Raw genomic sequence first — 56,545 nt, 5'->3', positions numbered from 1 at the left:
AAGCAGTGTTGACTGCTTCAGCCCAAAACCTACTGGGAAGAGAGGACTCACTGAGCATTGTACGTGCTGCCTCAATAAGAGTTTTATTTCTCCTTTCAGCAACACCATTTTGCTCAGGAGTTCTAGTAGAAGAGAAGTTTTGTGAGATCCCTTGATCAGCACAAAAAGATTCAAGAGTGTGATTTCTAAACTCAGTGCCATGATCACTTCTGAGTTCTTTAACCCTTATGCTGTTGAGATTTTCCATTTTCTTAATGAATTTGATAATTTCATCAGCAGCATCACTCTTAGAATTAAGAAAAATTGTCCAAGTGTATCATGAATACTCATCCACAATTACAAAAGTGTATCTACTACCCTTTAGACTTTGGACATTCACTGGACCAAAAAGGTCCATGTGAAGAAGATGAAAGCAACCTTTAACAGAATTTGCTTGTTTTGTTTTGAAGGTAGCTCTATGGCATTTGCCTTTTTCACAAGCGCCACAGAGTCTATCTTTTTCAAAGGAAAGGGGAGGAAGGCCACGAACAAGATTCTTTTTGGCCAGTGAGTTTATGGTTTTAAAATTCACATGCGACATACGCTTGTGCCATAACCAATTTAACTCGGATGCTGACTTAGCAAAGAAACAAGTCTCACTATCAGTTTTGATAGGAGTAAAGTCTACAAGATATACATCTCGTTTTCTTGGTGCTACCAATACGACTTCCTTGTTGATGTTTACTACAGTGCCTTGATGTTTATCAAGGATTACTTTGTAGTCAGCATCACATAGTTGACTTATGCTGATGAGATTATGCTTTAATCCATTTACATAAGCAACTTTAGAGAATTTTATGAGGCCATTAGAAAGAAGACCATACCCTTCAGTCTGTCCAGTGGAGTTATCACCAAACACCATTGTAGGACCAGGTGCCTCTGTATAGTTATCCAGCAGGGACTTAGAGCCAGTCATGTGTTTTGAACAACCGCTGTCCAAATACCACACTCCTTTTCCCAGCGAGCCCTGCATGGATGTAAAGAAAGGATTTAGGCTTCACTTTGTTCATCCATAGCCATGTCAGCAGGATTAACTAAAGGTACTTCAGAGGAGGATGTTAACTCTTCAGAGAGAGCCTCCTCAAGAGTAGTGTGATTTCCCACATAGACAAGACCAAAGGTGTTATCATCTTCATTGAAGGGCATTACACTGGTTTCATTACTATGAAGATATGCATAGCTGCTCACTACACCAGGAGCACTATACTCGACCAACATTGAAGGTTGCCCCCAAGCATTTGAAATAACCCTCTGAGAATGGGGAAATTCAATGCGCTGAGCTGCAATGTATTCAGCAATACTTGCATTTGTGACAGAAGAAGTGTCACTGATTACAGGTTCAGTAGAGAGGTTCTCACTGATCCTTGTAGAGGAAGAAGATGTTTCAGCAGATGCAGAGATGATTGGTTGAACTACAACCGCTGGAGCATCTCTTGAGCTGACTGAAACGCATTCAAAGGCAACGTGTCCTCTGCTGCTACAAAGATAGCATTTTTTGTCAGAGGGGTTGCCTTGTTGATTCTGAATGAGAAAGTCCCTCAGCTGAGAAGAAAGATCATTCACTCGCTGAGTAAGCTCATTTATTTGAGGAGAAGAGGAAGATGAAGCCTTGCTCTTTTGCTTAGACTTGTATTTATTCCTTTGTCTAAGTTTAGGAGGGGGTAATTGAGGAACAGGACCAAGGATGGACTCACCATGATGATTTTGAGGATTTTGAGGTCCTCTAATCATGGTCCATGCTTGTTTTCCAGCAGGATAGGAAGAAGAGGAACCCTGCTGAGACTGATTCACTCGGTTAGGAGTAATGGATCTGATTTGACGATTTGGAGTCACTGACCTCATTTGCCTATGAGGTAAGTACTCCATGTTCGACAATGAGGATTGACTATGCTGAGAAGGAACTTGTCCTCTTTGTGGAGTAGTAGGTCTCATTTGCTGATCTGGCAAATGTCCCCGCTGAGGAGTTAATTATAGGCCTTACTTGCTGATGTGGCAAGTGTCCTCACTGAGGAGTGGTAGACCTATTTTGTGAAGGCAGTCTTCCCCTTTTCGGAGTGTTATGCCTTAGATTTGATTTTAGAGGCATAGATTGAGATGCCATATGAGTTTGAGAATCAGCAGGTACAACCTTCGTGGGAAGTACTTGCTGATGTCTTGCATCAGCGAACCTAACCCATCTGTTCATTAGACGATCATGTTCAGACATGGGATTAGCATGGGTAGGTTCCAGCTGAGAGGAAGATTGAGCATTAGAGTGTTGCTGAACGGCTTAATTAACTCGCTGAGGAGTACCATAGTCATAGGGAGCAGCAATAGTGCTTCTTTTAAAGGGCTCAGCACCTTTTACAAATAGTCGCTGAGGAGCAATGGGTACATATCCATTACTTGAAATATCCCCTTTAAAGGTTCTGGGTGGAGAATGTTGAATTCTCCCTTCATGTGGCATCATGCCAACAATGGGAAGATGAGAGAACATGTCAAAAGTACTGGTTGAGGAACTGGTACTTTTAACATTAGAGGAAGAGGGCACACTGGTGGAAGATGTAGCTTTAGAATCCATCTCAGCATGGTAGTCATTTTGTCCCTTGACAAAATACCACTTTTTCATCTCTTCAGGAGAGATGGAAGATGAACACGGTGGAGGAATAGAGATTTCAGGCTTTACATCATCATTAAATGAGTCAGCAATTGAGGCAGCAGCATTAAAATTGCCACCAATCACTGCTTGTACTTGAGCAGGGACTTGCTCACTCAAGCATTGATGATGAAATTTGGAAGCCTTTGACTAGGAGGTCACAATCTTCTTCAGATTAGAAACTTCAGCCTTGAGAGTTTCATTCTCAAGTTGGAGTTTCTGAGTCATTAACTCATGAGATTGAAGTTCAATATGAACATTTTTCAATTTCATAAGTTTTTCAGATTTTTCACTTAACTCTACTCCAGCAGAGTTAAGTTTTGATTGAAGTTCAACACGTAAACTTTCTACGAACTGAAGATCACAAGACATAGACTCAATAATTTTGGTCTTGTCATGATCAGAAGAAGAAGAAAGAAGAGAGTGTACCTTTTTAACAGTGACGTTTACCCACTGACTCGAGGAGACTTGATCCTTTGTCAGAGCATCACTGTCAGCAAGTGCCATGAGGCACATGGCATCAACATAATCGTCATCATCGGAATCATCTGAGTCAGCCCAATCATGTTCTTCAACAACTAGTCCTTTTGCTGGAACTTTGGCATCCTCTGTTTCAGCCACCTTTGCCTTCAGCTGATAGTATTTGTTCCTGTATTCATCAGCAGATTTAGAAGGGTTAGGTTTAGGAGCAGCAGGAGTGGGAATAGAGACTCTGCACTCCTTCTGGTAGTGGTCTTTTCTGCCACACCTCCAGCATTCTTCCTGTGATTTATCAACAGGAGGTTTGAGAAGAGCAACCATTTTGCGATTGTTCCACCTTCTGGAGTATTTTCTACCAGCAACAAGTGCAAAGCCCATAAAATCATTAAACAACTCTTGTTTTTCTTCATCATCCAGCTCATCAATGAGAGTTTGAATAGGTGCTGGAAGATTTGAAATACTGGAACCATCATAGAGATCGATGGGCTCAGTAGAAACAAGAGCTATAGGGACAGAAATAGGATGAGAGGATATGCTGACAGAGGAAGAAGAAGAAGGGTCAGCATGTCTTTTGGCATCAGCAGAAGCTTGAATGTTTTGAGCCAATGCTCTCTCTTCAAATTGAAGAGTGCCAAAAAGTTCTTCAAGATCAAAATCTTGGATTTTCTTCGTTGTACGAAGAGTTTGTCTTAAGTTTTGCCACTTAAGAGGAAGAGAGTCGATGAATTTATGACATACTTCAAAATTATCATGAGTAATGCCAACATTTGTCATATCATTGAGCAACCCTTTAAAGCGAGTATAGGTGCTCTCAAGACTTTCATCAGGAATAGAGAAGAAGTTTTCATAAGCTCGTTTCAAATCAATTTTCTTGATTTTGATGAGGTCAGCAGATCCTTCATATGTGCTGACCAGTCTATCCCATACTTCCTTTGAAGAAGAGTGACGATAATCATGTTTTTCAACCTAACATCAAGATTTACCAGCTTTCTTTCTTCATCTGTCCATTGAACCTCTGGTTTAACCAGGTCAGTGACTATCTCAGGAGCTTCAGGTGTAGCTCCTTGAGTCCTTTGGACATACATCGGTACGTATGGACCCTCAGTTAATATGGTCATTAAATAGGGTTCCACACCAGAGATGTGAAGAAGCATCCTCTCCTTCCAAGACCCAAAATCCTTGGGCTCGAACTTAGGAGGTGTCGACACGTAGCCAAAGTCACGTGTGTTCACTAGGCTGGGAACAGAAGACATGTTCTTGTTTTAGAAAAAGGGTTTCAAGAAAGATTAAAGAACATAAATTTTAGATGTAAACATAGAGAGACAAACAGATCTTGTTCCAATGATTTAGGAACGGTGGCTCTGATACCACTTGATGGTCCACGAATGCACAACTTGTGTTATATTTAAATTAGACAAGAAAGTAAATAAGAAGATAAATAACAAGAACAATAACAAGTTCAATTGTAATAAATCAATGCAAGGATAATCATATGTATCATTGATTAAACGATGAATACATGGTTGATCCTACACACTTGACTTAGAAGAATACAAAAGAACAAAGGTAATTGCTAAGTCTAGACACACTAAAAACTTGAACAATTACAAGTGACACACACTTTCAAGGTGACAAAACACACTTGATACAATGCGGCTGTGTTGCTTTATATAGAGGAAGAATTAGGGCAACACAACCTTCCTTTGATTGTGATAGATGGTGGTTGTCGACATTCCATTGGCTCCTTGTACTTCCAAGCAAGAGCCTTTGTCTTCTTTACCAAAATGGGTATGAGAGAGAAGACCCAAGTTTTGGTCCCAAACTGTACCTTTACCAAGTAAGGCATGTTACAGTTGGAAGAACCACCATGTGACTCTTGTCTTCATATGGTTTGAATACTTCCCGCCATGACGAACATTTGGTCAGCATACATCCCGCTGAAGAGAGTCACTGGACTCGCTGAAGACTTGCTGACTATACATGTCAGCGAGTAAGTCTAATCAGCGAATCCAAGACTCAACACACACCACTAGGTGTCACTCGTCCTTGGTTCGTTTTCAACCCATTCGTTCCCACAGGGACGAAGCTATTTATCCAATTTTATTATTTTTTTAGGTATTTATATATGTATATATTGTATATATATGTGTTATGTATGTATATATCGGTGCGTGGTGGCGGCTATGAAAACGAAGGAGTAGCCATTTTTTCCGGCTAGATGTACGTATGTGGTGGTGGCGGCTTGAACAAAAAACAAAATGAAGAAGATCCTGTGCAATCACTATAGCCATTTACTATATTTTACTATTATTATTATTTTTCAATTTTAACCCCTATAGTCATATGTAATTTTTTAAACCACCCTAGAATAAATAAATTTTCTATATTATTCTTATTATTATTAATTATTTTTATTTATTTTCTATATTATTATTATTAGTATTATTATTATTGGGTTAAAAGTGTAAAATTAAATAAATGGTGGGTCCTAGACTAGTCCTTGCATTGTGGGTGTTTTGGGGGATTAGTCTTTGGTTAGTCCTTAGGCTGATGCGAAGCTGATGTGGTGTTGATAGGGACTAGTTCTTGGAGGATGAGTGTCTACGACTGTGCATACTCTTAGAAAGTTACAAGTAATAATTAATAACCAAAAAGGTGAGAGTATTTGGACCGATGTGGTTCAATGGATTAGAAAATTTACAACTAATAATTAATAACCAACAAAGTGACATTATATGGATAGATGTTGTTCAATGAGTGTGATCGGCTCTTGTTATTTGATTTTGGATTTGAATTGTTGTTGATTGTTTGAAGTGAGATCCATCTGAGTTGAAATTGAATTTGGATTGGAAAAAATTTTATAAAAAAAAAAACCTTCTAGGTTTTTGTTTGTAGGTTTTTGTAAAAAGATGAATGAAAATGTGAAATGATCAAATTTACTCATGTGCTTTGCATAAGAGCGGAGTTAATAGAAATGTTATATAAATATATATATATATATATATATATATATATATTTATATAAGGTTGTTCAAAAAAAAAATATATATATATATATATATAACATAATGGCAGGAACAATTATTCTATCACATATATATATATGAACGACTTTTGTACTTAATCCAAGAAACTAGCTCCATTGCGATGACATTTCAATAATATAAGGTTGTTGAATTGCTAAACTTGTAAGTGTTGAAGGCAATGGCTAGCTAGGTTGAGTTTTAACTCAATGGTTGAAAAATTATTTTCTTGTATGAGGTCTTGCGTTCAAGTCTTGGTGAGAACATAAAATTTAAGAAATTAAATCCCTTTATGAGGACTTGACATGGGTATGTCATGTTCAAGTCTGAGGGGGCAGGGTTTACTACTATTGATCGTCGTGTCTTCGGGCGGATTAGTAGAGGTTTTCCCCCATCGGGTATTTAAATAGGCATTTCTACTTCGAATGAGCTCTCTAGCACGGACCCGGTTAAGACAACGTATGCTAAATCTCCCGCTTTCGAATCACGACACGAAGTTTTCAACGAAATTCACCTTTGTACGTTGAAATAATTATCAACCTGCTTTTGTATCGGCAAACATGCATGGTCTTAATTTACTTTGCAATGTAAGGAAGGCAACTATGCTACTTTCTGGTATTACTTTTTCATATCCTTGATAGATTTTGTTTAATAACAAAACCTTTTTCTGGACACATTTATCATCATTTTCACTTTCTAGTTTTCGATTACACCACTAAGTCAATAATGGAGATGCATGTATGTTTTTTTTCTTTTCTTTTCCTTAGTGTTTTTTTTTTTTTTTTACAAATTAACTAGTATTTCATAATTTGATCTCTAGCTAGTATACATGAAAATTTGTCATATTTATGTACACACAACCAAAGAAAAAGAGAAGTTAACTAATCAATAGCGGAGAACATACACTACAAGAAAAATGTTGATTAGTGACGAAAAACATTTGGTCACTAAATTATCATAATGAAAAAATTTTCGTCACTAACAATCAAAATTTGGTCATTATTAATGTGGTTAGTTATCAAATTTTGAGTGGTCACTTTTTGTCACTATAGGTCCGTCATTAATTTTGTTTAGAGACCAAAAAATGTTATTTTTTGGCCATTAATTTTGTTTAATGACCAAATTCAGTGACTACTTTTTTTAATGGTAACTAAGTATGTAAGGTTATTAGTTATTAAATTTTAATTGTTCCTAAAAAAATGGTCACTAATCAACATTTTAATTGCAGTGATATGAGATGTATGACGTTATACCGTGAAAATGATGTTCTTATAACGGTCGTCGGTCATTCCATTCTATATATGCATATATACGGCTAACATCATCTTGTGCAAACTTATATGTTTTTCTTTTCTAAGCGAACATACGTAGCAATTCTCTGAACAAATTAAACCGAAGATATATATTGTTATTAGTGCGAAACTTTAACAACCAACTAGCCAGTGTTAAAGTTATAGGAAAATTTCTCCTATTTTTGTCATGAAATAATTAAGGATTAAAAGATAAAGTTTCAAATTAATGGAAATCGTTGAAAGGAAAACTGGTAAAGCAGTGTTCGTTACCTGGATAGGTATGTGATTTTTTAGTAAACCATCAATATGCAATAATATATAGTTTGTAAAACATGATCGACTTGCAGCGAGTCATGAATTAGTACAAGTCATCACTTACATATATATGTTTATAGTATAACATTTCGAAAAAGGTTGTCTCAGGGTAACACAAAGGTGTTTAACTAGCTAGCTAGTACTAATAAAAAAATCTGAAACTTTTTTTGCATCAAACAAACAAAAAGCAAAATTGACGAGAAAAGAACTCAAAGATCTATCTCCCTGACTCTCACCGGCCCCTTTTCTTCTATATATCTTTTTGTTTGTTTGTTTGTTCTCCCTTTTCATTTATTTATTATCAATATATTCAAACCTCAAAATAGTACACATTATCATGCACATTCGATCTTCCCCTCAAATACATATATGAGACAGCCTTGTAAATCTTTCACAGCCATGGAAATTGTGAATGATAATTGAGCTGCAAATAATTAACCAACTAAATACATATCATATATTGAAGATTAAACACGTACGTACGAGATTATATGATACTCGCCTGTCACAGCCTTGATCATTTTCAAATTTTTAATACGGATCGAAGGCTAATAATTAAACTTAATAACTAAATACTTAACTAGTAAGCGATCGAATTATATATAAGATACGAAATTAACTTCAAAATTGACCTAATTAATTAAGCACAACCTAGCCGGAGTTCCAAATCCAAATCATCACAGTAGTTATCTGATTCTTCGCCAAGTAAGCCGATTTCCAAATTCAGTCGAACAATATTATTCTCTGACCGGTTGCCAATTTTATCTTCCTCGCTTGAAAAACCATCAAATTTACAAACCCTAAAGGAGGGTATTTGTGATTTCAAACTAGCACCGTTTGATCTAGGACAGAAACGATACGACGGGTGGGTGGTATACGATGGTGGGACGTACGGCGAGTTATGTGGTGTGGAAGAGGGAGCAGTGGATGAGGACATCATCGGAGACAAAGACATCTTTGGGATGGATGATGGCAAATTTGATGAAAAATATGGTGAGAAATTACTACTAGGGTTAGGGTTAGGGTTTGGATGGAGGCTATTAAGGTTAAGCAAAGTGGTGTAATTAGAAGATGGCATTATTTGTCTAAGCCTAGCTCTATCTCTCCTATGAACATTCATGTGACCACCAAGAGCTTGAGCTGATTTAAACTCTCTTTTACAAAAGGTGCAAGTGTAAGACCTTGGTGGCCAAGAGAACCCCCCTAGCAACTCTCCTCCATCTCCAATTGAACTACTATCTTGATCACAACTACTATTGTTGTAGATGTTGTTTTTCCATGACCAATTATAAGGATTATCTACTATTGATGATGAATCCTTGATCATACCATTATTATTTGATCCAGCACAAATAGCGTGATCTTTCAAGCTCTTATTATTATTATCATCATTCACACTTGTGCTTTTTTCCATAATTACCTTATTGATCAACTTTACCTTATGAAAAAACTCGGGAAAAAAAAAATGCAAACACAAAGTGTTATGAATTTCAGTTTTTGGAGTTTTTAAAGAGAGAGAGAAAAAAAAAAGATGGATCAAGATTGGAAAAGCTATTAAGAATATGTGGGGTATTTATCACAAGAAATGTTCCGAGTGTTTGGTCATAACTTACTAAAAGTAGAATCCTCGTCCTTGACAGGGCTATACTTTTTTTGCTTATTTAGAGAGAGAGAGAGAGCTCATTCATCATCATCCATCATCTAGTACGTGGTTGTTTCTTTCTTCTCATTAATTTATACTGTATATTAATTTAATAGCATATTGTGTCCCATTCCCTACACATCAAAAGTCATTAGGTACGTAGTACTCTATTAAAATATACATTTCAAACTATTTGATTCGGCATTAATTCATACTTTTTCAATTATAATAATAATGGATTCGATCAGATGTTCTCTAGCTTATTCACCAGCTACTCTTATATAGCACTTATTTGATAAAGTTAATTATTTGATCACCGGCCCTATATACATATAGGTGTCGATATTTATAGTTGAGTTTCGTCTTATAGATATGAAACCAAATTTCGTAAAATTTGTATGATAATATATCAGGATGGATTGTTCAAGGAAAAAGTTTTTGTACTTTTTGTATATCATTTTAGTAACAACATATCGACATCATCGGTGTCACATCTGGATTATTATGTTTGTCTGAGTTGAAATCTTATCAACAAAGATTTAATAGTTGTTTCCACTCTGAAATTGTTTAGTCTCTAGTACACTTATTGACTTGTGTTTTTGTATAATTAGCAATCACAAGAAATCATCAAAAGAGATGCATGTGACACATCTTCATAATTTAATTTTACATTTTTACTCTGCGCATCAACACCTTAATTTCCATCATATCTTAATTAATAGCGGTGAATATGTCGTCGATCTCTCTGTTCACTAATGTCAATATAAATCATTTTTTATATGAACGGCTCTATTGATTGTAAGACGGCAAGGAATGGTGGAGGTCTCTATTTTAATGGCACGGCGTTCTATCAAGAACTCTAGAAAAACCAGGAAAAATATATCCGATTAACAGAGGCAAACAAGTTGCCGGTATGTTATGTGGATTGTGGACTATCTGGCAATATCAAAGCTATATCACCTCTCAACCGGCCTGAAGAAAAAAAAAAGATACACTATATATGCGTGATGATTATTTTTTTAACAGTAAATTTAAACTTAGCGGCATGTCTCTAGATATACTCAACTCCAAATTGAGAGAAAACTCATGCTAGGAAAACCTTTGTCTCCATTCATGAGAGCATTTTGCTCACATCAGAATTTGAACTCAAAACCTCCCAGTCTCAGACTTTACCATATACCAATTCATCTATTGATGGTTGGTTATGCGCGATGATGACTAGCTACTGTCTTATGGATTTCGACTAGCTAGCTAGCTAGCTAGGAAAACGAAAAAGAACATTGATTAGATTGGTATTGAATACAAACTCATCAATAATTACTCAATATATGTCATGGAGCATAATATATTTGTTATCTTGTCCTTAATTACTGCATATCTTCTTTGCTAGACTAATAATAGTTTAACGACATTGAAGAAGCAAATTACTATACATTGTGATTATAACAAAAGGAAAGAATATATATATATAAAAAAATGACCCAATGCCATCATTGAGATTCTGTTGGTTTATTGTTAGATCGATCTCGGAGAGAGTGGTTATATTTCTGGGATTGTGTATCTAATTTTGGGAATATATATTCAAATTAATTATATATCTTCTGTTATATATATATTGGTTTCCACAATTTGCATTTATATAATTAACTCTATGCGTAGTATGTGTATGCATGTATGTATATGTGTACTTATATGTATGTGATCATGATATCATATGTTCATCTTGTGTGTGTATGTTAATTTGTATGTTTGTATGTATGTGTATATAATTATTGTACATGTACGGCAATATATATAATTAAGTTGAATCAAGTACAAACGGATCGATGTTAGAAAAAAAAATTAAAGAAAGTGATATATAATAATTATATATATTTTGCATTCAAAACAGATTGATGAATGTATTGAATAATATATACGGAGTACGTACGTACGTTTGGAAATTACATTGAGTAATTAGGATGCATGATGGAGTGAGTGACCCAGCTGATAGACAAAAAGACCGTCAAAGCAAGCAGAGAATCTTTTTCAATATGAATCTTGTTTTTCGCAACAACAGAAATCCATCTTTTGTTCTATGTTGTTCATCTTTGGTGTTACATTTGTGAATGTACGTAATCATTACAACTACCAGTTGGGAATATTCATTCTAACCAATATATAACTTCATATATATATATATATATATTATATATTGTATAGTAGTAGATATTTTTATTTGTTCAAATATATATTTTGCGTTAGCACTTGAGTTCTAATTTGTTAAAAAAAAAAAATAATGACGCGAAAAAATAATATATATTAGGTAATTAACTTAATTACTAGCTAATAACCAAAATCATATGTGATTGAATAGCATGTGTGATATAATTTTATGATAATTAATGACACTATGTGTTAGTAATACAACCAATATGCACGTATGCAATATCTACGTACGTACTCAATTAGATGGATGCCTAGCTAACTACATTTGTCGTGGTTAATATAAAATAAAAAACATAAACTTACAATTCTACAAATATATTACTATTATGTGATATATTTTAATAAAAAAAAGTTATTAAATGAAATTTTTAAGGATTCACTTAACGTGCATATAAAGATGGTACATTTTCATATCAAAAGTGTATATGCTTTATAGTAAGTGTACAAAAACTTAATTCACCTTAATGAAAACTCTTGAAACTTTGTTTATCAAAACCCTTTAATAAAATATATATTAATTAGTTAAAATATGCATGTATTTGCTACTAATAATATATATATATATATATATAGACTATACAAAAGAGAAAGAAAGGGTAAGTGATGTTTAAAAGAAAAGAAACAAACAAAAGATCCAATCCAAAAATAGACAAGATTTAGTAAATGACTTGCAACCAATCACATGAAACCATTCCTTACCTTCAAAGGGGGTAATGTGTCTTTAAGGTTATCGATTCCAAATTCAGGAATTACCCGCAGTGTATAACTATGTCGTCGCCACTTGAGAGTAGTAAACCTTATAGCACCTAAAGCCCGGCCCATATATATAAAGCTGATCCCTATTAATTCAAGTATCGAGAGCACTACCTAGCTAGCTTTTGACGATAATATAATATATATTAATATATAATATGTATAAATCTTGACATTCATTAATTAAGTATCAGTTCAAAATGATTCATAATTAAGTATCATGTTTGAGCGTGATTGGTGTTATTATATATGTTTGTTGTATGTATTTGAAAAGGGTCGATATATATAGCTTAGTACAGAATGTTGTGTTTGGTCTTTTTTGGTGTCACATATAGCTACTTTATAAAGTGACGTTAATTTCATGTTAAGAAAAATGATGTGGCATACGACAGTGATAAATTTGTAGATTAAATGCAATCAATCAAGTAAGATATGAAAGCTTTTAATGACCTTTTTACAAAGAGGGTATATTTATATATATATATATATATAACAGAGTTGCACTTGAGGCATTTTCGATTTTGTTTAAAGTTTGAGTTCGATCCTCATGAATCATGATGACAAGTTTTGGATTTTCCATGTGAATACTTGTAACGATGAATTATAATCAACATTTCGTTGTCTAAGATACGTACAAAACTTCACAATTAATTATATGATAAAATTTCCTTAATGTCGTATCCTAACTAAATGTTTGAAATTTTTTTTACAAAAGTGCGCTTATTTTTAATTACAAGCTTCTGCCTATAGATTATTGCTATGTGCCACTAAAAAAATCAAATAATGCAACCAAAATCACATGTTATATGTAAAATTTCAATATTGAAATAAGAAACTTATTAAAAATACATTGATAAACACAAAAGAGAATGTATACATATATACTAATACGATATCCGCACAATGTTGCGGCGACGATAAAAACGACGACGATGTGATGGTGGCGGTGCCAAGTGATAAATTAATATAAATGTAATTGATGTAAATATGACAGTTAAGGTATTTTAGATCTTGTAAATTAATAAAATAATGGTCAAAGTGTAATTAGTTTATTAAAAACAAATTAGATAATTCTTATAAATCTTTTTAAAGGGAAGTGTTTATCGAGGGTACTTTTCTAAATCCCAACAACTAAATCTTTTATAACACTTTTGAAAAATATGGAGAATTTTTATATACGAGTAGTAAAGATAAGATGTATTTTTGAAAAACGTTGAATAAAAGTTGGATAACAATCAAACCCCATTTAACCAAAACTAGTCTTTCTCTTCTCCCAGGCCCCAGCCCAAATAGGAACAATCTACACGCTACGCTTTTGTTTTTCTTTTTTATACCCAACACACTTGAAAGCTTATTGGCTTATAGCCTATAGGCTTATAGCTTTGACTACTAACCTTTTTGATGAAATAATTAAATATTATGATTAGAATTTATAAATTTATTTAAATATATCCAAAGAAAACAGGACATATGGTAAAATTGAAAGATGAATATAAGAAAGAAAGAAAAAAAAAAGAGGAATATCCATTTATATCAATTGTCATACTGATTACTCATAGTTAAGCTTATGAATGTTAAACCTATGATACATTACTCGACAATGCCTAATTCTTATACGTTTATAATTTATCCTTTCAAACAAAATTGTAATGGGAATCATACTTCTCTAAAAGCTCTTCATTTCATTTTTTTATATTATTTTTGCAAGTTGTTATAATTACATTTGATATACTTTCTCCGTCTCAATTTATCGTACTGTAACAAAAGAGTTATGATTTATGATAGGTTTATTTACATGATAGTTGCTAAAGCTTAATTGACTTTAAGATGGAAATTCAAAAAAATTGATTAAGGGTAAAATTATAAAAAAAAAGCAATTATATATAAGTAAATATAAAATATGTTCAGGAAATGAAAATATATTTTAGATAGACAAATATAGAAAGATAATATATATGAAATGGATGGAGTGATGGACTAATAATTTGGGATTTTGTTAAACAAAACTTTTAGTGTTACAGCTAAGGTGCATTAATAGTTTATATATTTGTTATAAATCTTAGAAGGTAAGTTTTTTAATTAAAAACTAAAATATTTTTACACATGTTAAATGAAACTCTTTAGCATTTTCCATAATTTGGAATCAAATATTAAGGAAACTTAAAAATCAAAATTCCAAAATAGTACATCTCATTCTCGGCCCAATAAAAAGCCACGGGCCATTCTTCTTATTTCATTTCAACTATGAGTCTATATGAATATGACCCAACAGGCCAACACACTTAAAATATTAGCCTTTGATATGTTTTCGTTTCGCCGTAAACAAGTTTGTAAGCTAGTATAATTTTTACTAACTTTTAAATTACCTTCTGAGAAGTATTTTTCACCACCACTGCACTTTCTAATACTCATATAACAAACTAGGTAAGATTAGTGCCCTCTTTAAATTATATAGTGATTTACTTATAACAAATTTGAAATTTGGTATGAAGTGTGATGATAAATTAAGAGATTATAAATCATGTATTGAGAAAAACTGAAAGCCTTCTTTGTGTTACGATGAAGAAAATACTAAAGCTAATAAAGTAATAAGTATTGTACTGTACTTTATATATGATTGTGCTAAGGACTTAGCCTTTTAAAGAAAGTAGTAAGTTCAATCCTTGATATCGGTTTTAAAAATGAGCAATACTATATCAACAAACAAATTACAAACAAAATTATACAAACTTGGGTGTCACCAATACATATGGAGAGAAAAGCATGAAAGAAGAAAAAAGAATAATTTAATTGGTTCATCTCATATAACAAGTGAGTTTATATATATATATATATATATATATATATTTGTAATTTGTACGTCAATATAGAATTTCTCCTATATAGTGATAGTAAGTACTGTACTAGTTAACATTAACATTCCAAATACTCAAAAATAGTGATAAACCAAACCCTCTTTGAATCTTAGAACTTGCATATATGATGTACATAATTAAGTGCATAAAATCACGGGCATACTCGTAAATATATCAATAATTTGAGAAAAATGGTGAGTTCAACTTGAAGCATTCGTCATGTCCCCCACACACTCGACGAGTCGACGTTGCATCCAACATTTTCATTAAAAACTTAAATGTATATTTAGTCCTGCTGGAATATAATCACGTTACATAAACGCATGTCCAGAAGTTATTTAAGCCTACATGGTTACACAAAATGACACGTAAACTTTATGTAATTAATTAATATACTAATTGTAATATATTGATTAATATGATCATGAAATAATTAATAAACATAAGTTAATAGTTATATAAATGTTTATTAATTAAAAGAGGAGGTGTAAAATTGAAATTTAGAATTTGTGTTGTTTTTTAATTCCACCTAAGGGGGCCGAAATTCTCAAGGCTTCTAGGCTTTGAAATTACTTGTCCATCAAGTTTAAAACCCTCCTAATTAAGTCTATGAATAAAGGGCTAGGCTTAAGGGATTTACACACAATTACACAAGACAATTAGATTTGTTTCTCTCCCCTCTCTCTTTCTCTCTCTCTTGGTTCGGCCGTAGGGTAGCAACAAAAAGGGTTTTGGGTTTTGCTTGGTTCGACTAAAGGGGTATTAGACAAAGGGTTGTTGTTCGTGATTGGGTACTAGCATATATCATAGGGGTGTTAAGTGTGCGATCGTAGAGAGATTTTACTTTAAACCCTAATTAATACAATAATAATCTTATTATTATTACTTTTTTGGAAGCTTACGCTAAAGGTACATATATTCGATTCTCTCTTTGTAAATTAATATGATTACATATACGTTTCTATCCACTGCGTACTCATGTTTGTTATATGTTTATGTTCATAAATCCTAACAATTCCTTCAGAAAAAAGGGATCTAATATTGTAGGTGGTCCATTACTCCATTAATTCATTCAATCGAATCATCAATACCCATTCATGCAACAAAACCTATAACATAATCATATATGTTCTAATTTTTATATTCCTTTTATAAAAATAAAAAAGAAAAGAAAAGAACAAAAAAAAAAACTAAGTTGGCTAGAAAGAGATGAAATTGGATACAAAGATATTTATAATGGGTAAAAAGTCGGATAGAAAGAGAAGGAGCGAACGGGACATCAAAAGAGAGAAATCCAAATGATGTGATATCAAAAGACACATTTTTAACAAATAAAATAGTCTTTTATACAATTATATACCTTAATATGATATGATATGATATTTAAATTATTTTCATCATTTTTCACAAAAGCACTCATGATAAATCAACGATCCTCCAAAATTGAGACTAACTTTACTACTAAAGTTGATAATTTTAACCCTTAATTTTATACTAACGGTCATAATTTATCCAACTTTATTAATGAAAATATTTTAAACTTTAAAGGATCCTCATCCATGATTTATATGTTTAAAAAATCAACTTAACCTTATGAAGATGACATATAGAGGAATTAAGAGATAAGATTAAAAAACAGGCTAACATTTGTCAAATTCTCAAAATTTTAGATTTGATTTTATACATATTAGTTAGATTGATTTGATTATTTTCCTTAAAAAAGTACTACCAAGTGCAATTCATTTCTTTTTTATTGGATAACCCTAAGACCGTCAACTAGGTGTAATGTCGGAGTTTCCATCCACACACTGGAAATTCAGCACAACAAGTTAAACGCATCTACTATACATATTCGTCGGGGTATCCCTCCAACGCAGTGGTTACCGCGACTAGGTATTGCTTGTTAATGTTGTCAATGGAAAGAGTAATTAATGACCCCGACTTTTAAATTTTAATAATATTATCCCCTATTCCCTGTCCAAAATATGTGTTGCAATGGATCATAAACTTTTAACTAATTATCAAAATTTTAAATAGTTTTAATATCTTATTTTGTTAAATAAAAAATTTAGGATGAGTTTTGCTAAACACAGCCCTTAAAGTTTATTAAATAGTTTTACATTAATCATAAAATTCAGGGGTTAATTTTTGATATAAAAAGTATAATTTTTTTATACGTGTTAAATGCAACTCTAATTTTTGATATAAAAAGTATAATTTTTTTATACGTGTTAAATGCAACTCTAAAAACTGCATTTAACATTTTTTAAAATTTAATAATAGTATTGTATGAACATAAAATTGATTTATATAAAGCCGGCCAATAAATATATATAGCAAGTATGTATGTATACGTGTGTGTACACACATCAACACATTTCATGATACTTTCATAAGCAATTTCTATCTTTAAGCAATAATCTTACCTCCCATAGCTCATATATGCATGAAAATTGCGTAATGGTATCGGTGTTGACAACTTGACATGTTGTCAACAAAACTAGTACTTATGAATGTTATTATTACTCTTATTATATTAAATATTATGCAATACCACTTTTCAAAAAAATAGATAAATAAATATATAAAATGATGTTATGCAATTCCATACGCTACAATTAAATTCTTGTAAGTCCTTCGTCGCCGAATAGTTTAAACAGATTCATCAAAGATGAAAACGCCTTTGACTCATTCTACTTAATTAATAATTACTTCTTTTTGTTTTATCACACCTCACACACATGACTAGTCATAAAGTTTTGCTAAGTAGAAAAGCATATTAAGCGTCTTCTAGTTAACGCACCATTTTCCTCGAATGGGAGTGTTTTTTGGTCTTCAATATATAATAAAATAAAAAGAAAATTACATTTTTGGTAATTCAAGTTGTCGATCTTTGCACTTAAAGTTTAGAAGTAAAAAATTTACACTTTCATATATCAGTTTGGCTATTTTTTTCAATTTTGGTACCACGCACATACAATGTTAATTTTTTAGTTGTTGGCCGTTAGTTTCTGTTCGTTCCCTCCCCACATGCTCGTCACGTGACAGCGTAAACAGAAAAAATAAACGGAGTCTGCGTGGTACCAAAATTGTAAAAAATAGCCAACTTGAGGTATGAAAACTGTAATTTCTTCACTTAAAAAAGGAAGCCTTGGATTAAACTATATTTATACCAGAATACCACATGAAACACCACCATCACCGTGTAGCATAGGTAGAAAGCTAGTAAGAACAAAAATTGAAAATTAGGTGGAAGAGCTTTTCCTGAAAACAACTGAAGTTCATTTATCAGTTGGAAGAGTTTTTTTTTTTTTTTTTTCTTGAAAACCCAAACCCAATAATGATAAGAGTGAAATAGAAAAGGTTTTCTTAAATATGGAGTTCTACTTGCCAACAAAACAATACTAAGATCATTAACATCATTTAACACTTCAATGTTGAACCTAACCTACTTTATAATACGAGATACGATGCAAATCAACATAAAGAGAAATATTCATTCTTAGCCAACTACCTAATAAACACATTTAACTACCCATAAGCGATTCTTAACCACCCATTAAGGCATTTTCCTGCTTATAACTTTCTCAGTTCGTTAACTTTAAATTTGCAAGTATGGATATCCGATCCATTATTCATTTTACGTGGTGATGGTGGTGTTTCATGTGGTATTCTGGTATAAATATAGTTTAATCCAAGGCTTCTCTCTTTAAGTAAAGAAATTGTAGTTTTCATACATCAAGTTGACTATTTTTTTTAGTTTTAGTACTACGCACCGACTCCTTTTTTCGTTAACACTATCACGTGACGAGCACGTGGGGAGGGAACGGACAGAAAGTAATGGCCAACGGCTAAAGAGAACACTGTAAGTGTGTGATACCAAAATTGAAAAAAATAGCTAACCTGAGGTATGAAGATTGTAATTTCTTCACTTAAAGACTATAAGTGCAAAGATTGACAACTTAAGGCACCAAAAATGTAATTTTCTTTAAAATAAATAAGGAATAAGTGAAAAAGATGTCTGGTTAATAGAGGTATACTTTTAGTATTGCAATAGTCATCGAGTCGAGTCGAACCGAGCATTCCTCGAGTATTCGTTACTAGGTAGGGCGTCGAATCAACCCGAGCCGGCCGATTATACCGAATACTTCCCACCTTGGCCTTTTGACCCCGAGTACTGTAATTCCATAATCGACCGATCTAAAATTGCATAACGACGTTTGCAATCATAATTTTTTGAGAATAAAAGTGAAAAATGGAATATATGATGTTTGATATGATAATGGAAAAAAATAGAAACGAGGTTTGAGTCGGATAAAACTTATATTACAGTAGTACACCATTCAAAGTTTCAAACCACATAACATCATCGCAGCCTTATCTCAATGGTCAAAACCATTGAAGGCTTCTAAATTGTATGACGTTAATTTCAAAACCATTGTATGACGTTTTTCATATTTAAAGGAATTTTCCCAAAAAAAAGTTTGAAAAAATATTGTGAATTTGTGACAGTCCAAATCCAACGATATAGAATCCGTAAGGAGTGAGAAATTCATAATGATCAATCAAGTAATTACATAACTCATGTATTGAATATCTCTTTAGTTTTCACAATAATTGTTCCTATTTTTAAATTTTACTCGTAAAAGAATCAGATTGTGAGTTTGTGACCATAGAGTGTATAACAAAGATTAAATAGTTGTTTAGTCCTGTCGTGAACTAACACATTCACAGAGGCATCCACCACCATGCCGACCATTTAAGTGGATGACGCCAACTTCACAGCGTGGTGCCGTGGTGTTGGTAATCACGGTGCGAAAACATTTCCATTGACCATCCTCCCATTTTTAATAATATCTAATTAAAACAATTGTTAAGTTTCGTAGAATGCGATCATGTAAATAATCTTGAATGTGTCAAAACAATACACTATGTCTATCTGGTAAACCATATTAGTCCTTAATCAACGAATTTGATCATTAGCATTACTTTTGACTTTAGGCAGCAGAAAATGATGACCCAAATAAGACTATATTCAAAAACCACTAATCTTGCCCACTGCATTTTTTTTCATTCGGATATCTATTCTGTTATATATCTCATTATATTAAAGTTGTAGAAAAATCTTATAGTTGATCATCACTAGTATATATTTTTGTTTAGGGCTATTGAATTTACATAAAGTTCACATTATGGGTGGAATTACCTCAAGTTAGTATTAACTTGAAGGGTAAAGTTAGTAAAATCTCAATTTTTTACTTAAAATCAAAAGTTAAGATTTAATAATCAATTTTGAATTTCAACTCTTAATTTTAATTTAAGGGTTAAGATCATCTTAGTTTTACTCTGTTATTTATATGCCAACTCATCGATCACACCGCGAATTCACTTTGAGAATACTATATATACATGATTTTCGGAAAAGAAAATGAAACCGATCGACATAATTGTATTGTGCAAATGTGGTGTGTCGCATTCATATCAGGCATGCAATAAGTTCATCTCAAGTTTTTACCATCACATGTAACATCTACAAATAGAAGCGTCCACATGCGACGCATTTCTTAGGTTTAAACATATATTAATTCTTCAATACTGTTGACACTTCATTTTGAAAACAAGGTTAAAGAAAAAAAAAAGAAAGTAGTTACGTATATGTTGCAAATCAAAAGAAAGCTGGTAAATTAAGGTTTATTGGTTACAAACTTTTTAGAAAACGATTTTTTTTAACTAGCTAATTATTAATAAGAGTAAATTACACATACAACTTCTTTTTTTTAGTTGTCACGTTATTTCCAATCACTGTGACCCTGTTTCGTTTTTGGACCAAAAGATCGATAAGAGTCTTTATGATCCCTTTGCCTCCAATTGATCAGCTCTACGTGCCCATATTTAGCATCGCAATCCACCTTGTTATCTTATCAGATGTCGTATGTTTGTCTTTTTGTCTAATTTCCATATGTGTATTGTGTTTAATTTAATCAGGCTTCCCCTATATAATAATTTAAATTTGGAATTAGAGGAAAGGAAGGATAAAATGTGTATCTTTGTTTGGAATGTATATATATTACTATTTTAATTTTAAAAAATTGTAATTGTACACAACTTGTCTATTTTTATTTTTATTCTTATTTCATTTTTATTATTCACACTGAGTAGGACTTAGTGAACATGTCTTTTCATTGAAGAGGGATTTACCCGTCACATTAATTGGTATTATTTTTATAATACCCATCCGTCGTTCTACCGTTATTGATGTCGCATTGTACTAGCATACATCTAATTTACTTTAGTAGTGGCTCAAACCATGTTGCGCCTAAAGCAAAACTAAAAAATGACGCCTATTTATAACTAAAACTTATTTAAAAAAGAGAACATAAAACCCAAAACGTATTACAGTCCATTTAATCAAAAGTCCTTTTAAACTACACTTAATTTAAATTCTTTAAGCTTCTTTTATTTATTTTTATTTTTAAATTTTTTATATGAATTTTTTTCTTCATACATAAAATAAATTGATATATTTAAGTTATATATAAAATTTGAGGCCTTTAATAACACGGGGCCTAAAGCCCTTGCTTTCTTTGTCTTACCCTTGAGCCTCCGCTGATTTACTTATGTGTATTATGTACCATATAGTCGTATACTGTATTCTTGGAACTACTAAGCAAATTGTTAATAGTCGTGTTAATACAATTTCCTGTCTTTAAAAATATATATATATATAATATAAATAAAAAGAAAATCATGAATAAAGGGGCGTGGGTAAAATAAATTCTGGGAAGGCGATATTGTGAAAGAGACGTTTATATCCATGAATATTGTTTTGGGTTGAAGTTGACGTTTTTAAAACAAAGGTGCGTCTAAGTTCTCTTCATCTTCTGGCTTGAGGATCCCACCACCTCTTTAACTATTTTTATTATCCATGGATTCTTTTGTCCATCCACATCACGTTTTTTTTTGTTTATTTGGGATCATTTAATGTCACATTTAATCCCAATTTATTTACACATCACACAACAGTCTACCTAATTTGTATTAATCGATAATGTTGGTGGTAGTCAATCGCGAATCCTTTTGTTTATAGTGTCAAAATTAGTTTTCAATTATGAAATTAAAAAATATCTAAGAATATTAAAAAAATCCCAATACATGATAAACGTCTCAAAAATTGTCAGAAAAGGAATAAAAAGACTATATGAAAAATACATGATGAAAAATCGTATACCTAGTTAAAATACATACAGTCATTTAGAAAAAAAAATTGCATAGACCCTTTAAAAAGTGTTGGTTTTTCCACTTTGGCCGTCTCTCTCTTTTCTTAAACAACGGCGCGCGGACAAATGTTGAAACCAACATATCTTTTACTTTACTTAATACCGGATGTATATTCGCATGATATGGTGGTGTAATGATGACGGGTGACAGTAGTAACGGTGACGTTAATGTTGTGTGGTTATTAATTTAAAAATAATTGATGTAACATATGATATTATAGTTATTTAAGAATTAATGATAAATATTATAAATTAAGTTTATTAAAATTATTTTAGATACGAGTATTTAAGATAAAAAAAACACTTCAACTCGTTAAGTATCAAAGTTTAAAAGGAGATGATCTGTACACCTTAATTTTTTCCCGATAGATTACCGTATAAGAATTAAATTTTTTGAAACCATTTAATTTAATATAAAAATATATATTCTCTCTCTAGAAAAGGCCGTTTCCCTCAAAGGCACCATCAGTTTTCAACATCCATTACACAAAAGGAAATATATATAGGCATAAACATATGGTGAAAAAACCAATGAACTCACTCCTAAATACTCACACACATATATATATGTACATACAAACATATATTTCTTTCTAGTTTCAACCTATAAATAAACAAATATTCCAATTCTGCACTATCGGAAAACCCATTGCAAATTCCGGGTTCTGTTTATTTCTTCAAAAGATTGGATCTTGCTCAACTTTCTGAGCTGGGTGTTATTGTATAAGTTTGTTTTGTGGAATTATAATATATATATACAGTATATTTTATGCTGTTCTTAAAAAAGATCTGATCTGAAAAGGACAAAAAGAATCTGGGTTTTAATGGTGGCCTTTGAAGATTTGTTCTTGCAAGGTAAAGTTTTCATACTTACATTGTTATTTCTTGGTTAATTCTGTTTTTCAGAATTTTAGTAATTGTTTATTGTATATATATTATCTATTATTTATGTATGTATGTATATTTTATTGCCTTTTTATTATGATATGTTAGAAGAATTAAATACTACTCGTATTGAGCTACTAACAATTTTTTTTTTCCTTATAATTTGAAAAAAGTTAATTGTAAAATAAAAAAAGTATTTTGGCTTAATTTGTAAATTTGTGCAATCCAATGAATAACAAGTTGGAAACATGCATGAATGTAATTTAAGTGGTTGTTTTCTGATATTATTTTATCAAAGTTGTAATCCTTTTTTTATTCTATAACTTTTATTTGGATTAAATATAATTGATTGATTTATAATAGTATTATTTTGTGTTTCAAATTGTTGAATGTACAGGTTGTTTGATATTATAAATCAGTAGCTTTCATTTCAAGTTTTGGTCTATTAAGCAAGAAAGATATTAAAAGACTTGTTTCCATATAAATAGATATATATATATATGGATTGAAGAATCAATTCGATGGATGCAATGTCGAAAACATTAGCATCTTTCGGGTTGATTGCATTGTTGCTAGTGTGTGTCTTTGCTTCTGATGATGATGGGTCGGATAACGGGTGTAATTGTGAGGTTGAGGGCTTTTTCGGGTATAGAAATATTATGGAAGCACAAAGAGTGAGTGATTTCTTGATAGCAATTGCTTATTTCTCGATTCCAATCGAGTTATTGTGGTTTGTTAGTTGCTCAAATGTGCCTTTCAAATGGGTACTCTTTGAGTTCATTGCTTTCATAGGATTTTGTGGAATGACACATTTGTTAAACGGTTGGACTTACGAACCACACGCGTTTCAGCTCATGCTGGCTCTCACCATTTTTAAGTTCCTTACGGCTTTGGTTTCATTTGCAACTGCGATTACTTTGGTCACTCTTATTCCGTTGCTTTTAAAAGTGAAGGTAAGAGAGTTTATGTTAAAGAAAAAGACTTGGGATCTTGGTAGAGAAATGGGTATGATTAGGAAACAGAAAGAAGCAGGGTGGCACGTTCGTATGCTCACTCAAGAGATCCGAAAGTCACTTGACCGGCATACTATTCTCTACACTACGCTGGATAAGTTGTCTGAGACATTGGATTTGCAGAATTGTGCGATTTGGATGCCTGATCCTGCTAAAACAGTGATGAATCTTACCCATCAGTTAAAAGGGGGACACTCTTCAACGAGGTATGATTTCTCGATCCCAATTCAGGATCCTGATGTTCAAGAAGTTAAAAAAAGTGATGGGGTGAAGTTACTTGATCAAGAATCACGACTCGCGACTCTAAGCAGTGGAGGATCCGATGCACCTGGAGCAGTTGCTGCTATAAGAATGCCGATGCTTAGAGTTTCTGATTTTAAAGGAGGGACCCCTGAAATGATTCAGGCTTGTTACGCGATTCTTGTGTTGGTTCTTCCTGGTGGAGAAGTTCGGTCTTGGACTAACCCTGAACTCGAGATAGTCAAGGTTGTGGCTGACCAAGTAGCTGTGGCCCTCTCACATGCTGCGGTTCTTGAAGAATCTCAACTCATGAGAGATAAATTAGCTGAACAAAATCGAGCTTTACAGCAAGCAAAACAGGATGCCATGAGGGCTAGTCAAGCTAGGAACTTATTTCAAACTGTGATGAGTAAAAGCTTGAGAAAACCTATGCATTCGATCTTGGGCTTGCTTTCAATTGTACAAGATGAGAATCTGAGTGACCGGCAACGTGTTCTAACCAATTCCATGGTGAAAACAAGTAATGTCCTCTCAATGTTGATCGATGATGTAATGGATGAATCTTCTAAAGAAAGATTTCCATTAGAAATGAGATCATTTCGTCTCCATTCTTTCATAAAAGAAACAGTTTATCTTGCAAAGTGTTTGTGTGCTTATCAAGGCTACGAGTTCACAATTGAAGTCGATAAATCACTACCTGATAACATTATGGGAGACGAGAGAAGGGTTTTTCAGGTCATCTTGCATATGATTGGGAACCTTTTGAATCGGGGCCATGGTGGAGGTGGAGGGTGTTTGATTTTAAGGATTTCAACGGAGACTGGAAGTCTTGGGAGGAATGAACAACGATGGGCTACATGGAAATCAAATTCTTCTGATGGTTATTTGAATGTAAAGTTTGAGGTCGGGATTACTGATAGTACGCCCCAGTTGGAACGTTCTTTTGCCGATGCCAGAATTCAAAGTGGTGCAGTCGAGCAAAGTTTGAGCTTCAGTATGTGCAGAAAGCTTGTGGAGGTGAGCTAAGTTATTTTTCTTTTTCTATTCATTTAATCTGCTAATAAACCCTTGGTTCAATTACAAAAGTTACATAATGTGTGTTTATAAATGTTCTTGGCAGATGATGCAAGGTAAGATCTGGGTAGTCCCAAATCCCGCAGGATTTGATCAAAGTATGTCGCTTGTTCTTCGGTTTCAACTCCGGCCATCAATCGTTACTGGAATCTTGGAAACCTCGGAATCCTCAGAGAACAATCCACCATCAAACTCTGTCTTCAGAGGCCTTCAAGTCCTGCTAGCCGACGAGGATGATGTGAACCGAGCTGTCACACGGAAGCTACTGGAGAAACTCGGCTGCAGTGTGTCAACAGTTGCCACTGGTTCCGATTGCATTATGGCTTTAAATCATCCTGTATTGTCATACCAGATGGTCGTTTTGGATCTTCACATGCCTGATCTTGATGGCTTTGAAATCGCATCAAGAATTCGCAAGACTCGTAGCAGGAACTGGCCTTTGATCATAGCCTTGACTGACTTTGCGGATGAAGATGTGTGGGACAAATGCTTACAAATCGGAATCAATGGAGTGATTCATAAACCTGTTCTTCTACAAGGGATCTCAGATGAACTCAAGAGAGTCTTGATCCATGCCAACAAAGTCCATTGACTTTTAGTCAAAGTCAAAATGTGTTACTAACAACTCTAACCAAGAATAGAAAGATTTTCTTTTTCTTTTCTCATTTTGTTTACCGTTGCAGGTCTATTTGATATGTAATATTTATATATCCTTATAAAATTTGTTCATGCTGAATTACTTCAACTATTAATTTGTAAAATATTTTTTTTGTCCCTCAAAATTAATAATTAAGTTATCTGTAAGGTTATTTTGGTAAATGATCTATCTATATTATATTATAAAAAATAACACTTTATTTTTGTAAGTATTGTAAAATATGTAATATTTTCACTTAAAATCCCTTAATATATTTTCATATGCACTACCACCTTAATATTAATGATTATATTATACTATCAATTTTTTATTTTTTCAAAATATACCCATTAATCTTTATATCAATTACTTTTACGTCAATTATCAATACCACTTGACGCCTTATCTACCGTTATGCCACCACCGGCGCCGCATTACACCTGGTAACGTGCTATTATTTATTTATATCAATTTAAGTCTAAACATTTCTTAACTATCTTAAATAGTCTTTTAGTAAACATCAACAAAGTAAATTCTAACAATCCAAAGTTACATTACTCTTTGTATAATTTTCACTTTTACCGACTTAGGGTATAGTTGTCTTATAACAAATCAAAATTACTAGAAATTATTGTCAATCGTATGAACATAAAGTTAGCAAACATTATTTTGGGGGTGTACTTAGTATTCTCAAATGGAAAACAATTTAAGGTGGTGTTGTAAAGTTTTCTAATTTGTTATATAAAACATTAGAGGACAACTTTATATTTATAGATAATTTAAAGTTACATAGTCATGACCACACGTAGATTCAAGCTATATATTTGTCGTGTTTCATGATATATAGAAACTAACGTGGATACACATATTTATTCTATACACAACAATATAGTACGCTTTGCAAGTAAATCAAATTGTTGGTGTAGAATCAACGACATGTTTTGAACATATTCAAACTTTTGACAAACTTTTTTACAAGTTGAAAATTTGGTTAGAAGAATAAGGAGTGATGGAATGGGTCTAAAAGAAGTGCTTGTTTTTGATGATAATAATAATATGGGACGAGAATCATGCATGAATTTGAGTACGTATGAAGGGAGGAATGTATATGTTTCAAAAGGCCCACCAAATTTGATAACTTGAAAAAATGAAAATATCAAAATAGTCCGTCCATATCTAAGCCACCTTCAATGTATAAAGGCTACTTTAAGACTATTGTTGATGGTCACCTTTCTGAACACGTCAACATTTGTATGATATCATTTTGTCTTTATTGTCATTGTCAAATAAGGTGGGATTCATTGTATTGTATTTTTGAGTCATTATCATATGTGGTTTTTCATTTTGGAATTACTTCCCAACAAAAACACCGGTCATTAAAAACAAAAAAGATCATCTTTTCTTCTTGGTGTATACGATATATAAGGAATTGAAATTAAGTGTTTACAATTTGAAATATCAAGTTTGACTGTCGGTTATGTTCGAACAATGGAAGTATTCAAATTAAGGGTGTCGCTTGGTTCATAAGAAAAGTCACTTGATTTCTAAGGGTAACGGATGACTTGGCTAAACTCTAAGTTATGCTCATAAAATATTTATCATGTGACTTGCATGTGTAAGGTTACGGAGGCTGATTAAAGAGCAGAATTCTTACCATGATTTGCACTTTACCCTTGCTTACTTGCAATTATTACTAAACAATTTGTGTCATTTTAGGATTAAATTTGTATATTCAACCACATTAATGAACGATTTATTTATGAATATCCATGTACCTTGGGTTTTTAATTTCTCACCTTAAAAAGAATGATATTTTCTAATAAAAACTTCTTCTGAAAGATAACATTAATTAAATCTAAAACAGAAGCATATGATTGTAGTACATGTGATTCAAATATATTTTTAACTAACACATCACTCATTTTTATTTTATATGGTTTATTTATTTGAAAGATGTTTCTCCGGAAGTTATGTGTGGATCCCACATAAAATCCAACATCTGCATGTACTCTATGCAAATTATATCAAAAATCTAGATCAAAATCTAAGAGGTCTTACACGAAATGTTTCTTTATTGGTCTATGCACTATTTTAAAATGAAAATATTAATTCCACTTGTAATAATAATTAACTAAAAGTTATATATAGTTGTACAGTTTGGTTCCAAGGGGTATGTATGATGGAATTAAATATAATATACAGGAGGAAATCTATCATAACTTCCAGGTGAACAAGAATCTGTTTTCCCAAATTTTAGATGCTCAATCAACTTTCACTTTTTTATTCGTTTTTTTATATATACTTGTAAGTTGTAACTATTTAATAGAAAAGTTATTTGATACAAATAAACATAAACAGATTTTTCTTCAAAAAGTTCACGAATTGTTCAACAAATTTTATGTTTACTTATAACCTTATCTGTATTTAAAAAAAATATTCCCTCCGTCCCAATTTAAATGTCCTATTTTGACTTGTCAAGTCTTTCTTTCATAACTTTGACCGTAAATAATTTTGTTTATGTTATATATTACTTGATGAAAATCATATCAATGTAAAATACATTTAAAACCCTATCCAATCATATATATTATATCAAATATTATATAACACAAACAAAAATATTGACGGTCAAAGTTAAGCACGAAAGACCCAAAATGTCAAACTATGACATTTAAATTGGGACGGATGGAGTAATAATAATAAATAGATTGATGAGTCAAAAGTAGATAAGATATTTTCGCTATAAAAAATGTAGTAAAAGATCGATGTTATTTTTCTTTAAAGACAAACAAAATTGTGAATTGACAATTGCTTGATTGCTGGATATATTTGAATATTGCTAGATCAATGATTATCCCAAACAATTTATGTTAAGAAAATTGTAGAATGATGTGACAAATAACTATACCAACTATATCGAGATTTTTTGCTTGTTTTTCTTCAAACTCTCTTTACTACGATTTGTCCAATCTTATTTCGCTTGTTGTTAATAGAAATATATAACTCAAACTTGTCATATATCTATAACTACTATACTATCTAGGGACTATTTGGCAAGCAGTGGGATTCCCTCAAGTTAAGCCCTTAACTTGAGTCAAGTTAGAAAATTATTGACCCTTTGATTAAAATTAAGGGTCAAGATTCAATAATCATCTTTGAATTTTAGCCCTTGATAATAAATCAAAGGTCATGATCTCTCTAACTTGACTCCTCAAGTTGTTTTCAACTTGAGGGAATCTTCATCCATCTGGCAAGGGGTTTTTAGGGGCTTTTAAGGGCTTAAAAGCCCATAGCTTTTAAAAATAAGCTCATTTGAAAATTATGGCCCTGTTTGGTGATACATAAGAAATCAAAAGCCCCAGCCCCGAAAAACTCCTAAAAGCCCCAAAAGATCTTTAAAATAAAAGCTCGTAAGAAGATAGTTGAAAAAGAAGCCCCAACCCCTAGCCCCAACGTCAAGCTCCAGCCCCAAGCCCTTAACTACAGTCTCTACTTCAAGCTTTTGTGCCAAACATACCCTTAGAATGCATGAATGCCTTTTAATTTAAGTGGTGGATTGGAGGAATAAAAAAAAAAGTTACAAAGCACACCATGTCTCTAAAACCACACTGGATTCTCATCATCTCATCCTGTATGGACATCAAAAACACTACTATCAATAATGGGAATCATCGTCATTAGCCGGATTTAATAGTTCAAGCTACCGTATTATACGGATATCCGTCTAGCTTTATTTATGTATATGACTTAAATTCCAAGTGGCTATGTAAAGTATGTGATTTGGCACATAGGAGGAGACACCTAATTTAATCTAAAAAGTGATGCAGGCTTTGGTGAAGGGGGATGCATCTTAAAAAACAAATACAATAATTATTAATAACCATTATTATTATGTAACAATTGAGGCCGGTTGGACTTTGGATCTCATAACTAAGAATAATTCACCAAGTGGGCCGTCCATGTAAATTATATACGCAATAAAAATACTCTACTAGTATAATTCAATCAAATTTTTTTTTACTAAAACCATTTGATTTTAAAAAAAAAATGTACTCAAATATGATGAAGTAGTTTTATCGGTATAGTAATTATACATACATATTTGAATATTAATACATGGCAAAAATGCAACTTGTATGACTCATAAAAAGATAATGTGGCAAACAAGTTCAATAAAAATTATACTGGTTTGGTAATCATACAGTTTAGAAGTGATGAGTTAGTTTGCAACCAACTAGTTTTTTTCATGGACCTGCAGTTTGGTGATGATCAACTTCACTAAGAAAATTATAATATGCAAATATGGTTAGAAGTTTTTAATTTTTTTGTTAAAAAAGTTTATAAATTTGTAAAGAAAGACTGATGAAAAATAATTCGTGAAATCTTAAGTCGAAAAATGACTGTAAATGTAATGTAATATGTTATCCTATTTATAGTTTGCTTTGATACTACTCGTAACTCCTAAACGATGACAAACTTGTTTGACTTTGATTTTATCACCATGAACAACATCTTTAAATAGAATAATAATAATATAGCAAACCTATTTCGAAACTAATCATATATAAAGCGAATCGAATCGGACCAAAATGTAATTCAGGTGGTTCTGTAATTGCTTAATGTGCTTCTCAAAGATATCTAGAGCCAAATCATTAGAAGTTAAAGATAGTAAATTTTAAGTTTTCAAAATTTGAAGCAAAAAACTAGTTAATTCATTAAATTAATATAAGCTTAGCCCATCTAATATGTCTATAATTTAGAAAAATTTATAGAGTCCAAACATGTTCAAATAAATGAATAATCAAACATATACAAATAGGGGTTTGAACAATTTAGTAATGCATAAATGGAGCTCCTTACTAAGGAGTCTTTAGGCGAGTCTAAGGGTGATGACATCCCCTTCATTCACCACTCACTCACACTCACTTTCAACCAATCACATTACGTCACCTCAAATCCACCACTCACTCACCATTCACCCAAATTTTGTTGGCATTGTCACCACTTACAATAATATTTTTTTTATTTTATATAAATTAAAACATATATTTAAACATATATTAAAGCACTTAAGATTAAAAACATAAACATCACATAAATAAAGTTCGATTACGACAATAAACGTTAAAAACACACATAAACTTCGATCATAACATAACATAAACCTACAAACTACACAGCCACCCGTGTTTTGCACATAACTCGCGCTTGCGGCCGATGATGAACTCTTTGAATGCCGGATCGTTGATATGCTCGTGAGGATCCATAACGAACCTCATGTCACAGTTGTACTCTTCGCTCTGAAGAAATTTGAAATACTCATCGTCTTTCTTCTGTTGAACCTCGCATCTTTCCTTCAGTAGACTTCGCTTTTCTGTCGTGTAACTTGACAACGTATCACGCAATGAACTTCGACTTGAATCTTCATTTCCCGCCTTCTTCTTACCCCTGGATTGCCTTGATGGAACGGATGGAGCAGGATCCTCATTTAGACACGGTAATGGAACGTCGAAAACCAAATCCTCATATTGGACGTTAGGATTTGCATAGGGAGAATCTGATGACTTCCTTTTCTTACTTGAAGTCGATGATTCTGCAGGGTGTTGACCAATCAAAGGTTGTTGCAACCACTTTGGTTGTTCTTTGACAATATCCCATGCCTTAAAATGGTTGAATGGTTTCTTGTATTGTTTTTCAAAATCATCACACGCCTTCTGTCGGATATTAAGGTCGTTACACCCGCTTTGTTTCATAAGCACCTATAATAAACATCGAATTCAATATACATAAAACATATATACATACAACATATAACAGAAAGCAATACAACAACAAAAAAAAAACAGAAAACTGAGCACATACATACATATATAAACTTTAAATTTGAACAATTTTCTACATATATAAACTTTAAATTTGAACAATTTTCTCTTGAATATATACGTATAAACAGGGAGATAAATACCGCTTGAATATAATAACCATTAAATCCTTGGATTAGGGGATGCATAGCATTCCATTTAGAGTTCAACTGATCCTTCGTTTGCGGGGCTTTCGGCATAAGGCTTGCATAATGCTTAACGATTCGCCTCCAAAATCCCTTCTTCGTTTGACGGTCCCCGACTGTTTATCAACCGATACTTTGATCTAAGATTTGGCCAATGCTTCCTCCTCTAATTTGTCCCAATATTTTCGATTCACATTCTTAGCCTGGACACATACCGGCTCCACTTCGTCTTCGACTTCCACTTCTTCTTCTTCTTCTTCTTCATCAAGTTGTGTCTCCGAGATGGCTTCATCTACATAATCGTCTTCGTCATCTAAAATGGGTTGAGGTTCACGGGGAGTCCAAACCGGCTCAAGGTCGGCCACCTCATACATTTGAGAAGATTGCGGCACTGGTTGGGAGTTGTAGAAAATTTCCGATGGATCGGCCATACGTAGTCTGTACACGGCTGTATCGGCCATACGTGGTGGAGGATTTTGGGGTTGGTTTAGAACACGACCTCGAACAGGTTTGTTTGGAACGGGTTGGTTTCTTGCTCGCATGTTCTTGGCAATACGTTTGGTTGATCTAGGATCCATTTGAGTTTGTTTTGAGATGTTGGTGAAGAAAAACGGATGAAAAAGATAGAGAATAAGGGTGGAGAGAAAATAGATATATAGCCGTTTTGTGTCTATCTATATATATATATATATATATATATATAAATTTCATCAGTTTCAAAAAAACTAGCCGTTGTGGTCTCAACGGTCACTTTTCACGCAGCTTCCAAATGGGTGGAACTTCCACTCAAACTCAACCACCCGTGGGTGGAAACCTGTTGGCGCCGGTGTTCCACGCGTGGTGACCAGCAACCACTCGCCTTTAATCCATACGTTGTCATCAACCTAATGGTGTAACTAGTCCTAGGTCCGGAGCTCAAGTTAATATGAATATGCGCATTTTCTATATTTTTTAGTATCTCCAGAAAAGGGGGATAAAATAATACAGACTAAGAAAGAATGTGTTTTGGCTTTATCATCATTAATTCATTATGTATTTCAAATAATACTAATAATAATGATGATGATGCAAGTAGTAAACAAGTAGATATTTTTAACGCGAAGCATACTTACACACTTACAAACGTGAAAGTTTAAATAATTTTTGATTGAAGGTAAAAAGACAATAATCAATCTACACACAAACGTGAAAGTTTATATAATTTTTTATAGAAAGTAAAAAAAAAAAAAATCCTCATACCTTATTTAGGGATTTGTTGTGTGATGTGATCCTATATAAAACGTTATAAATTATAATTCTAATAGAAGTGTTACGTGTCTAGGTGAATAAAACTACCAACTAGTTCTACTTTTAGTTATACTTTTACTTTTACCACCAACAACAATAACAAAATCAATCCCGTCAATATCAAAGTACGAACTACGAAGAGATGAAACGGAAATAGCTACACGTCTTTATCCGGCGATAATATAACTGCTTTTACACGTCAAAGCCTTTTACTTTTACTTTTATAAATAGATATTCAAATCATTGGGCTTAAAATGGTAATATAAGTTTTCCCTTTCTGGGCTTGATTAGCAAAATGTAGTTGATAAGACTAAGCTAGCCCAATAACATTTTTATTTCACTTGTCTAGGAACCAAATCAATGTGTCAGATGTCAGGTTAAGTTCTTAATTATCTGTTTTTAACAAACGAGATTGCTAATTGCTATAATGTGATGTGGATGAATGCAGCTTTTCTTTATGGTAATTTATATTTTCTAAGTACTTGTCAAGTCAATGTATTAGGCACATTTTAAAGCATATATTTTAGAACAGTTCCAAAATTATTAGCAACTTATTTCTTGTTGAGTAGGGTTGAGAGGTGCGACCAACTAGATAACAGTGTTTGTAAAAAAAATCCGACTTCTCATGAATCATCATGATTAAAAAATTATTTGAATTAAAATTAGGCGTGAAATGGTCAAGACATCCAAGTTCTCAGATACGACACGCTCTTTCACAATTCCTTTTTTTTGTTTTGTTTTTGTTTCGTCTGTCGTCAAAACATCTCATGTTTATTTCCACTTTCTTATAGGATAGCTTTTATATATATGTGTGTGTGTGTGTGTGTCGCCCAACATTTTTGGGTCCACAATGTTACACCTCTGAAATCTGAATACAAGTATGACAAACCTTGCTCATGTATTTCTTATACAAGGCTGTACTCTCTAATGAAAAGTTACTGCACGTTAACCTTCCTACCAGATTTATGTTCACGTAATAAGTTTCACATTCTTATATTTCAGCCTTATCTTCCGGATTTATGGAATTCCGTATTGAGGGAAAGGAACGTACCTGGTACACCAAAAGAGCTGGACTATAAATGCAAAGAGACGTTATTCTTTAATTTTGATCTTAAACCTTCTCAGTATAGCTTGCCTCGCGTTTCTAAACAAAACTTAAACAACACTATCAAAGGTGCATTGACAGTTGGTCAACCCCACGACAGTCGTCCATTTTAGAACGTATTCAGCAGTAATGTGGTATGACTAATATATATGCAATGCCACAAAATTAATTAAACCAATATTGATTTCATTTAACGTTAACTACTATATCGAGTATTTGCATATGATCTATCTTTAGGCTTTCATATTGAGCACTGCACCTGACCACGGACTTGGTACATGTGTTGAAAGACTTCATGATAACTAAAACAGGACTTGCTATTTCATGTACAACTGTGAATTAAGGGCAACTGAAATGACTTGGACATTTATCTTGGATTACAAGGCACTCAAAACTTATTTTGCAAGTGAAAGCAGTTATACACCTATCATATTATAAGTCTCTGTAAATGATAAACAAAATATGGTTATCACTAGCTTCTGCAAGGTCTGCTCAAAGATACCCGTCTCAATTACAATTAATCACTGGCAGCTTCCTGTATCTACTTCTAACCATACATATAATACATGAGGAACCTGGAAAAAAGGTTAATCATCAATTCAATATCAAGATTATGGATCTACTTACTAAACTTTGACGTTAAACTATACATGTAAATGTATCACTATAAATTATCCTGAGTACCTATCAACTTTCTAAAACTACTTTATTTTTTAACTTAAGTGGTGCACGATTTATCAAGAAAATGGCAAGTCGCTTAATGCCTGAATACAAAAACTACAAAAAAAAAATAAAAAAAATAAAAAAAACCCCATAAATACTCATTGTATATAACTGATTCCAGCCTTTTGAAATCTGGAAAAATCTCAGTAATGGTAGAATAGCGCCCAAACAGACTGATGAGATTGGTGTTATAGATGAAATTAAAAATAAACAAAACTCCATACCTGAACAAGTAGTATATGATGATGAAAGACAGGACAAAATATGCAACGAGTTTACATGTTCTCCGACTTGATTTTTTCTCAAAGACCTAAATGATTGATACTTTGAAAGTCACTTTCAGAAGATATTACGATAGTGATAGAGTGACAAGAAAGGATTTAAAGTTTACCATCTTGAACCGATCCATAGTTCCTGACATTATCCCCCTTGCTGAATCCATTCCATTGCCCTGTTAGATGACCATTGGCACCCAATGGAGCAAAATATAGGTAATAATGTAAACTGAAATTATATACGTTGATGCAATATGTGAGTGTGAATTGTGTACCATGCGGTCCAGCATTCGGTTATGACTCTGCACCTCCTCATGTATGTCACCAGTCAACTGTGAATAACAAATATCAAGTAATGATCATACAGAGGAGAACATAACATAAAATAAATGGTATGCAAGATTCAATGAGTTCGTTGAATTGGAAGTTGTTAATGCACAATCCGAAAATGGTCATGGAGCCTCAAAAAGTCTGCCATCCTCGATAGATAACTAATGTAAACTGCAAAAGCCCAAGAAGCCAAAAATTGAAAATCGATATAGCAGACTTGCTAGTTCTGGCATGGATTGAGTCATTCTCCGACTATTTTTAGTCCTATATGTGTGATACTGTATCAACATGGGTTTAATGTTTTCCTAACATGAGGTTAGTGGTAGGCCATAGAAAATGATGTGAATATGTGATGTTAGATCTAGCTAAATGAAAATGAACTGTGACAGGGTAATCTAGGACTCTACTCATCGCAGATGATTTGTTTCAGACTTTCAGCCCATTTAACATTTCCTGAATCTCAATTCATTTTTTAAGACTGTTACAATCCTTCCCTTATTTTAAAATCTTAAATTTGTTCCCTGCTTCGTAGCTAGTTAATAATAGATTACTGTTTAAGATCATGTTATGTTGCTTGAATGTTGATCCCCTAATAGATGCATCACCAAACTTTGAGTTATATCCGCCACTTTTTATACTTTGTCATTTTGCCTTTTTATCTTAAGCGGGGATCTGGTCCATGAATCCCTTATTATCATTTTATCGAGTGTAATTAAGAAGCTGATTACTATGGTTCAATTTATTATTTGAATGCAAGATCCACAACCACAGACACGGCACTCATAAAAACTTTAACCTCTTAAGACAAGATGGTATATATTGTATTTCTACAGGTTGCTACTACCCTTTTACAAGCATTACAAGACCTTTTTTCCGTATCAAACTCAAATTTATATAGTACAAGAGTTATACTGTTTCACACTTGACAAAGTTCCTTTACAGTGATAAGACCTATTCGAGATGGTCAATCTCCCAAGAACAAAGAAAGAAACAAGACACTATACTTGAACAACTTTTGACTTCATAACTTTTCCATGCAGAGAAAACTCCTACATAGAGCCAATCACTCAACCGACTATTCCTAAAGATCGGGACCTGCATTTTCTAATTATATATGCCACTACTTAATATTGAGACTCCACTAAGATAACTAACTTGACTATGTCAAGACAGTAACGGTGCAACCAATCCTAACATGAGTAATTGATCATTTGCAACCTACGGAGTAATAAACTAATTTGTGTACTTAAAAAGGTAAAAAAACACTAAATTCTTTCAATCATACTCCATCCATGCAGCATTCTTCTATTAAACCGTATCATATAGTCTTGAGCGTGACCAAGGAAATCAGTTTTCTGAAGGACTTGAGAAACTTGGCATGATTTGCAACATTACTGATCACTCAATTACCTTCTGATACATGCATAGTAGACCTTATATCTATTATGTGGATATAAATCCAGACAGCCTGGAAGGAGATATAGCCATCATTCACAATAAATTACAAACTAAGTACCTAGGCACAAGGAAGGATTCAAATGATCAAATCTAGTAAAGGTGTCTACTTAGGTTTGTGATCAATATTTCAGTGGACCTTGGAGTGTGAGAAAATCAGTAGTTGATTTTATATGATTCCAGACGGCAAGCTACAGTGCAATATTGATTAGCTTTTTAATAATCCAGAACATACGGAAGGCAAATTAGGATATATCTCCCGCTCACTAGGCATGTGTCAACTTGTATGTTAATATGGTGACTTGGCTCAAGTCTTCTCCTTAAACTAGTTAACAGGGTTGTAAGAACTTAGGCATTCAAACTACCACACTTTCCAGAAGGCATTGTTTCTCGTTCCAGTAAGAACTTAGGCATCTAACTACCATATTTTCGGTTTCGGACAAGTGATCTTTGATCGAATTATATGTCATCTTTACGCACCATAGGTTGTCGGTTCAACTATTCCTAGAGACATAGGTATACGAGACATCAGTTTGCAAATTTATTTTTTTTGTTACAGAGAGAATATACTAGAATGATTAACTTATAAGCATTCAGTTATCTTAGATGGTTCATGAGACAAAAGATCCTGCATTTACTTTGATAGAAATACTTTATGACTACTAAGCTACTATGCACGTCTAGGAACAGTCCTTATGGCATGATGTTACAGATAACAGTCTATAATGTTTACTTCTGAAAATTAACCACCTTGTTGCATCTTTATAAGCGTCAGAAATGGTCGACACTTATCCATAGATCATTAATTCGGTTACAATGTGGATGAGATACGTCATCACATGGAAGATATGGAACTTTTTAACAATAGTGTACTCGGTCGACTTCAAATAGCAAATGGCAGGTTTTGGTCCCATCTTGGAATAATATATATAATCTTATAGTAGAAAATGTTAATCTACAGCCATCGTACAATGTTCCTCTATCACTAAACTCTTTTTGTTTCTATCTTTATTTTGTCCTCCCTACAAGTATATACTCCTTAAAACTCTACAACCCTCCTTATCTGCCTACTGCCCCCCATTAAAGCATCTAATCTTACATGCACTTACGACAATCTCTCTTTTCTCAAAAAAAAAAAAAATTTGTTTGTGGGGAACATACGTAATATTGAGATTTCATTACTACTATAGAAGTACAGTTGCAGCAGGCAATATGTGCTACGTTAACGCCAGGTCAAAGTCCCTTTGGTAGAGCATAAAACACTATCAAATATAATAAAATATTAAAAATGAACGTCTTACCATGTCAGCATATGAGCATATTAACTAAGACACAAGAAGCAGGCATATTTTGCAATAAGAAAATCATTGAAATAAATAAATAAATTTGAAGAACTCACTCTTTTAAGGAAGACGACTCTGTCTTGCAAGGTACTTATGGATTTATCATTTTCCTGCTCATCAATATCACGAGAATATGAGGAAGAAGCCCTGAGACCGCCCTCCTCAATCCCATCAAGGTTATCAAATAGAGAGGCCCGGGATGCACGATTATCCCTAAAGAATTATAATAAGTAATAAGATACTTAGAAATCAATTGATTTGACACAATAAACCGGGTTACATGAAAAACTCCCACACAACATATAGTACAACTATCACCCAGCAGATAATTACGCAATGTATCTTCTTATATATTCATATCATGATATCCTATTTACCACCACAATGTTCATTCCATACCATCATTCTTTACTTTCTATCAAGCAATGGACGAGTTATTGACGAAATCACAACCTACTAGTAACAAGCTGCCAAATGGATACGGTCCTAGCGGCATCATTCTCCTGACCAAAAGTATTGTGGGCCCGGAAAGAAAGACATTGCTAGATACAGGTCTCAAGTTTAAACATGAACCCTTGTCAGGAAACTTCACCAATATTCACTAGAATCTGACCCATCAACGATAAACCGACTCCTATCGACTAGATTACTCCATTCAATCCAAAGCCAAAACCAGGGGGGGTTTTATCTACTATATACATAATGTCAGAAATCAGATACTGTACTACTTAGATTATTCTAGTTAACAAAATAAATTTTAAAAAAGAGACAAGACACACAAACAATCAACACCCAGAAACAACAACAACAACAACAATAATACAAATATACGATGCAAATCAAATCAAATAAGCAACATATTATTATTACAAATTAAAATTGATCACATTATTATTATAATCAATTATGAGAGAGAAAGAGAGATGAGAGTTGGAAAAAACCTTCGGTAGCTCATGCTGTCTGGCAGGATTAACACAAACTATGAAAATTTTGCTCTCTTTTACTATTATTGATTAACAACTAATTACGCAACCAAAGATAACTATTGTTATTATTATTAAGGGTTTTTAGATCCAACAAAATTCCTATTGATTATTTTATTGTTTAGATTTTGAAGAGGAGTTTTTCTTTTCCCATTTATTCATTCATACTCGCTTTCTTTCTTTTGTTTTTAAATTTTGGTTTTTTAGGTGCATTTTAATTTGGGCATATGTTTGGCTCATGACTTAAAGGCGCGTTTGGTTCACATAATGTTTTTAGAAAAAATAAAATTTGTTGAAAGAATTAGAATCTAATGAAATGGAATTTGACAGAATATTTTTCATTTTTTTAAGATTTAAGTGAGAGACGGAATGAGATTTTTTCCCTCATCCCCATGGAATGGAGATTCCATCAAATGAAGGAATGTTGATATTCCTTCATCATTGACCAACCAAATGCACTAAGAAATAGAATTAAATTCCAATTCCATCAAATTCCATCAGAATCAGCGAACCAAACGCGACCTTAGTTTGTTTAAAATCATTTGCATTAGACTCGCCAAAAGAAAGCATACATCAACTTTGAGCCGCACTCACCATTAGTCATGCCCAAAAAACCGGTTTGGAAAAAAACCGAAACCTAAACGGTTTTGACCAAACAGGTACGCTTTCTCCGTTTGAAATTGGTTTGGTTTTTGGTACATATAATCGGTTTTTTTTATCGGTTTGAGATTAATTCAGTTTCAGTATTTGCATGAAAAAACCCATACAACCTTTGACTTAACCGGTTTGGTCGCAGTTAACCAAATCGGTTTCGATTTCGGTTCCAAAATGTTTTCGCCCAAGACCGATTGTTGGCACGACTAAAATTAACCGTAAGAAAATTGTAACATCAACCAATGATGATACATTTATTGCTCAATATCGTTACATTTAAAAGTTAATTTTGATTGTAGCTTTAAGTAAGTTTTTTTTCCTTTTCACATCCACATTTACAACAAGGCAAGCAACCGATATAACACATTACAGAGTAACACAAATCCGGCATAACTCATCATTATCCCTTTGATGTTGTATAATTTATTACTAATAGAACGATATAATATCTTTTTGTCCATTATATATGATACTAGTCTTAATCCCCGTACGATGTATGGATTATATAATACTTAATGATCCAATTATATTTATACAGAGAATAGAAAATATATAGTTGTTAGATACATATATTTGGATACAGGTCCTTTCACATATTATATAGTCATAATGCCCTTATGATGTACGGATGGACTATGTATGTATATCCTCAGTAGTTACTTTCTTTGTATAAAAACTGAAGTCATAACAAATTAAAAAGGTCATGAATTTTTAGCTACATTAAAAATAATATCTATTAATACGTATAAATTTAACCATTTACGTAAATTTCATGGTATTACATAAACTAATTCTTAAATCTGCATTTGTCGCATGTAGTTATATCTATTTTAATTGTTTATAATATTGATGTTCCAGCTTGTATAGATTGCCATAATAATTTACTAATCAGATTATTACAACATATTTAGACTTCTATTTGGTTTTGTAGGAAAGTAATCTATTTATACTTTAAGTACATACTGTATAATACGGAGTAATAGTTATTTGATTAGAATAAGAAAATTATAGTTTTAGGATATAGTTTATTGGTAGATGTGTAAATACACGTATCGTATAAATATTATGTCATGTGTCGATTAAAAAATGCTACAATCCTGTTATAGTTTATTGGTAGATGTGTAAAATAAAACTTGGGACTTTTTTTAATTTTAGCTTTTATATATATCCTATTACACTTTGTTTTTATATATTTAAGGTTATGGCTTGGTTTTCATTAATATGTTTATGTTGTTTAAAAAATATAATGATACAAATGTGTAGTTAGTCCTCAGTAAAAACGATTGCTTTTTGAAAGAAAACTAGTGTTTAATTTCGAGAAAAATCCTTACAAAAATAATTTTTTATTCAAAATTCATAATCTATAGAACTTATTTAGTTTTAATCTATTAAAAAAATTTCATTTCGTTTTTTTTATAAATAATGATAGTATCTATATTTTTCAACGTCAGACCTCCGTTAACTACCACATAATATAAACCTGACACTGAATATGTATACACTATATTTATATACTCGTATATCACCTAAACATCCCCCAATTCGTTTTCTATCTCCCCAATTCTTTTCCCCCAAAAAAATTATCAACCTTAATATTTCAACCGGTTCTTATTAAGCGATTATTTATCAAGTCAACACAATTAATGTCTAATATACTTGAAGAAGGTGTTTTTTTGTTGCTTTTGTGGCTATGTAGCATGAAGATGAGTGAAATCCTTGTAATAGACAAAAAATTTATTTTTTTAGAACATTTTAAACACAAAAAAATTACATTTACTAGCATTGTACTCGCGCAATTGAACCGGCGGTGACGGTGATTTAGTGGTGTTGGTGACGGGTGGTGATCGATGACATCGATAATTGGTGTCGAGTGGTCTAACCGTGTAAGTTGATACAATGGTGATAGTTATATTTTAGAAGTTAAGGGTTTAAAGTGTAAATTAATTCATTAAGGGTAATTTTGGTAATATCTAATACCATTTCCTTAATGGTTGTTTATTAAGAACAATCTAGTAATTTATCATCTAACTATTTTCTAACTCTTTCCTAAAATAGGGGTTTAATAATCATTATAAAGAAGTAGTAGATTAGATCTTTTCCTCTGATGATGTACCATCACTAACGCTTCGGATCCTCCGGATATCAACACTAGCCACGCGAGTTAAACCCTTAATACAAATAGCAGGTCGACAGGCTCCGAACCCTACGGACGTCTAGTAGACATAATAGTACGATCAAGAACGTGCATCAAGATGTACGTCTTGTACTTGTACCTACAAACCTATAAAAATAACACAGCTGTCCAAGATAACGGAATTGTGTCTAACGTTACCGTTAGGGTAACCGTTAAGCCCAATTCCTACTCTTCCTTCAGACCCAATTTCCTAATCTCCTTTGGATGCTTATAAATACCCCTTGATGGAACTTCTAAAGGACCAATGCATTCACACATACCTAAGCTCACTCACTCTATTACTTGGTGGCGTGAGGCTAATCCTTCACACCATTAGGGAACCGCCAACAAGTACGAGATTACTTATTATCACACCTAAATCATCTATTTGCATTCTCTCATACAAGATTATACCCCTATTAATTTAAGTGTAACTTTACCCTTAAACAAGTGGCGCCATCCACACGGAAATAACAATAATCTTGTACGAGAATGGCAGAGGAAGGTGATCCACGGTCACCTCTAGGTTTTGAAACCTCAAGAACAACGCCTGCGCCCCCTCCGACCGCTAGACAGTTGGAGGAATTCACACTACTCCTAAGAGAATATCTCAGGCAAATTGAAAGGCAAAGTGCTCGAACAAAGCTAGCATTTTCTGATGAAGAGGAAGCGACGGAAGAAAATTTTGAAGCAGAAACACCAGTTTACAGAGCCTCCGAAAGCAGACAAAGAACAAGAGTTCATCTTGGCGAAACTTTTCCAAGGCATAACTATCGATATGAATATCAAAGGGCTCCGAACCTTCCACCCTTGGAAGAAGAGTATGTCCGCACAGCAGGCCAAGCATACAATTATGATTATCATGCTTATGACAGTCCACCCTTGCGCCATACCCATAACCAAAATATAAACTCTCATTAATACTTTACCCCACAGCCTACCAGGAGGTCTGGAAACGCTCACATGTATTTTTCTACTCCGCAGCCTGGTAGGGGACAAGTACAAAATACAAGCTGCCACCATGCGCATACCTCAGGCAATACAAGATATGGTCCGCAGCCTCCGGGATGGTTTCCAAGTGAAGAAGACATGATAGTACATACAGAACCAGGCCCTTTCGTGCAGTGGATCGAAGACTATCCGCTACCAGAAGGAGGATTGCCAAAAGGAATAGAAATGTACGATGGAAAAGAAGATCCAGATAATCACTTAAAACACTTCAGCGGAATGATCCGTATGCAAAGGTGGAATGTTCCAATAGCATGTCACATGTTTGCTCTTACCCTAAAAGATTTGGCACGTGTCTGGTTGGACGCCCAACCGGAGGGTAGCATCACCAGTTTCAAAGATCTGAAAGCTAAATTTCGTTCTCACTTCAGTCAACAAAGAAAATACAAGAAAATGCACTTAGAGGCCCACAATATCAAAAGAAGAGAGAACGAAACAATCCGACAGTTCATAACTCGTTACACAGATGAAACAGCGTTGATGAAAGGCCTCAGCGAAAATAAAAAAATATCAGATTTCGTGCATGGTCTACGTTTTCAACCCCTTGTAGAATTCCTTTCTACGGACCTTCCGCAAGAATATACGGTGTTGATGGATAAGACCTACACATTTTTGGTGGGCAAAGAAACAGTCGGAGGAGTCACAAGTCCCAGTTATGGAAAAGATTTGGACAGAAATAGAAGAAATCGAAACTTTCGCCACGAAAAGTTCCGAACAGCACCGTTTAATAGGTCACACAACGAAGCCTCTGGAAGCCACTCAAACGCCCAACACCCAACAAAGAATACCCGCGACATACTGGCTACAGAAAAGGCTCCGGCGAGAAGTAACTTTCGAGGCAGAGATATGACTAAATTTTGCGAGTTTCACAATCGCTATGGTCACGAGACAAACGAGTGTAAAGTCTTCAAACACAAAGTCGAAGAAGCCATGAAATCTGGAAAATACTCGATGTTGTTGAAAGGCATTAAAGAGCCAGGACCAAGGCAGAATAATGGTAAAAATCCAGTGATTGAGGCTCCGGACACTAAGGTGGAACCTTTGGAAGAGATAATTGCCACAATCCATCCGAAACGTCCGGTATTCAAAAGAGAAAGCATCAAAAATGAAACTTGGAAGAAAATCCCCATAAGTTTTCCCCCTATAGAAGATGAAGAAGCATCAGAGGCACCGATCATAATCGGAGCCATTTTGGGCAATCACCCAGTAAAAAGAATTCATATGGATACTGGAAGTGGATGTGAAATAATGTATGAGCACTGTTTTTTGAAGTTAAAGGCCACATTAAGAAAAAAGACAATATAAGCCCCCTAGTGGGATTTTCAAATGAAAGAACGTGGTCGTTGGGGGAAATCACTCTCAATGTCACTATTGGAGAGGCTCCGCGGACAAGATCAGAATTTTTAACCTTCGTAATAGTAAGAGCAGAATCACCATACAACATCATCTTGGGCCGACCAGCAATGAGGAAATTGGGTTTGGTACCTTCTCCAATTCATGCAGTGGTGAAATTTCCAACTCCGCAAGGAATAGGCCCCGTTAAAACAGAGATACGGCCGGAGGTGCAGTACTCGCATATAAGGGCTACGGAGGTCGGAGAATGCTCCAAGAAAAATGAAAGCCTGGAATCGGAAACGGAAAAGTTATTTATCAATGAAAAATATCCGGAACAACATGTCATGATTGGAAAACAATTACGAACTCAATATAAAAGAAAGCTCAAGGAGGTGCTGGAAAAGAACAAGGATGTGTTTACTTGGACACCCGCAGACATGACGGGTGTCCCACGAGAGTTAAAAATAGATGGTGAAGTTTTTGACACACAACATCATTTAAAAACAAGACCCCACTTGGAGCCTATTAGACAGAAACGCCGGAGCCTTGCCCCAGACCAAAGCAAGGCTGCGAAGGAGCAGGTGGAAGATTTAATAAAGGCTGGTATCCTCCGAGAGGTCAAGTATCAGAGTTGGGTGGCCAATCCGGTGATGGTAAGGAAGCATGATGGAGGCTGGAGAATGTGTGTCGATTTCACTGACATCAGCAAGGCTTGTCCCAAGGACTGCTACCCGCTTCCAGAAATCGATTGGAAAGTAGAATCCCTTGTAGGCTTCCGATTAAAATGTTTTTTAGATGCCTACAAAGGCTACCACCAAATTCAAATGCACCCGGACGATGAGGATAAAACAGCTTTCTACACGGCGGAAGGGATTTTTTGTTACAAGAAAATGCCATTTGGTTTAAAAAATGCGGGGGCAACGTACCAAAGATTAGTAGATAAGGTGTTTGGAAGGCAAATAGGGAGAAACTTGGAGGTCTATGTAGACGACATGGTAATAAAAAGTAGAAGCGAAGAGGATATGTTCGTAGATATTGAAGAAACGTTCAAAACACTCCGCTCCATCAACATGAAATTAAATCCTAAAAAATGCTCTTTTGGAATTGAGGAGGGTCAATTTTTAGGACATGTGATCACAAAAGAAGGATTTCGGGCCGATCCGGAAAAAGTTAGGGATATTCAAAATATGAAGCCTCCGCAAGCTCTCAAAGAGGTCCAAAGCCTCAACGGTAAGCTTGCGGCCCTTCATCGTTTTTTGTCCAAGTCAGCAGATAAATCCTTCCCTTTCTTCCACACCCTTAAAGGTTGTTTAGAAAAGCAAAATTTCAAATGGACGGAAGAAGCACAAAAGGCTTTCACCGAGTTAAAAGATTATCTTTGTCAACTACCAACCATGACAGCTCCGATTCCCGGAGAAGTCCTCCAAATGTACTTAGCAGCCTCCGAAGAAACTATAAGTGCAGTGCTAATAGCAAGTAGGAAAGGAATTCAACAACCAATATACTATGTGAGCAGAGTTTTGCAAGCTCCTGAAATGAGATATCCCGAAATTGAAAAGTTGGCCCTTGCTCTAGTTCACGCAGCCCAAAGGCTACGGCGCTATTTTCAAGCACATTCAATTCAAGTGTTAACCGACAAGCCCATTAAGCAAATCTTATCAAGGCCGGAAGTTTCGGGGAGATTGGCAAAGTGGGCAGTAGAACTAGGAGAGCATGAGATTGAGTTTAAACCCAGAAATGCAATTAAAGGCCAAATACTAGCAGATTTTATGGCAGAAGTCCCAGCAACAAAAGCACAAAATAAGAGAAAGATCTTACAAGAGACAAAGCCGGAAGGGTCGGAGGAGGCGCCAGTGTCAGAAACTTGGAAACTTTTCACCGATGGAGCCTCCAGCATGGATGGCTCCGGAGCAGGACTCGTTTTAACAAACCCAGAGGGATAGGAATTCACTTATGCACTCCGTTTTGATTTCAAAGCCTCAAATAATGTTGCGGAATACGAGGCATTATTGGCAGGATTACGAATTGCAAGACAAATGAAGGTTGAGCATATTCATGCTTGCGTGGATTCACAGATAGTTGCTTTTCAGGTAGATGGAACGTATGAGGCAAAAGAGCCAGCAATGAAGAAATATTTGGAAAAGGTTAGGCAAATAAGGCAAAAGTTTAAAATGTTCCGGATACAGAACATTAGCCGAAGCCGTAACAAAATTGCTGATGCTTTAAGCAAATTAGCCTCTACCTCCTTCGCCCACCTAACCAAAGAGGTACTTGTTGAAACTTTACCAAAAAGTTCTATAGAAGAAGAGGTCATTGTGGCACCTGTTGAAGAGGAAAACCAAAATTGGATGACTCCAATAGTTAAGTATCTGACAAGTGGTATATTGCCAGCAGACAAAGATGAAGCAAGGAAAATTAGGATCAAGGCTCCACAATACGTTCTCCGAGAGGAAGGGCTTTACAAAAAATCCTATCTGGGGCCACTATTAAGGTGTGTAGGACCAAATCAGGCAAAAATGATCATTGCAGAAATACATCAGGGATGCTGCGGAGCTCATGTAGGCCCAGAACGGTAGTAGCAAAAATGGGCTATTATTGGCCATCTTTATACAGTGATACTTTGAAAACAATTCAGACTTGTGAGTCATGCCATATCCATGCTACAGTCCCGAAGGCTCCGAAACATGAACTCATTCCAGTAACGGCGGCGTGGCCTTTTTCTAAATGGGGCATCGACATAGTGGGACCATTTCCGCGGGAGCCGGGGCGTTTTAAGTTTTTTGTTGTAGTAGTGGACTATTTCACAAAATGGATTGAAGCTAAACCATTGGTCACAATTTCCGGTAAGCAAATGGAAAAGTTTGTATGGGAACAGGTGGTGACACAATTTGGAATACCTCAAGTTATAATCAGTGACAATGGAAAACAATTTAGTCAAGGAACTTTCCCACAATTTTGTAAAAATCTAGAAATTCAACAACGCTTCACGTCCGTAGCCTACCCACAGGCTAACGGACAAGTCGAAGCCATGAACAAACAGATTGTGCACGGAATCAAGACAAGGCTGGGAAGGTGCCAAAGTGGATGGCTGGACGAATTGCATCAGGTATTATGGGCCCTACGCACAACACCAAAAACAAGTAACGGGGAAACCCCATTCAGTCTTGTATATGGCTCCGAAGCAATGATTCCGGCGGAAGCATGTGTACCAACCATCCGCAGGTTTAATGATGAAGAAGAAAACGAAGAACAGCTCCGACAGAACTTTCACTTGCTTGAGGAGAGAAGAGAAATAGCTTCGATAAGGGAAGCAGTTTACAAAGCACAGATGAAGAAGTATTATGATCAAAGAATCAAAAAAGAAGTTTTCAGGTCAGGAGATTACGTTTTCAGGAACAATGAGGCAAGCAAAGCTGAGAAGATAGGCAAGTCAGGGCCCCAGTGGGAAGGCCCGTACAAAGTGACAGAAGCTTGCGGAAATGGATCCTACAAGTTAGCAACACTTCAAGAAGAAACCCTCCCAAGGCCATGGAACGGATCACAATTAAAGAGATGCTATTTGTAATTTTTGTTTTCCTGAGGCTGCGGCCCATGTCCTCATGTAAAAAGGCTCCGGCCAAACTAATAAAAGTACATCCGCCTAAGGTCACACAGACCTAGGCAGTCCGAAGATTTTGCAAAGCACTCCCTAAGTATTATTATTAAAAATAACATGCTACGGCCTCCCACGGAGCCTACGCATCAACAAACTTGCAAAAGTGGCAAGTTGAACCTTAGAAATTTCCTTTAAGTGTTATTATTAAAAATAACATGCTACGGCCTCCCACGGAGCCTACGCATCAACAAACTTGCAAAAGTGGCAAGTTGAACCTTAGAAATCTCCTCTAATTGTTATTATTAAAAATAACATGCTACGGCCTCCCACGGAGCCTACGCATCAACAAACTTGCAAAAGTGGCAAGACGAACCTTAGAAATTTCCTCTAAGTGTTATTATTAAAAATAACATGCTACGGCCTCCCACAGAGCCTACGCATCAACAAACTTGCAAAAGTGGCAAGTTGAACCTTAGAAATTTCCTCTAAGTGTTATTATTAAAAATAACATGCTACGGCCTCCCACGGAGCCTACGCATCAACAAACTTGCAAAAGTGGCAAGACGAACCTTAGAATTTTTTTCTAAGTATCATTATATATATAAACATGCTGCGGCCTTCTACGGAACCTACGCATAAAATAACGTGCAAGATTCGCAAGATGAACCTTAGAAATCTTTTCTAAGTATCATTATATATATATATATAAATAATAATAATAATAAATAAATATATATATAAACATGCTACGGTTAGTTGCGAAACCTACGCATCACGCTATCAACAAATATGGCAAAATAAATTGCCAAATATTATTGCATAAAGCATGCATACTATATCACGCACACAAAGCCTGCAAAAAACAAATTGCAAACCTGCCAAAACATTTACAAATTAAGCTACGATTTATACAAAGCTTACATGGCATGACAAACATAAAAGTTGTTCATAAGAAAGCAAAGCAAAATAAAAGAATATTGTATCAAGCCAACAAAGGCTATTACAGACCACAGGAGCATAAGAATTGTTCACAAATTAATCTTAGGGATTTTGAACGGATGAGTTTGAACGAGCCGCGGACGAAGTAGCCGCTTGAATAGGCACAAAAGCACCGGGAGCAGGGATGGCGAGAAGTGCGGAAGCAGAAAGGTTAGTATCAGAAGCAAGTGTGTTCAAGTACTCAAATTTCTTGCCAGCGAACCTCTCCGCAGCCTTCTTAAAAGCCGCGTAGCTTCCCCTCTGAAAACCTTCAATCTGTGTAATGTCCAAGTCCGAAACCTGCGCCTTTACCTTAACAAGAGCTTTATTAAAACCAAGGTTCACAACACAAGTCTGAACATCACCCATCTGCCTTGCGTACTCTCCGCTAGAGCGAAGCTTGTCAAAAAGAGAAGGAATGCCCTTGATAAGCTCCACTCTGTCCTCCGTCATCCTCTCTACATCATTGTCTCTTTCTTGGAGTTTGTCACGAAGATCTTTTTGAACATCCTTGTGCCTTTGAATTTCCACTTCCAACTGCTCGACTAACGCCTGCTTTTCGCGTAAAGTATTATCAACTTCAGTCTTATCTCTGATCAAATCTTCAAGTTTATTCCGGCAAGCTTTAACCTCCAACTCCGCCAGGTCCGTTTGATTTTGCAAAAGCACAGTCTTTGCCTCCAAATCGGCTTCTTTTTGTGTTTGAAGTGTAGAATCTTGAAGCTCGAAATTCCGGAGCTTTCATCGGTTCTCTTTGTTCTTTTCCCTCAATTCCTCATTCTCCGCCTCTAGTAACTCATACCTACGCCAAAAATCATGCTAACACAAACAAAATACAAAGTAAGAATAAAGTAATGAAACAAATAGGTACAATGTTTACAAATAAAGGCGTATACCTGCTCCGATAGGTGTCGGAGAGTAGTTTCATTCGTAGAACTCCAAAACTCTCTTATGGAGAGCAATGCGATCTCCTGAAGTCGCGCTGGAGGCGCCGCACGATCGATAAATTCTTCCTTCTCTATATCTTTGTCCAAATAGCTATCAGATGGAATATGGGGGAACACCATTTTTAATGGCTTTTCTGAAACGGGAGGTTCTAAAATGTGCTCAGGATGAAGTATATCCCGCTCTGTCTCATCACCAGTGTTGGACCCATCACTACCAGAGCTATCGACGTCTGGACGACTTTGAGTTTGATCTTTCTTCAACTTTTTCACAGCCATAGGGCTCTTGCCGACACCATGTTTCGGAGGCTCCGCTATGAACTCCTCCTCTTCAACCACCCTATCATTCACACCAACAAAACCCTCCGATTCCACATCCTCGGATGGTTTGGATTTCTTGCGAGTCTTTCGAATTTTCCTTTTGGCGGATTTCCGTTTTAAATTCTTCTCAGATGTACCACTCGTAGCAGTTTCCTCCTGTTTTCCCTTCTTATTCAACATTCCTTACTTGGCGAAGTCCTCTTCAATTTCTTTCCGACGGGCAACAGTCTCCGCCGTATCTTGCAAAACGACAACATCTTTTTCATGAGAAATATGAGAAATTGCTTTCGCAGTCTGACCTTCCGGAAGCACCGGAGCAACATCAATGTCTTCTAGAGCAGATCCCATATAAGCCAAAAATTCCATAGCTACGAATAATAAAAAATAATAATAAATATAAATAAAAAATAAATAATAACAATAACAGTATATGTATGAAAACAATAAAGGCAGGCAAAACAAGAACAAGTTATATTAAAAGCACAATCAAATCCCAGTATAAATACAAAATATTTACAGGAGGGGTCGGAGATTCCGTACCCTCCCCTTTCTTATTCACAAGCCTAGGAACCGCCGGATGGTATGACCAAACTTGACTCAATTTGGCTAAATATAAGACAACTTCAGGAAGAGTCCGGCTCAATGTAGGCCTACACAACTTCGACACCAATTCTGGATCAAATTCAATCTCATCCGCAGTATCCGCAAGGGTACCACGAGCATGACCTTTCAATTTCAAAACAGCTGGATATATGTCAGGAACAACAGAGGCGTCGGCATAAGAAAGCCTATTTTTCCAACCTTTAATGGAAGCAACAACACCATAAACACACTCCGGGAGCTTCGAACCGGGTCTTTTTTGAATAGTAAACCAGTCCCCATCGGCCCCCAAGCAAAAGAATTTCCGAAAATTGCCCACTGTAGGCTCCGCACCGTGTGCACGACAAATAGCCTTAAACATTGTGATACGAATGGCTCTGAAGGGAGTTAATTGGGATATATGACACTTAAAATGTTGTAATACTTCAAAGAAGAAGGTGGTAAAAGGCAAACAGACATTTGCTACCTCAAACATAGACATATATAAAGCTACCTTCCCTTCAGGAACCATCCTCGCTTTGTCGGAGGGGCGAGGGAGAGTGTAGTGTTTACCTACAGGGAACCTATATTCGGAGAGAAATTGTACTAATTCATCTTTTTTGACTTTACAAAAACTTATGCACAAATCTTTCCTATTACCCATAATAAAACTCGTTTAAAAGAAAGCAAAACACACCTGCGGTGAGTACGGGAGAAGGAAGATATTATGATGCCTACGGAAGCTACGGAATAAATATAAGAGGAGAAGAATTTAGGAGGATTGAGAGAAAACGAGAAAAATGAGAGGAAAAGGCGAGTATTTATAGAGAAAAAGAGTCACTGTTCATAAGGGAGGATGTGTCAAAACGGCAGAAGACGGGCAGTCGCACACGTGTATCCCACTAACTCTGACATTCCTTTTTTTGTGACGATTCACCAAACCAAGAGAGACGTGTCCCCCACTGACGAGAGAAAAACAAATGAAAAGGCGGCGCATAAATTATTTTTGTCTTCACTTTCTTTTTTAATTTTTCGGGGGGAAAGGACGTAATAATAATAACAATAAAAGAAAAGGGCTGCGAGTTTCAAATACAAACAAAAATTTTATCATTAAGATTAACTTTATCCCATTATTATGAAAGAACATAACACTGGGCTAAGGGGCTTGATGATGTACCATCACTAACGCTCCGGATCCTCCGGATATCAACACTAGCCACGCGAGTTAAACCCTTAATACAAGTAGCAGGTCGACAGGCTCCGAACCCTATGGACGTCTAGCAGACATAATAGTACAATCAAGAACGTGCATCAACATGTACGTCTTGTACTTGTACCTCCAAACCTATAAAAATAACACAGCTGTCCAAGATAACGGAATTGTGTCTAACGTTACCGTTAGGGTAACCGTTAAGCCCAATTCCTACTCTTCCTTCAGGCCCAATTTCCTAATCTCCTTTGGATGCTTATAAATACCCCTTGATGGAACTTCTAAAGGACCAATGCATTCACGCATACCTAAGCTCACTCACTCTATTACTTGGTGGCGTGAGGCTAATCCTTCACACCATTAGGGAACCGCCAACAAGTACGAAATTACTTATTATCACACCTAAATCATCTATTTGCATTCTCTCATACAAGATTATACCCCTATTAATTTAAGTGTAACTTTACCCTTAAACATCCTCTAATTTTTAGAGTTTAATAAAGTAGTATTGGAGTTAAGTAGATTTGATGTTGAAAACAATGTGGTACTCTATTTTTCGAAAAATTCTTGTAAACTTGTAATTATTGCTAGTAGCCTAGTATACTAACTTTCTCCTAACAATGAAGTGCAATAAATATAAATTAGAGAGGTTTTGAAGGTTTGTTTCACCATAAGTAGTCTTTAACTTGTCAACACCAAAAAGGTCCACCTACTGACCCAAATTATAATGTATGGTCGTACAACACTTCCATAAATTGGTGAACTACCTCACAACTCAAATTCCTTCCAACTAATAAAGTTTTCTTTGTCTTGGTAAAGTATGAAGGCCAGATATTTTTAAATTTAATATCGCATTTCTAAAAGTAATAAACAAAGCTATGGTTACATGGTGATATAATAATAATAAGGTGGAGGGAGTCGGAGGGCTCATCTCCCTCATCCCTCAAATTTATCCAATCACCTCATTTCAACTTCTCAACTTTTTTCAATATTTTTTTTAGTGGCAACCATCACTTCTAATCTTTTATTCAAATTTTCATAATTTAGCCTTAGCATAATAAACTTTACACAACTAATCCTTTTTCACTTTTTGATTTACAATTTGAATCTTATTTTGTCATTTTTATTTAATTTGACCATTATAATAAAAAATAAAACCACATACTTTTTAATTAATATGTTTTATTAAGAACAAAACACATTACGTAATATTAAAAAAACACATTACATAATGATAAAAAAAATTACATAAATAAAAAATAAAATTTACACTATGCCACAAAAAAAAGTTTGGAAAAAAACAACAAAACTTACCTCTAGCTAAAACAAAAAAAGCTTTAAAAAAATCATTAAAAAAAAAACTGAATATAAATTCAAGTTTTTTAAAATTGAATATAACTTATATTTAGACATCAAATATTATTATTATTTATTACTTTATTTAATAAATTGTAACACCGAACATTTAAAAATATGGATTTCCAAAATTTTTCACCTAACGGTGTCAAAGAAAGCGGAAAAACGTTTAAAAGTTCATACCAGAAAAATTCAGTTTGGTTTATTTTTTCAAAAGGTGTTACTCATCACATCATTGAATAAGTCTAATGGAAACCCATTGATTGCCCAACATAAAGCAACCCATCATCAAACATTCCAAATCTGAAAAATTGCAAAAACATAAATTAAAGTCTAGATGGAGTAGCAACTATGGGTAAACTAATGTCATCATCACTTGCTATCTACCCATGCCTCTCCTTATTTCATCAACAACCTTTAGCTTGCTAAACCTGAGGGGACAACACATTTCAAGAAACAAGTGTTAGCTAACAATTTAGCTAAGTAAGAATACACAAGGTTTAGAAAGCATTTGTCCAATTAAAACGTTATAAAGATCGTTTTGCAACATTAGAATACATATCATCACATATCATCTCATTCATCATCTTTCATACAAAATAGGTCACCCTAATTGTGCCTAAACATCTTTAACATCATCACATAACACATCATAACATCATTTAAGTGTAACTGAAGTCACACCCGACTAGATGAACACACCTTACGGCTGTCCATCAATGTCGCTAAGGAATGGCAAGCCAATTCCAGGAGTAATCCGTATGTTCAATGACAATGGGGCTGGTAAGACCTCCCGTATTACTTTTCACGTTATACCTCGTTGCAAGGAGCCACCCGAGCAACCACATCAACGCACTTAACCGGGCTAGGACAAGTACGGGTTAAGCTTAACACTTTCATGTTATATTACGAGCTCGATTTCACATCACATATAGTTTAGGTGTTTACACAACCTAAACAATCATTACATTTATACATCTTTACGTTTGGGCCCTTAAACGTGCACGTGACATGGCAACTTAAAGAGTCTAGTGAACAAGATGAACAAGCCATACAAACATGCACATTTCAATACTCATCAACAAGTGTCATAAATCAATTCATCATAAGACATTGCATTTCATTTCATAAGATAACATCACATATCGTTGGGACTGCATTTTAGGCCTCATTGGTCATTTGCATAGCCCATATAACCTCCCGTGTACTCCCGAATACTTATAAATAACAAAATACCGTTAAGGAAGTTATAATACGAAAACCATGCTTTTGTTGAACCCTCAGCGTGTCAAAATAGTGTATCTTACCTCGTAGAAGCGTACAACAAATGATAACGTAAGTTACCGAGCTTTGCAAGTATTCTCGACTACATATAATCAACATAGGACCGATTTATGAGTATAACGAAACTAAACTAACCTACAGTCTAAATACATGTCACATACTCTATAATTACCATCACTCTAGATAATAGTCCCTTTTTGACTATTACCCCTGGTAAGTTGTCTCTTTTTGTCTACTTCGAGACTATTATCCTAGGTAGTTAGTCTCTTTTTGTCTATTCTCAACTTTTGTCTAATTCTAGACTATTACCCAAGGTAGTTAGTCTCTTTTTGTCATTTTTTCCCAAAAACGGGTTTTACACCAAAGAGAAGACTCTTTTAAGACCTAATTGATAATTTAGCCCCATCAATTACTCCATGAACGAGTTATTAACAAAAATGGATCATTAGGTCACATTAAACAACCATTCTTACTATCGAAACTCGATTAATTAATCACAAATGATAATCAACAACCCCCATCCATACTCCAAACACTAAGAACTGAATTAAATCCATAAAGTTGAATCATATGATCACAAATCAAGGGAAATCATCTATATTACCTGCACTTGACGTAGGGGACTCAAGATCTAAACAATCCTTGATCAAAACGGCACGAAACGAATGGATCTTTGCTTGGAGAGGGAAGGGGATTGGCTAGGGCTTTTCTCACACACACGTTACAGCAGATTTGTGGAAATTAGGGCTTCCTAATTGCCCTCTAATCCTTGGCCACCCATTACAAATCTTACATTTAGGACCCTTCAAGTTCTGAACTTAACAATCTTAGCTTATCTTTCTACCGGGAGTCTTAACACACTAACAAGCACCTAATTACTTAACGTCGCTTTGATTACTTTCATTAAACATCACATTCACATTATTGCACATTAAACATATAAGCATTAAATCATTTAATCACATATAGGACATATAACCTAACGAACCTAACATTAACTAACGGAAGGTTAAATAGTCAAACACAGAAAGTTTGAGATGTTACATAAATAATACTATATTTTAAACCTTTTAATGTATTCCTATTAAAAAAGACAAAAACTTCAGCATGTACTGTAACTCTGTAAGTAACTAGATTTATACCCGGTCGTTGACCAGGTTTGAAATTATATATACGAAGTGAATATCATCATCAATCCCAAATAAAACTCATCCTACAAAAGAAATTGAGAT

The 56,545-nt window shown here is 34.4% G+C and overlaps 4 protein-coding genes across 4 annotated transcripts; 2 read left to right on the top strand and 2 right to left on the bottom strand.

Moving 5' to 3' along the window:
- Nucleotides 1-8,424: 8,424 nt before the first annotated feature.
- On the bottom strand, nucleotides 8,425-9,198 carry LOC122593403 (transcriptional regulator SUPERMAN-like). Its single transcript, XM_043765813.1, has one exon. It carries the CDS (start codon nucleotides 9,196-9,198, stop codon nucleotides 8,425-8,427), a length of 774 nt encoding a protein of 257 aa, XP_043621748.1.
- Nucleotides 9,199-23,053: 13,855 nt separating this feature from the next.
- Nucleotides 23,054-26,476, top strand: LOC122582990 (ethylene receptor 2-like). Its single transcript, XM_043755427.1, has 3 exons — nucleotides 23,054-23,374; nucleotides 23,802-25,674; nucleotides 25,778-26,476. Exons 2-3 carry the CDS (start codon nucleotides 23,926-23,928, stop codon nucleotides 26,321-26,323), a joined length of 2,295 nt encoding a protein of 764 aa, XP_043611362.1. The 5' UTR covers nucleotides 23,054-23,374; nucleotides 23,802-23,925; the 3' UTR covers nucleotides 26,324-26,476.
- Nucleotides 26,477-34,932: 8,456 nt separating this feature from the next.
- Nucleotides 34,933-40,053, bottom strand: LOC122584842 (bet1-like SNARE 1-2). Its single transcript, XM_043756907.1, has 6 exons — nucleotides 39,835-40,053; nucleotides 38,950-39,106; nucleotides 36,041-36,097; nucleotides 35,882-35,941; nucleotides 35,715-35,800; nucleotides 34,933-35,342 (listed from the first exon to the last, which is right to left on the bottom strand). The coding sequence occupies exons 1-6, from the start codon at nucleotides 39,846-39,848 to the stop codon at nucleotides 35,315-35,317; spliced, it is 402 nt and encodes a 133-aa protein (XP_043612842.1). The 5' UTR covers nucleotides 39,849-40,053; the 3' UTR covers nucleotides 34,933-35,314.
- Nucleotides 40,054-43,666: 3,613 nt separating this feature from the next.
- LOC122593396 lies at nucleotides 43,667-45,016 on the top strand. Its single transcript, XM_043765801.1, has one exon. The coding sequence runs from the start codon at nucleotides 43,667-43,669 to the stop codon at nucleotides 45,014-45,016; it is 1,350 nt and encodes a 449-aa protein (XP_043621736.1).
- Nucleotides 45,017-56,545: the final 11,529 nt, after the last annotated feature.

This window comes from Erigeron canadensis, chromosome 1 (genome assembly GCF_010389155.1).
Source record: "Erigeron canadensis isolate Cc75 chromosome 1, C_canadensis_v1, whole genome shotgun sequence".
In the NCBI taxonomy this organism is placed as follows: domain Eukaryota; kingdom Viridiplantae; phylum Streptophyta; class Magnoliopsida; order Asterales; family Asteraceae; genus Erigeron; species Erigeron canadensis.
This window is presented reverse-complemented; position numbering and strand designations above follow the sequence as displayed.

What these genes read in the sequence shown, in the direction of transcription:
- LOC122593403 (XM_043765813.1), bottom strand. Translation starts at nt 9,198, where the DNA reads ATGGAAAAAAGCACAAGTGTGAATGATGATAATAATAATAAGAGCTTG.
- LOC122582990 (XM_043755427.1), top strand. Translation starts at nt 23,926, where the DNA reads ATGGATGCAATGTCGAAAACATTAGCATCTTTCGGGTTGATTGCATTG. An exon ending in TGTGCAGAAAGCTTGTGGAG is followed by an intron (nt 25,675 to 25,777) that starts GTGAGCTAAGTT and finishes TGTTCTTGGCAG; the next exon opens with ATGATGCAAGGTAAGATCTG.
- LOC122584842 (XM_043756907.1), bottom strand. An exon ending in GAGTCGTCTTCCTTAAAAGA is followed by an intron (nt 36,098 to 38,949) that starts GTGAGTTCTTCA and finishes TGTTATTCACAG; the next exon opens with TTGACTGGTGACATACATGA. An exon ending in ATCATATACTACTTGTTCAG is followed by an intron (nt 35,343 to 35,714) that starts GTATGGAGTTTT and finishes CCTTTTTTCCAG; the next exon opens with GTTCCTCATGTATTATATGT.
- LOC122593396 (XM_043765801.1), top strand. Translation starts at nt 43,667, where the DNA reads ATGTATTTTTCTACTCCGCAGCCTGGTAGGGGACAAGTACAAAATACA.